The 69,754-nt window shown below is 39.9% G+C and overlaps 7 protein-coding genes across 9 annotated transcripts in view; 4 read left to right on the forward strand and 3 right to left on the reverse strand.

Moving 5' to 3' along the window:
- Positions 1-849: 849 nt before the first annotated feature.
- On the forward strand, positions 850-6,220 carry alx3 (ALX homeobox 3). Of its 2 annotated transcripts, none has more exons than XM_072450083.1 (4): positions 850-1,211; positions 4,539-4,813; positions 4,884-5,006; positions 5,520-6,220. In XM_072450083.1, exons 1-4 carry the CDS (start codon positions 884-886, stop codon positions 5,856-5,858), a joined length of 1,065 nt encoding a protein of 354 aa, XP_072306184.1. In that variant the 5' UTR covers positions 850-883; the 3' UTR covers positions 5,859-6,220. The 2 variants fall into 2 exon arrangements, with proteins under 2 accessions (XP_072306184.1, XP_072306185.1); XM_072450084.1 differs by having other exon boundaries at positions 850-1,131; positions 4,543-4,813.
- Positions 6,221-8,490: 2,270 nt separating this feature from the next.
- On the forward strand, positions 8,491-12,432 carry rbm15 (RNA binding motif protein 15). The gene has a single exon (XM_072450073.1). It carries the CDS (start codon positions 8,640-8,642, stop codon positions 11,151-11,153), a length of 2,514 nt encoding a protein of 837 aa, XP_072306174.1. The 5' UTR covers positions 8,491-8,639; the 3' UTR covers positions 11,154-12,432.
- Positions 12,433-17,101: 4,669 nt separating this feature from the next.
- On the reverse strand, positions 17,102-39,189 carry slc16a4 (solute carrier family 16 member 4). The gene is made up of 10 exons (XM_072450074.1): positions 39,122-39,189; positions 37,281-37,355; positions 32,412-32,538; positions 32,172-32,304; positions 31,923-32,066; positions 31,690-31,851; positions 30,956-31,618; positions 21,661-21,872; positions 19,212-19,305; positions 17,102-17,476 (listed from the first exon to the last, which is right to left on the reverse strand). Exons 3-10 carry the CDS (start codon positions 32,520-32,522, stop codon positions 17,265-17,267), a joined length of 1,731 nt encoding a protein of 576 aa, XP_072306175.1. The 5' UTR covers positions 32,523-32,538; positions 37,281-37,355; positions 39,122-39,189; the 3' UTR covers positions 17,102-17,264.
- A 922-nt stretch (positions 39,190-40,111) lies between these two features.
- Positions 40,112-42,380, reverse strand: lamtor5 (late endosomal/lysosomal adaptor, MAPK and MTOR activator 5). Its single transcript, XM_072448582.1, has 4 exons — positions 42,233-42,380; positions 42,087-42,148; positions 40,955-41,072; positions 40,112-40,362 (listed from the first exon to the last, which is right to left on the reverse strand). The coding sequence occupies exons 1-4, from the start codon at positions 42,265-42,267 to the stop codon at positions 40,302-40,304; spliced, it is 276 nt and encodes a 91-aa protein (XP_072304683.1). The 5' UTR covers positions 42,268-42,380; the 3' UTR covers positions 40,112-40,301.
- Positions 42,381-48,197: 5,817 nt separating this feature from the next.
- prok1 (prokineticin 1) lies at positions 48,198-50,138 on the forward strand. The gene is made up of 3 exons (XM_072448583.1): positions 48,198-48,320; positions 49,092-49,217; positions 49,897-50,138. The coding sequence occupies exons 1-3, from the start codon at positions 48,246-48,248 to the stop codon at positions 50,014-50,016; spliced, it is 321 nt and encodes a 106-aa protein (XP_072304684.1). The 5' UTR covers positions 48,198-48,245; the 3' UTR covers positions 50,017-50,138.
- Positions 50,139-55,667: 5,529 nt separating this feature from the next.
- On the forward strand, positions 55,668-59,675 carry LOC140363485 (pepsin A-like). The gene is made up of 9 exons (XM_072450081.1): positions 55,668-55,755; positions 55,841-55,982; positions 56,057-56,177; positions 56,623-56,741; positions 57,233-57,429; positions 58,245-58,361; positions 58,435-58,576; positions 58,786-58,884; positions 59,447-59,675. Exons 1-9 carry the CDS (start codon positions 55,697-55,699, stop codon positions 59,582-59,584), a joined length of 1,134 nt encoding a protein of 377 aa, XP_072306182.1. The 5' UTR covers positions 55,668-55,696; the 3' UTR covers positions 59,585-59,675.
- Positions 59,676-63,409: 3,734 nt separating this feature from the next.
- Positions 63,410-69,754, reverse strand: part of LOC140363483 (zinc finger protein 335-like) — a 9,444-nt gene continuing 3,099 nt past the window's right edge. Inside the window, exons 6-28 of one of the 2 annotated variants that reach the window (XM_072450078.1) lie at positions 69,369-69,551; positions 69,135-69,296; positions 68,787-69,042; positions 68,532-68,709; positions 68,356-68,465; positions 68,251-68,269; positions 68,055-68,129; positions 67,910-67,986; positions 67,665-67,825; positions 66,768-66,988; positions 66,603-66,699; positions 66,442-66,530; positions 66,122-66,366; positions 65,953-66,046; positions 65,673-65,870; positions 65,455-65,597; positions 65,231-65,367; positions 65,049-65,143; positions 64,900-64,974; positions 64,534-64,617; positions 64,401-64,463; positions 64,202-64,307; positions 63,410-63,988 (exon numbers count right to left, since the gene is read on the reverse strand). In XM_072450078.1, the coding sequence (XP_072306179.1) occupies positions 63,867-63,988; positions 64,202-64,307; positions 64,401-64,463; positions 64,534-64,617; positions 64,900-64,974; positions 65,049-65,143; positions 65,231-65,367; positions 65,455-65,597; positions 65,673-65,870; positions 65,953-66,046; positions 66,122-66,366; positions 66,442-66,530; positions 66,603-66,699; positions 66,768-66,988; positions 67,665-67,825; positions 67,910-67,986; positions 68,055-68,129; positions 68,251-68,269; positions 68,356-68,465; positions 68,532-68,709; positions 68,787-69,042; positions 69,135-69,296; positions 69,369-69,551 (2,990 nt within the window). In that variant the 3' untranslated portion in view covers positions 63,410-63,866. Of the gene's footprint in view, positions 63,989-64,201; positions 64,308-64,400; positions 64,464-64,533; positions 64,618-64,899; positions 64,975-65,048; positions 65,144-65,230; positions 65,368-65,454; positions 65,598-65,672; positions 65,871-65,952; positions 66,047-66,121; positions 66,367-66,441; positions 66,531-66,602; positions 66,700-66,767; positions 66,989-67,664; positions 67,826-67,909; positions 67,987-68,054; positions 68,172-68,250; positions 68,270-68,355; positions 68,466-68,531; positions 68,710-68,786; positions 69,043-69,134; positions 69,297-69,368; positions 69,552-69,754 lie in introns of both variants that reach the window. The other variant, XM_072450077.1, reaches the window with a different exon arrangement.

Raw genomic sequence — 69,754 nt, forward strand, 5'->3', positions numbered from 1 at the left:
AAATAAAGCTGCTCATTTTAAATGAATTAAAGCTTATTTTTCAAACTTGTAATAGTTCCCTTATAGTAAATTAAAATATGTCTGTAGCTGCGTGTATGCAACAATTGTCTAGAAAAAAAATACTACTCTAGCATTTCCAAAAAAGCAAAAAAATAAATCAATATATATATATATATATATATATATATATATATATATATATATATATATAGTTTTTTTGTTTTATATATATATATATATATATATAGTTTTTTTTTCAAGGACATGGCAATGCGGTGTGTGTTTTATTAATTTCGTACTCTTCTACATTTAAAGTTTTTGGAGAAGTGGCCTATATTTCTGGGAGCTGTCGTTTAGTAAAATGGCTGGTCCATAAATTAAAGTCAGTGTTGATTCCTTATTGTTCTGTTGAATTATCCTCCGTTCCTCAAAAGCCTTTTAATTGCCAATGTGGGTCGGTTTAATTAAATTGCTTATTCAAATGTTGCTTACAAGTCCTAAAAAGGCCACTTTTATCCCATTTCCCCCGCACATTTGTTCTGCACAGTCTTGTCTCGGTGCTACAATTGCACAAAAGACCGTAACGACATGTGAAATAGGAATTAAATGGTTAATTGAGGGGACACAAACCACACGTGATTGAATTTTTGGCAAATTATATCAGACTGCTGGACCAAGGATGCACCTTGACGCGCGCGCCATACGCGTCTGCTCTCTTTCACAAGCACGCGCGCTTCCACGCACGCAATGCAAGTTTCACGGGTCTTTGTTTCTGATCTGGTAAATCCCACCCACTTGACTTGAGCAGGAGAAAAAAAGCGAGCTGCGCACCCGCTCCGTCACCAGCCAGTCTCTGTCGTCTGTCGCTCGGAACTGGAGCGAGATGGACACGGACACTTGTTTGTCTTTCTCCCCGCAGAGCAGCAGGCGGACTCCGGACACTTCCCCCGGTCTGGACCACGGCTCTGGCCCCGGGACCTTCTTGCACTGCCATGAGCTGAAAGGCCCGCACCTCGGTCCTCTGCAGCACCGCCTGGGCCTGCGCGGGGACGTGTACACGGTGGCCATGGCAGACTTTACGCACGGAGCCGCTCAGGCCACTGCGCCCGGTTCTCCGGGAAAACACGGCAAGTTTCTGGAAAGTTTGAGTCAGGACCAAAAGGGGACTGTTATAAGTGGGAAACCAGGATTTTATGACTTAAACTCAGATGGTAAGTCTGTGTAAATGGTTATTATTTTATGATAAACCATTTCGTCTGTATCTTTTTATCCAGAGACGTTTCTTCTGTTGCTAAACTGTCAGTTTAACCATTTGCTGTCTGACCAACAAGAAGTCTTAAAGTATAGACAATCATTTTGGACTATCGTTATCCAAAATTGCAGTTTTGGTTGTGGTTTACTGCCACATAAAAATAAACAACAATAAATACATTGAACTGTTGCATAATGATGCATATAGTAAATACCTACCAAAATGTATTCAATTAAAAAAAATATAAATGTTTTTTATAGTAAGTCATTTAAACCAAAATGTACTTAACAACTAGGCTAAATTAATTAAACCATCAAGGATATATATATTTTGAATTATAATTTGTACTAAATGTGCAGTAACTGCCTTTGCCAGACAGTGAAAGTCTGAACACTTGTGAGGACAGGTCAGAGGTCATTGTCACGAACAGCGGCCGTCACTGTTTTAAATTATAGAGTCTGGACTCAGCGCAGGTGTGTGGTAAATGCTGTCGGACTTAATAGTCAATAAATGTCCATATTTGAGAAATGTATCCTGTTTTTGTGATTGTGCAGAGCAGAGGAGGATATGAGTTCTCTACATCTCTGTGTCCACAAAAATATACAAATGATTCATGTTCCTGCCAAAAAATAACATTCTCACCCGCCCATTTCAAAGTATTCTCATTTATTTTCCAAATTATTTTTTTTTGTATCATTACTTTATTTTAACTCTCAAACTCGCCCTGTGTGTGTTTTTGCAGTAGGCCTCTTTGTCAAGACAACTGTCGGAGTGCAATTTCCATCCATCCATTTTCTACCGCTTGTTCCCTTTCGGGGTCGCGGGTGACTGGAGCCTATCCCAGTGACTTCGGGCCTTAGGCGGGGTACACCCTGGACAGTGGCCAACTTGTCGCAGTCGGAGTGCAATTTGATTAATTTAATTATTTTGTCTTCAGAATAGGAATCTAAACCGTTAAGGCCTAAACTTTTCAGTTTTACCTTGCTACTTTTAATTCTATATATATACATTTTTTACTTATCTTCAACTGGATGCAACTTTCTGACATTCACCCATAACACAGTCACAAGACATTAAAGCCACATTTAGATGAGTCTACTGTGCAATTTTACACTTATTTAATATAGGCTATATAGAAAATGATTAACTCTTTTATTATTTTACTGAAGTAATTCAATTAATAAAACAGTTTATTGAATAATAATAGTATAATCAAGGATAATTCTGCCATTTCTTATTCTCATAAAAAATGACGAAATTGCTAATTACAAAAATATGATTAGATTAAATCTTGATTCATATTAGACATGTATCTATAAGAAAATTATATTATTCCAAACATTACAAATTTTGTTATTAGGACGTAGATAATTTGTATGATTAAATTTGTTGCCAATTTTCAAAACGTATTTTGCCTTTTCCTTATTTCCCATAAGTGCTTTTCAGTGGAGGTAAAACGGATGTGGATTTTTTTTACCAAAAGCCACAAATGCCCCTGCAGCCCTTGTCTGCCCTCTCTGCTGAGAATATGCAGAGCTGCAGTGTGTAATGTGGTTCAAATGGACGTGAGGAAATTAATGTTGCAATGAGAAGTGCTCTGAGCGGCCCCAGATTGAATTAGTGCAATGGAGTCGTGTCTGCTGCCTCCAAAGAGAGTCGTGTCTGCTGCCTCCAAAGAGAGTGAGACTGACGCTCAGGGTAAGACGTAATGAACACAGACATCAGAATCCAAACAACGAGGCACAGTAAAGCATTTTACATTCTCTCACAGGGAAAGAAAAATGAACTGTTTTCTCTGAACAGTTTCATGGGTGTAAAAGGCGTCAGTTTTTACCTTTAGTAAATTAAACTTTGTGTTAGCTGAAAATAGAATAACAACCTCTATGACAAAAATAATTATATTATTATTATAATTGTACAATTGTTAAGGGCAAGTTACTAAATAATATAAAGTGACTGAGAACATTGATTTGAATAACATCAATATTCAGGCACTAACTAGAAGTAAATGAAGTAAAGGTGCAGTTTGATCCTTGGATCATCTAACACTGATCTTTCACCGGTGAATAGTTGTCTCTGTCTCCATATGTCAGGCCTGCGACTGCACAATGTTTTGGATTAGGGCTAAACAATATTGGACATTATTGCAGTATGTAATATGGCTGTTAAGTATACTTTTGACACAGTACATCCAGTTAAAACAAATAAGTTCATGCATTTGTATTCGTCGAAATTATCTCAAAATAAGAACTTAACGGAGGCAAAACTGAAACTAAATTAAGGATAATTTAGAGTGGATAAGAGAAATTATGAATGATGTTTGTTATGAAAACAGAATATTTCTGTCAAATGGTGTTATGTTTAGTTTGGTGCAATATCGATTATTGTGTTTGTCAATATTGCGATATTGATACTAATATATTGCACAGCCCTATGCTATACCCGACCTTTATGGTTTTACGATATTTTAACAGATGCTTTATACGGACTTATTCTTAAGTGTATTCTTGCACATCTTGATGTGGTGTGTATTTTATTTATAGTTGAATTAGATTTGAGACACCGCTAATTTGATTCAAGGTCTATTTAGTTGAATAAATTACTTGCGCTTTTCTTCTTCTTTTGACATAACAGGACAACACTTGCTTTGTGCAATGAGAAAAACAACCAAGAGGTAATGGGTTTGGATGATTCTTATAAAAAAGGTTTATGTGGTATAGGTTTAATTTAATAACAATGTTGACTATTCATCACCAACTAACAGTAACAGTGAACATTCAGCAAAGAGTTTAGCAGTCATTCAATTACAGTATTTGCGTCTTGTTTTTGACACACATGACTCCACTTATAAACTCTCTCCAGGGTTCACAAGGAAAGACAGAACCTGCAGGGATTTCAGAACGTATCAATTTAAAAATGAGTCGCTGTAACAGATGGACAGTTGGATAATCAATATAATTGTATAATTGAAAGTTTTATTAAGTAAAGCTATCACATAGGTTACTTAATTAGACTATAAAAAACACACACACAAAAAACAGCTATCAGATCTGAGACATTGAGACAACCCATGCTATTAATTAAGGATCAGGGAATAACATTTTCTTTTTCTAAATGTAAACTATGATGATACATGGCAGTGAGACTTAATGCTACAATGCTTTCTGAGATACCCAAATATACTTTACATTTGAGGACAAGCAAAAGCAACCTTGCCAATAATATATTTTCCTAGTATTGCATGTCAAGAGTCCTTATTTTCTACTTTTGTCATTTGTGTTGAAAGGCAGAGAGAAGGGAACCCCCAAAACCATGATCTACCCAGGGATGGGCTCGGACTGTTGTGCAAAGATGAAAGAGGCTGCGGGCATGATCCAGGGAGACGCCATTGTAGACTCCATCGACTTGTCGGGAAAAAACAAAAAGCGCCGAAACCGCACCACGTTTAGCACCTTTCAGTTGGAGGAGCTGGAGAAAGTGTTTCAGAAAACACACTATCCCGATGTGTATGCCCGCGAGCAGCTGGCCCTCCGCACAGAGCTGACAGAGGCACGGGTACAGGTGAGACCTTGTCCTTTTCTCTGCTTTGAAACGTCACAATGGGCACTTGACACTTTTGGTTCCGGGACAGGTTTGGTTTCAGAACCGCAGAGCCAAGTGGAGGAAACGAGAGCGCTATGGCAAGATTCAAGAGGTCCGCAACCACTTTGCTACCTACGACTTATCTCTACTGCCTCGCCATGACACATATCAGGTAGGAACTACTCCCAAGGCAACACTACAGAGTTTATAGTAGAGCTGAAACAAGTTAATCTATTAATCACAACTAATGTAATAATTATCAACTAATTTAGTAATCGAATAATCACTATCTGGTCCATAAAGAGACTTCGAATCATGCGCTGAGAAAAGAGGTTTTATGACTCAGAAAAAGCAGGGCCTTGTCTGTAAATGTATTCCATCAAGATGGCCTCAAGCTGCATCACTTTATATGTGTCTGGGTCAAATTTTGTAAAAAGCTCATATTTTTCAATCTGAACAGTTAGCAAAACAAATGTTAGTTGCAGCCTTAGTTTGTAGTTAGTAGCAAATATCCATGTGTGTTTCAGAATGATGAGAAAAGGATTGTTGTCATAGAGATAAACAATTTGAAACTGTATATGAGATCTTTTTATTTTGTATTTTTTCATCAAAATACTGCATATAACTGGAAGCTTAAGCCCACGAATAAACGGATAAAAATATGATATATGTACTTTCTCCTCAGATGCAAGGTAATCTCTGGCCCGGGGCGACCTCAGCCGGAGGAGCTGGTGCAGCGGCTGGTTGTGTGCTGGCTCCTGACCCTTCATCCTGCATGAGTCCGTACCCTCACCCGCACAGTAACCTGCAGAGTTTCATGGGGATGCCCACCGCGCCCACTCACCCCCATCACCACCACCCTCCGCACCATCACCACCCGGGCCTCTACTCCCTCCACAGCTTCCCTGGGGGCCTGGGCTCCCCCTCCATAGATGGACCTGAGAGCGAGTACAAGCCCACAAGCCTGGTAGCGCTGCGGATGAAAGCCAAAGAGCCGGGCAGCATTCTCTCTTGGCCCACATGACCACAACAGTGCCAGCGCTCTATTATGCACTGACTGAGCCAAAGCCTATTACATTACTGATCTAGTCCCAAATGTAAACAGCCCCCTCGGCCTATGAGTCAAATATTCCCTCTCAGCATTTATGCAAGCAACACAAAGACATTTTACAAGCTTGACGAGGACTGTTGAAAATTACCCTTGCACGTAAAACTATATTAATAACAATAGCATCTCACCTCTTTTACTTTTGATATTTGATGTGTCCATTAAAACAATGGCGGACTTATTTAAGCATGTACAAATGTAATTATCAATTATCGTGTTAAACCTTTTTGTGTTTCTTGTGAAAATAGTGCCACCAATAATAAAGTCTGTCATCAGCAGCAAGTGTTACAATATCTATTTAACATGTAAGGTTTTTGATCATACAAGTGAGGGCTTACTCAATTAGGCTACAAATGACAAGTGATCAAACAATACAAGACAAGTTAATGATGCTCCGTTGTAAAAATGAACAAAAAGGTTGATAAAAATGTCCAAGCAATCTTTCCTTTAATTTAGATTTTCAAAACAATATAAGACATGACATATTGAATTGGAAATGTGGTAATGTGGAAAACTACTATGTGTTGAGGTTCTGTCTATTACATTAGGAAAATCTGGGCTGCTGCTTGGAAAAGCTACTTGTGGCACTTAATGCATCATGGTTGGACACTAAAGAACTATTCTACCATTTTTTTGTTTTTGCTTAACCAACTCATGTCTACATAGTAGACTCCAGAGCTTCTTGGTTTGATCATATATTTTGTCCTTCGATTTCCTTTGACTCTATTTTATCCAGCGTTGCAAAACACTTTAGGCATATCTTCTTACCATTCTTCACCCAAGACTGTATTTACTTTACTCTCACAACATTGAACTGCAATGCACTGTCCCATGTGGTATGAATTGGGTGTTTGTCAGATTGGCAAACATTTCAATATTTCTGACTTAAAAGACACATCAGGTATTCAGAAATGCAAAAGCTGTGGTGGACAAAGCCTTCACCAACTTCAAATATCTCCCCTGCAGTTTTCGTTGCTTACGGGGGAATGGATCGGTTGGCGTTCTCCTCTGACAGACACACTGGGCCAGATTAGCTGCTGGTCCCTTATAGTCTTGTGTGATAGACCAGACATGTGTTTCCAATAGAGACACACAGAAACACTCTCCACACCCTCTGCCTCGAATTCCAGCGCGGCCCGGGAGACGGCAGCCTTACTGCAGTTACATAGGCCTGATTAGGACTAAGATTAAGTGGATGAGATAAGGAGAGCTGTCAGTAGAGACTGAGGAGATGGACAAAAAAGGCTCATGTTGAGGTTATAAATGATTTTTTGTGAGCGTTTTTACTTTTTATTTTTTTTTTTAATGTTCAATTCTTCAATAGGCCTAAATCATGTAGACTATTCTCTCTCCACCACTAGCAGTCTCTAAGGTTTTGTGAAAATATAATAATTATTTTATGTTTTTCCCATTTCAAATATTGCAGTTGCACAAAATGTGACTTAAAATATTGTAATAGTAATTTCTAAGTATACTCTTATTTGTGTTTTTGATATTGTAACCACTCTGTATTGAAGCGTTTAGATCCATTGAACACCAGTAAAGATGAATTTGCTTAAACATTTAACAATACATTTTCTGTTTTTAATAAAGATACAACAGGCCATTGGCTTTGATCTGAAAAGATATATATCAAGCCCTGCAACACCACAATAGGAAGTAAATAAAAAATGCTCTGGCCTGGTAATAACGAAGTGTCACCGAGACAAGGGTCAATGGGTGAAGACTGTCACAAGAAACTCACGCCTGCCCTTATTATTGGACAGAAATATGATTTAATGCTCATTAAAACTACAGCGCTGCCACTGGCTGTCAGAGCTTTGATCTTGGCCAGATTTATACAGTCCAAGTGCAATTATCAAGGGCTGAAGGATTGCTTTATTTGAAGTCGTAAAAGTGCAGAACGGTATTCACACAAAGTAACCTAAGTGAAGCAAAAGAAACATGGTTAAAACATGATAACATATACACATCACACACACATAAATAGGAAAAGTGGGCGAAGAACACAATATGCACTGACTGAAGGTGCAGTTGAACGCCAACCTTGCGTACAAATACACCTCCTAGTTGGCACAAATATCTAGCAAATAAATGAACTAGGGCTAATTATTTATAGTCGTAAGCATCCAACAGTATATTAACAAAAATTGAATTGAATGCATATATTTTATTACCCTGACAAAACTTACAAATTCTTAACAGTATCATTACAGATGTAAATCAAATAATAATATTTATAAAACATACATAATACAATAATTCATAATTTTCAGAGACTGTCTTTTAGTCAGTTTAATGTGAATATACTGCCATCTTCTGGCTATAAATAAAACGGCTCACATATGATTACAACATTTCCTGCACCAGTGACAATCATGGATATATTATATTAATCGACTCATTTATTAATTTGTGCCCGTGCACTGCATTATAAAGGTAATGTGTACATTTGTTATGTTTATAGAAAATTAAGCTAGTCTCAGATGATTGACAGCCACTGCATGGCTCCCCTCCCTCATTTGGACCAATCAGCTCGAAGAGGCGGGACCACACGGTAGTGTATTACAAAATGGCGACTGTTGTTGTTTTTCCGCAGGATCAGTGAAAAAACTTCTTGTAATCTCTTTTAATACGGCGCAGTTTTGCAAGAACTAATAGTGATTTTGGACCCGCATCGCCCTCGCATAAAGGGAAATGAAAGGAAAAGAGCGGTCGCCGATTAAAAAGCGCTCCCGGGCCTTGGACGATCTCCGGGACCGGGGCGGCTGCCATCTGAGCAGTAAGAAAATGGGGGTGAGCTCGGTCTCCGGCAGCAACAATGGCACCGGCTCCGCTAAATGCGACGGGGGCTCGACCAGGCGGAGTCTGATCGGCGAGAAACGAGACAGAGACTTTGATGGCCACGGCCGGGTCGGTAATAATCATGGCTGCCCGGGTGTCGCTAGCACCGGGGCTAAAAACCATAGCCTGGGCCTGCCGCTGGATTTGGCCGCACCGCGGAGCGCCTCGAGGGGCGAGCAGCGTGTCCAGGCGCCCACCCCCGAGAGTGAGTACAAAACTCTCAAAATAAGCGACCTCGGCTCCCAACTCAGCGACGAAGATATCGAAGATGGACTATTTCACGAGTTTAAGAAATTCGGAGACGTCAGCATTAAGATTAGCCGTAGCAACGAGGAGCGAATAGCTTTTGTCAACTTCAGGAAACCCGAGGACGCACGGGCCGCGAAGCACGCGCGTGGACGTCTAGTGCTTTATGATCGGCCCCTGAAAATAGAGCCCGTGTTCACCAACCGACGGAGAAGCCGCTCCCCCGTGGACAGAGAGCTGTTTGCAGCGGCGCCGGGGCACAGACACATGCAGAGGCCGCTCTCGCCCTCGGGCCTCGGGTATAGAGACTACCGCCTGCAGCAGCTCGCTCTGGGACGCCTTCCGCCGCCGCCGCACCTGCCCCGGGACCTGGACCGGGACCGAGAGTTTTCCCTATTTGAGGCCAGAGTTCGCCCCGCTTTTGTCCCAGAAAGAGCAGCTTTTCGCGAGGAGGACTTTATTTCTCCAGAGGATGACCAAAGGGCCAACAGGACGTTGTTTTTAGGGAACCTGGACATTTCCATTACAGAACCAGACATAAGGCGGGCTTTCGACCGGTTTGGGGTCATCACAGAAGTGGACATCAAGAGGCCCAGTCGGGGCCAAACCAGCACGTATGGATTTTTGAAGTTTGAGAACCTTGACATGGCCCATCGCGCTAAGCTTAGTATGTCCGGAAAAATTGTGGGCCGTAACCCTATAAAGATAGGCTATGGGAAGGCTACCCCCTCCACTCGCCTCTGGGTGGGGGGACTTGGACCCTGGGTGCCTGTAGCTGCCTTGGCCAGAGAATTTGATCGCTTTGGCACCATAAGGACAATTGACTATAGAAAAGGGGACTCTTGGGCCTATATCCAATATGAAAGTTTAGATGCTGCACAGGCCGCATGCACACACATGAGGGGCTTCCCTTTGGGGGGTCCCGAAAGAAGACTCAGAGTAGACTTTGCTGAAACTGAGCATCGTTACCAGCAACAGTTCCTGCAGCCTCTCCCCATTCCCCCATTTGACATGTTAGCAGAGTCATTTGTCCACAGAGCCGCCGCCGAGCCCCTCAGGGTCCGAGAACGATCTCCTCCGCCTCTTCACTTCAGGGAGAGGGAACTCTTTCCAGGCAATGGCTGGCCCAACCCGGCTTTTCGGGAACGGGTCAGAGCCTCGCCCTTTGAGCCTTTGGAGCACTTGGACCGTGAGCGGAGAGCGCGAGAGTCCTGGTCTTTGGAGAGGGAGCTGCAGAACCGTGAACAAAACCGGAAACGACGCCCCATGGAAGACGGGCGTCATTTAGACCACTCTCCCGACAGCACTGAAAGGACAGCACGGCGCAGGCGCGCCTCTCCAGAGGGCAGCCCCGGGGGTAGCAGCAGAGAAGGGGGGCGCTTCAGTGACTCAGAGCGCCCTCTACGAGCTGACAGAGCTTCTCCAGCTCGAGAGCGCCACAGCAGTCTGGAGCGGGCAACAATCGAGCGAAGATCCAAAAGCCAGAGTCTCACGGATAAGATCTCCAACAGTGCGGCTCCTGTCGAACGCAAGCGCAAATCTGGTGAAAGTAGCAAAGGCTCAGCCAAGCGAGAGCGCACAGACATCTCTAAAAGCCAGCTCTCCAAACATGACAGCAAACAGAGCCCCATCTGGAGTGGCATGCTGTTGCTGAAGAACAGCCACTTCCCTGCCCACATGCACCTCCTGGAGGGCGACGCTGGAGTGCCCACGGATCTGCTGCTGGATGGCCCTGGACGACCTGTGAGCGAGCTGAAGATCACCCAGCGTCTACGCCTGGACCAGCCCAAACTGGACGAGGTCTCCCGTCGGATCAAGGTGGCAGGACCCGGAGGATACGCCATCCTGTTAGCGGTGCCCGGGAGCACGGACGACTCCTCTTCTGATGCTGTATCAACTCAACGGCCGCTTCGCAACCTGGTGTCCTACCTCAACCAAAAGCAGGCTGCCGGGGTCATCAGCCTGCCTGTAGGGGGAGGCAGAGAGAAGGACAGCACAGGGGTCCTTCATGCTTTCCCTCCCTGTGATTTCTCCAAGCAGTTCCTGGATTCCTCTGCTAAAGTTCTGGCTAAAAGTGAAGAGGACTATTTAGTTATGATTGTGGTTCGAGGAGCATCTTAAAAAAAAAAAAAAAAGACAAACGACAGAACACAGTCATTTGAAGTTGTTAACTATTGCATGCCATTTGTTCTGCATTATGGGATACACTAGTATGGTTATCCATGTTTGTTGTCATGACACTTAAGTTTAAGTATTTCCCCCAGATTTTGTGATACAATTTAATTAGCAGAGCAAATTTGAAAGGAAGCTGTTACAATCAACACTTGAGTTTCAAAGGAAAAGATTAGTCAGATTTTTTTCTCATTTCAATAGGCAAATGTATTTTGAGTATTTGAATCCGTATTATTATAAATGATCAGCCTGTGGGATGCCATTTAGTAGGACAGAAAATTCAAATTAAAACTGATCTGATGAATCTGGTTGAATAATAACTAAAACTAATAGCCTATGTAAGACTTGTGTTTTTGAGATGAATTGAAAACTTTCATTGAAGTTCGTAGTTACTAAAAAAGGTAAAAGATTCTTCACTTTGGGTCAAAATGTTTTGCATATGTTTATGGTTTTTGTTCAAATTAATGTTTGTTCTTAAACTTAACACAAAATAGATGGACATTTACTCCTGGTAACGCTAGACTGTGGGATCTTTGACCAGGTTTCAGACTATCAAACACTACGCAAGACGAAAATACTAACTGCTATTGTTCCTGTGTGTACACCCCTGCTCCTGACATGGTTGTGATAAATGTGATAAAAAACAATATAGTAGTGACTGATCCAGGAGTGTGTTCATATTCTGACAGCCCATTTTTTCAGGTTTTTAATCGTTGATAATTATAATCAGTAAAATGTCATCAGTAAAAGTAACCAAACCCTGCTTTTTGGGCCATTTGGATAGGCAATTTTTGATATTTTATGTTAAACCATTTTTTTGTAGAAAATGGGACAGTATGTTACATTCGCCTGTCCTGTTCCCAGGCCTATTACAGTGGTTGGTAATATCTTTGTCATGCGTCACAATCTGGCCTGTTTTGATTTGCCATGTTTGATTTGATCTGTCCTAAAGACATTGATGTGAAAGTGTTCCACATGCAGCATCAGCGCCTCTCGGGACTCTGCAGAGGCTCCTGCAGTGAGGCCGTGTGTGTGTATGTTTTCTTCTGACGAGGCTGCTGTATTTGTGTGGCCCTCTACACCTCACATGAGCTCTGTTTAAATGGAAAAATGAGCACTGTACCTTTTGATCTCATGGGAAAGGAACCCCATAGACCTGCAGCTGTTCTGCAAGTTCACCTGGCACTTTATGTGACCTATTATCAATAAATTGTTCATGTGAAGGAAACGTGTTTCTTCGATGGATGTGATTGAAGAAACGGGCTGCCGTTCCTTATTGTGTTTCGAGGAGTTGTCACTTGTTTCTGCTCAGGAAAAGGGAGACGGTTTTATTAGCCACAAAGAACACAGGCCACTGTTTGATTTGAGGATCGCTCTTTGTTTCAGGCCTGTTCACAGCTGCTAAGATGCACATGTTTATTTACATTGACACCTTTAACACTGCTCCTGTGCAGCGCGCTGCTTCAGGAGGAGCCAGAAGCCTCTGCTGCTGCAGTCCAGTGTCTTAGCGGAGGAGCATGTGTCGAGACGGAGCCACAAATCATTTGACCTGCTTCCGGTCTGCCCTCTTAATGCCTTACTCAACTCCACACTGGAGACTGTGGTCCTCTTGGTTTGAAGCTGGTGTTTTTGTGCTCTTCAGATGATCTGATTCACCTTGTACTCAGCTCAGAGAAGAGGACTGACCCCTGGTTCCAGATAGGAATACGGTTTTCCTGTGATTTGCATTAGTATAACCAGACCTTTAGGAGCTGCTGCTGTACTCTCCTAACTCCTGCTCCAGGATGGAAGTGACTCGAGGCAACAGCTTGATTTGTTTTTTGTTGTCTTTTACACTGCTGTGAGGAATCCATGCGCTGGACCTGGCCTCCAAGAACCCTCTTCCTCAGACATTTTTGTTCAGTCTAGTTCCAGTTACACAGGAAACAGCTGAGTTATTTCTACATCTTAGTGTTGTGAAGACAGTAGATGACGTGAGGAGGCACCACTTGACACTGGGCTGAAGACCACTGCACCTGCTCTGCTCACTCAGGGTCGACCGCGCTCTGAAGAGCTCTGTCGTCAAGGTGAGTATGAAGACGACATGCTGCCTGCCAGCTCTGTGTCCATGGCACAGGCAGCTGGGTAAGTATCAGGTGTCAAAAACACACGATAGAAGGACATTACAATGGTGATGACAATCTTTTTAAATATATTACATTTTTTTTTAAATTATAATAAATATTTTACCAGTTAAGGTAAGACTGACAACGGTAATAAAATAAGGCAGTAATTGGTGTAAACTCTAAAAATGTTTAGGTATTCACTGGGATAGTCTACAAAACCCAAAATATGTTTCTTCTATATTTATTCCCAGTTTCCAGAAAGAATACAAAAACCTTGATTATCTCTGACTAGTTTATTAGCCCTAGTGGCCCACAAACAAACATCTAACATAGTGTCAAAGAAACATGGAACTCCACATTAGTCAAATGTGCTGCTCTTTAAAATTTCAACAGTAATTCTTCATTTTTTACACTTAAAATACTTTCCAAAATTGGAAAAAATACAAATGATGAAATTGATTTGAAGCTCATTCACGAGTGTACAAAATTAATTTAAATTCTAACTTTCAGATAAAGCCACAAAGGCAGAAGGACAAAACAAGTTTAACTATGACTTGAAAGTAATTCAGTTTGAAGTCGATTTTTACAGTGGATGCTTTTTACTACATTTGAGACTAAATATCTGTACTTTTTATTCTTCAATATTTTTTAACGGGACTAAATAGTAGAACGTATTTTTCATTTGGTTCGATGAGTCACCGGTCATTGTTTTAGCAAGTTCGTGATGATCTCCTGACTAAAGGTTTTGAATTCAAGCCCAAGCTTTGAGCAGACCAAACAATATTTATGAAATTCAATAGAAAAATGTATTGATTTGAATTTATCTTTTTTTTTTTCACCAAACATCAGCACAATTCTTTGTCAAAATCACAACATTTAAGGCTTCAACAGTTCCTTAAATCTGCTTAAAAATCTTTTACTTCTTCTCATTTACATTTGTAACTCATCATTTTGACTGATTTGACCTGAAAGGCTCAAACTTGTTCCTGAACCCTTTGGATACAAACAAACGGTCTGATTTACTGATTTAATTTTAGGTTGTAACAAGATTTCACCTAGATTTTATTTGGTAGTGCAAACTGATTAATCCCAGAATATTTTATTTTGAACATGCCCAGCAGCTGGACGGCTTCCTTTTATCAGATAGTGGACCAAAATGAATACATTCAGAAAATGGCCCCGGACTCTTAAGTGGTCCAAGTACTTCAAAAATGTTACCAAAGTAGATTTGATATATTTTTTTGGCATCTATACTTAAGCTTCAAAATTGAGTTCTTCTTCCACCACTGGTCCATGGATGGTGTGGTGGTCCTGGCCCTGGGTGCTGCACTGACTCCTGATGCGTTGCCCCCGTGGCATTGAGGGGCGGGTCAAATGCGGACGACCTTAGTAGTATCTGTTTTAGAATGACAACATGGCACACCGTTGTTCTAACTTAAACTCTGTGGGGCTGTGCTCATTTTATATGAACTAATCTAGCCAATTCCTACTTTTTAGGCTCAGATGCGTGTTCCTCCCACCTGAGGTCAAGGACAAGTGTGTATCTTTAAAGGTGATGTATGTCGCAAGAGCTCTGATTCGTCTACTACAATCACAATTTAAACTGTGTTGCTGCTGTATATTCTATAATATTGTGAACATAAAGTTTATTTTAGGTTTGGAGTAAGGCAGCACAGAGCTCATTCAGTTTTCTGATAGGATATTTGGCCTGAGAAACATACATAACTTTTATACCATGTTAAACATTTAAAATTGTGAATGACATTATTACTGTACAGTTTTGTTAAAGTTTGATTTTGATGTGAATGTGCTTACCTCATATCATTCAGGTCAGTTTATAACATACATACTTAAAATGACTTAACAAAATGTGTACACTTGTGTGATTATGTCATTTCAGTGTGTACTTACTTGCAAATACTTGTCTTTTTGCTTTTGTTTCAGAGTTTGAGCAAAGACAGGCCACGTGACATGAACAAACCACTGAGGCTTCTCTGCGACCACATGCAAATTACACTATCATTAATATCTTCATTAATGATAGTGTAACTTCAGTCTTCATGTCAATAACAATCAATTTATTTTCTTTTTGCAGTTTCCTCAGGTCAGCTGCTAGACTCCAGGATGAACATGCTCCACTGAATGTAAGTAAGAATCTTTTTGTTTTTTTATAGGTCTTGACTTTGTATTGAATTGCATGCTTGGATTCATTGTATGATAAAGTGATAACATGTTTGTAAGTTTCTTATGTTCTAATAAAAAGGCTTAAAGACCAAATGTCTGTTTTCTTATTAGAAATATACGGTTGAAGTGATAGAGAAAACACTGCTGGACAGACTGAGAAAAATGTCAGTTTATTATAGCTGATAATGAATGGTTACGTTCTATAATCTCCTAAATCTCTATATTTGAACATTTTCAAAGCTGGAACAAAATATTACTCAACCCAGAAATGCAACTTCATCAAAAGAAATATGCATTATCACATAAAAGAGCCCCTTTTCCACTGAAGCACTGATTTAACAATATCTAAGCAAAGCCCCAAACCAAAGACTACTTTTAAAGCCTCATAATAGTTTAATAAATGTTCTCCGGTACAAAACATTTTGTGACCCTTGGATTCAATAAACAGATGAAACTCATGACTCAGTGGGCTTTTGTGCATGACCGTTATTGAAATGATACAAAGAACCCTGATCAGTATTGTGGAAGTGAGCTGAGGGGAACTAATTTAGTGCTAATTGAAACCGCATTCCTTGTGTACAAATCGTTTAAGGCCACAAGAGGGCGCTGCAGCCATGCGGTTCACCTCATGCTAGACTTGTCCTGGCCATGGCGAGTGCTTTGTGTCACATACTTGACATCTTAAAAAACAATTTGGTAAAATAGATGAAGGTGAACGTAATGTCTTTGGCTGATGTCACAGTTTATATAAAATGGTACAGTCCAGTATGTGTTAAGGCAAATAGTGGTGACAAACAAGCATACTATTAAGTAAGTATCACACAACATAATATGAGTTGAATAGCCAATAGTTGGCTGCCTGCAGGCACTGAGGAGGCTGTGCAACAATTCACCAAAAAGTCCAGTAAGAGCACCGTAAAGAACATAATTCACCAACATGTATCTACAAAACAAAACCTGGTCAGATTCACCATTGCAAACACGTTCATTGTAAGGAATTGGCTGGTTGTTGACCATTGGCTGAAACATTTCTCATATAAAAAGTGATAAATGGCCAAACTAAACAACCTCTGAATCCGTGGTATGATGTAACTGAGGTTTTTCAGATTTAGAAAATGCTTGTACATTTTTTTTATCCCTGTTTCAATAATGAGGCAACTTTTTGGCTTTAGCAGATTACTACTTCCATCCACTTCTTCTTGCAGAGTGACAGAGCATGCAACATTATCAAAGTTGACCCAAAGTGCATGTCTATAAGCACAGGTTTCCTAAAAATCAAGTGAAGAGGTTGAAAAACAAGTGCTATCCTATGTATAGCTAGTTATCAGTAATACTATGTGCATTATTACTATTTACTAGATATAAACTTGCAGCTTGGTTATACCAGTCAAATTGTGCTGATGTAAAATGCAGTTTTGTGCTTTTGAGGATTGTCTAAATGTGTATTGTCGAAAGAGATTCTTGCAAAGCAGCAAAACATTTGGCTTCAAGAGTTCAATCAGGATACTTGTATTGCATATATATATATATATATATATATATATATATATATATATATATATATATATATATATATATATATATATATATATATATATATATATATATATATATATATATATATAGCAATCGTGCAGCCAGCTTAAGTCTGTGCGTAACTGAAGGGTCTACTCCAGTTCTGACCCTACATCTGAGCCACATTCAAGTCTTCAGTCCAAAAAGACAGTCTGCGCTAGTTCCAAATTAAAGGCATTCCCTGGTTTTCCGAGGTCTACACGGCCCCGTTCTGTGCCCGGTCTGGGGTGAAGCAGCCGTTGGTCCTGCAGCTGCTGCTCTCAGGTTTTGGGGACTGGATCCGTCTCTTTCGGGCCTTCCAGCGCTGAGCGAGGGGCTCCATGAAGAGGGACAGAGAGGAGAGCAGGTAGCAGAGGCCGGCCAGGTAGAAGGAACAGTCATAAGTCTGTGTGTAATCATACAGGAAGCCTGCAATATACAATTTAACATTCAGTGCAGGCATAGCATTAGAAATGTCATTCACGACTCAAAACATATCCTATGTTACTATTATTACTGTTCTGAGTAGGCAATTCTTCTGCTGGGACAATCTAATCTATTCCTCAATGTCAACTGGAAAAGGGGTTGCTGTTCTAACTTGTACCGTCTATAAGTCTATAATCCATTTACCACACTAGTAGATGCTACAGTGTATTGACAACATTGGTGTTCTGTGAAATCCCAATAATCATTTACATTTGAGTGGTAATTTATACATTAAATTCACTAAACGTGCCAGAAACAGTAAAATATTCAAACTACAATGTCATAGGAGTCGACATGAACTCCACACACTCATTTATGCAATGACTGAACAATTATCACTTCTGCCATTTAAACATTTAATTTCAATGTATTTGCTATTTGTATGTTTAAGCCTTTGTGGATCATTTCTACCTCTTAATTTTGTTTTTTTTTAATAAATTTGGACAAATAAAAAAATAAATTCATACAAACATTTCAAAATAGGTTAATCCTCCATCTAAGGCTGTCCTGATAGTCTCTTATGCACTACAATGTGGTGCTGACAGGTTTGAAGGATGGGTGAGATGCAGAGGGCAAGTCTCCCCAAGGAGACAATAAAGCACATCTTAATCTTGACAGTATGACTTGGAGAGTAAGTCTTTGCTAGGGTCTGAGTTAGTTATTTTGACTTTGAACTAGTTGAACCAGCTCGAAAAAGACAGTGACCTGGGCAGTTGCCGACAGGGTGGACAGTTTGCTTCACTTTGTGTTTTTGAACACTAGCTGCGAGGGACATAAACAGCCTAAAGGGGCCCTTCAGTTACATTTCAACAAAATCTTTCACTTAAAGATGGCCTAATACTGTCGACCTGGACCCAGTCAAGAGGTTCAGGGGAGCCCCAACTACAAATATGTTAATTGGGGCCAAATGTTGCTGAGGAAGAGTACGCATTTTCTGGAGGGCCTACAGAAGAAACAGGGGTTGTGCAAAATATGTCTGACTATAAGGACTACAGGTAAATAACATGGTGAAAATATGTGTGTTTCAGTCTCTTACTACTCCCAACACTACCAGTAACCTTGAGTAGACAGAACACAAAAATGACACAAAAAAATGAAGCATGCACATTTCCCTTCACAAATGTAACCTACATACACTAAAGAAGTCAAACTTGTTGCGACTAGCCTAGTCTAGTTTCTCCAATACACTAACACAACATCCTGTAGCAGTGTTTGTGTCCTTTCATTGCTCCACACATACAAAACAGATTTTCTTCTAGAATTCCGTGATGTTTGTGACATACAACATACTATTACTTTGACATAGTGGTCCGTCAGCCGGCATGGAGTGAAATTCTACTGTGTTTTTTCTTAAGAATCTGGCTCATAGGCAAAGAGAGTGAAATTTGACCCAGTAACCTCTGTACACCTTTTCATCAATGTTCCAAACTCCAAACCGGTGTTGAAGGCTGCTCAAACTATAACTTGCATTTTCCACACATTTCAGACCTTACAGACCAAGAAATCTGGGCCCCCGCAACCTTGGTGCTTCGACAGCACAAGAAAGGGCCATAATAACAACATGGGCCCCTTCTATACATTACACAAATATGCTACTTAAAACTACAAAATAGTATCGTTCTCAATTGTACTTGTATGTGAGTGGAAAAGGCAAAAGATTGATGTGGCTGTCACTTACCAGCTAAAGGAGGCCCTGTGAGGCAGCCCAGTCCAACAAAGAACATGGACAAACCCATAGAGTTATTGAGTTTGTCCGCTCCCACCAGATCCACCTGCAGGACACAAAGAAATGACACATGAAGTGAACCTACACATCACATTCTTTAAAATTCATTCAATATGATATCTATTGATGCAGGTCTACTACCTGCTTGTCTCTTACATGTATTCAACAACAATTCAATATTTTCTATTGCTTAAAAATAACCTTAAAAAAAAGTTAATTTTTATCATGAGAAGAACGTTCCAGACAGAACAGTAACATCTCCAGGACTGCAGCAGTTTTTTGCACATTTTTGCACATTCCAGACCAAGAAGTACGGTAAATCCCTTTAATCCCCAGTCCCTATTTAGTCAGAGGAACCAACTAGTTCCCATTACTCACGTTCACACAACAACAAGGGTTAAAGGTCAAACTGGCATTAACATTAGCATATATATAATGTCGAACATTTAAATGTTTAATTAAATTACATATCTATTGAGCAAGGTAGTTTTGGATCATAAAACTCTGATGCACAAACAGCTCAAATAAACAAAATGAAAACAATTAAACACAAACATTCACAGTTATTCTGAATTTGAGTTACTTGCTAATTAAGTTTGTTTGAGGCCGAGGAATTTCTCTTGTGAATCAGTTATGTTTTTATATTTATGTCGAATTCATACATGTCTCACAATAAAGTTACTGTTAATGTGTTACCTAAAAGTTCCTGGTCTGACTGTAGAGTACCTGCACCAGAGTTAAACAAGGACCCAAAGTGTGCTCCATGCAGTCCTTAGTTCTGACTCCGTGAAAATGTGCATCAAATGGGGATTGGGACTAAAAGTAAAGTACCAGGAACTGTAGAGGGTTCCTACAGTGGGGAAAACCCTTGTATTGCAGTTTCAATATAAATTCATGGAAAACATTGACCTGCAGTGATGTCAATATTTCTATAGACATGATATGTGCGCGCAAACACTAGCACCTTTGTCATTACATGCAGTAGAATGTCAAATGGGCTGAATTAAACAAAACAACTTGATAACTTTCAGTGTCTATATAATCCCTCATGCAAGTGTAGTAACAATGTCACTGTGTTTAAAGAACCTACTGTTATAAGATAAGATAAGATATTCCTTTATTGTCCCACATGGGGAAATTTCATTGATGCAACGCAGGTAGATACAGAAGAAAAGAACAGATATCTGGACTATATCTAGCCCGACACAAGATTGAAATCTAAAGATAACTCAAGGTTTTCTTGACTGATCTGTCAAGACCAAACCATGATGTCATTAGTTTGTGTTAGTCATACTGGCTGGATCTGGTTTGTCCAGCTGAAAATACACGACCGCCGCATCGCCGTTGAAGCCAGAGGCACATCCCAACCTTTAAGAACTCCAACCTTCGTTTGTCTGCAGGAGATGACCTCAAGACACTGGATATGCGCTGAAGTAATATGCAGTCCCACCCATTAACGGATGTTGGTACGCCTCTACAATGGTCTACTCAGCGGATACCTTTCTCTCCCGTGCAGGACAGGGTGAGGTAATGACTGCTCCTCACCTTTACCTGTGTCCCACCACACGCACATGTCCAAAAAAAAAAAAAAAACAGATCTGTGCGCCTTAGCTATACACAGGGAGATAAACTCTGAGGTAATGGCATGGGTCAAATGACTGACAGGAGAGATGGATTCATATTGTGTTTGCTTGACTATAAATGCATTATTACAGTTGAATATTGCAGCTTGAACCGGAATAAATGTCAGTTGTACACAATAAGCTACTCCATTACAGCACATTTGAGGACAGGAGCTACAGGAGTTTCTAGATGGATGAATACTTTACTGATCCTGAGGCATTTGCAGTGCCGTTTTCTAATTCTCACATTGACACATTACATACACATTGAATTACGGTAGTTACTTTGGGTCGACACAAAGCCAATCTCCAGGGCTTTACATTGACTGTTTTACCCACTGTGGCTTGTCCTTTTCAAATGTCACGTACCATTTAGTGTTTTACAATTCAGAATTTAACAGTGCAATCATAATCAAATGTCTCAATGTGCACTCTTTAGTCCAGATCACTTCATAGCCCTACAATATACCCCAATTTGGTATCAGAGGAAAGTATCAATATCAACCCAACTGGCCAAAGTGGTTAGTGAGACTAGAATTATTCCTTACCAAACTATAAATCCACCAACTTGTGGCTATTACACTGCATTCATACTTCCTGGTTTGATCTTGCTTTAGTCCTGGTGTAGTCATTATCTAGTAGTCAAGGCTAAATTCAGGGTTTAGTCCCAATGTTATGGTTAGAGTTAGGGTTAGGGTTAAGGATGAATGCTGCCTAAATAATATTGAGCTCTGCCACCAACATCTTAACAACAGTTAATATACTTAAAAGTTAAGTACCAGAACGGGCAGCAACAGCGCCATATAGCCCCCACAGAAGACGGCAAAGAAGATGGCGTACACCATGAGCAGGATGTAGGAGGTTGCTAGGGGCGACAGTAGGTTGACTACCCCGCATAGGATCAAGTAGGCCTTGTGGTAGTTGTACTTGTGGAACAGGTTTCTGTCAGTGACCCAACCTGAGGCCAGCTGAGCAACAGTCTCTGTGATCCCTGCGAACACACACGATCAGCTGTTGAATAAAACATTGTTATCAGGCACACGGTACGTAGCATGACTAGGCTAACAGGTGTAATTCTTATACAAGTTCAATTGTTAAATGTAATTAATAAGATGACATTTTATTATTATATATTTTATTTTTATTAAACAATGAGATAAGTTCAAGAACAGCAGGAGAATAGACTATATGCAATCAAATATAAAGTTAAATAATGGTTTAAACAACAACACTGTGCAAGTAGAGTAGGACATCAACAATATATGTACAATTAAAATGAACTCACAGAGCCATTTTCTCTCCCCAAACTAAAGCTAAAACGCTAGAAAGACTATGTGGTTTTAGTAAACAATCATGATTGCAGACTTTTCTCCACAAGATGTGTTCTACATGATCGTTTAACTGTTGTATGACTTGTCTTGTGAACAATTTTACCTTTGTAACCATGTGGAAAAAAATCAGTTGTATCATCCGGACTCTGTTTTTAGAAAAACAAGACATTTCAACGCTCATCCAAGAGTCATTCTCAATCTGTGACTCAAGTCTGGCACCTGGTTTTATATCCTGCTCTGTATAGGGCGGGACCTCTCGATAAAGGGAGTTTTTGGTTTCACTTGAGACTGCTCTTCTTTGTTTTCCAACAGTCCTGTAATGGGCTATCTACATCCTATTGTAACCTGACTTTCGCTCCCTCCTCACTGAGTACCTGGTCAGCATCAGAATGCCCTGGGCGTCTTGTGCTCCGGGGTTTCCAAACACTAATATAATCAGAAGGTTGAATCTTCAACTTCCATTTTGGTTAAAAGAAGGATTCTCTTTTTTAACAAAGATTGCCTCCTTAACTCCTCTTTCAAACCATCTTTTCTCCCTGTTTAGAATCTTCACCTCACTGTTTTCAATTGAGTAGTTTGTGGCTTTAAGATGAAGATGCACGGCGCTCTGTGGTCCTGAACTCGAGTGTCTTCTGTGCAGATAAAGCCTCTTGTGAAGTGGCTGTTTAGTCTCTCCTATGTACCGCCCTTTACAACTTTTTCATCTTGGCCTTAGGGTGAACCAGTTTTTGTCTTAAAGTGTTGCCTGGTTTAAAATAAACAGGGATTTTGTGTTGTCTAAATAGTCTTTGCAGCTTTTACGACAGTCCCGAGACATAAGGAACCATTTCTTCTTGGTTCTGTTTCCCCTTTTGTCTTTTGTCTGTTCACTTTGTTAAGAGCCCAAGTTTTCCCTATTTCCTCTTGCCCTCTGAGCTGGTGGGCACCTCTTGGGCTCTGTGTTGTAAGGTTCTGATCACTCCCCGCTTGTGCTGTAGTGGGTGGTTAGAGCCAAAGAGCAGGTACTGATCTGTGTGTGTAGGTTTCATATATACTTGTATTTGGAGCTTCCCGTCCTCTCCTCTGATAGTGGAACAATCAAGAAAGTCCAAGCGGTTCTCCTTAGAGTCTTCTCTTGTAAATCTGATATTCAGGTCCACAGCATTGATGTGCTCTGAGAAGGCTTCCAACTCTTGTTCCTTGATCGTCACAAATGTATCATCGACGTAGCGATACCAAAGCTTTGGGGCAATGGCTGAAAAGGTGGTTAAATTAGGTCATTAAATGCTTGGCCACATTGTATGTGATGGAATCAATTGCACACAATGTTTTATCAGGAGGTCCTGCTCGGTGGGCGTGGCTTACATAGACTAGGATATAAAACCTGAGTTCCCAGACTCAATCCACAGATTGAGAATGACTCTTCGATGAGAGTCGAAACGTTTTGTTTTTCTTCAATGGAACACCCATGGGCGAATGAGGGATTACACCGCGTTATGTGGCCTAATGTTAATGCCAAACAATGGCTCCATTATTCCAGATCTTTTTCTCTGATCAACTCTGACTCAGCATGTGTGCTGATTGGTTGAACAATGGCGCGAAAACCCAACCCCCCAGGGGTCCGTCAGCGCATGCCACAATCTGGCTGATGAGATCACCTTAGAGTAAATAACACACAACTAGATAGAGCTGGACCAATCATGTCTAGCGTCTCCATCTATTATAGACTCATTTGCATATTCCAAATTCATATTTATCTTTTTAATTATTTGGTCAATAAAGCTTCATAAACCACATTTGGTGTGTTAATTCCTTTCAGGAAAAGGGGTCAATGTCACGGTTACGTTCTCATAAACCTTCAGATTAATAAAATGTATTTTTAATAAATAAATAAATTTTGATATTTAATTATAGAATTGTTGAATGCCTAATCAATGGCTGGTGCCCCAAACGACTGTTAAAATATCATAACAAACCCACACGTATGCAGTATAATACCCACACTTATGCAGTGTGTCATGTTTGAAATCTAGATATACCCTCTTTCATAAGTGGGAGGACATGAATAACATTACAGTACTTGTACTAGGAAGAATCCCCTACCCTATATTATCCACCAATATCTACTATACATTTCAAATCAACTTAGAAATTGTGAAACAACATTGCAACTTGTGGTTTAGTCATCAGAAATAAATACAATAACAGCTGAACCAGTTGCCAGTGCCTTCACCTGTATAAAGGTTTGCTTATTCTCAGTTTCTATGGACAGAACATGCCTCATTTGAAAGCTCAGGGCCCCTGACAGTCACTGAGCTCAAACTCCAGGCTGCAATAGCACTGATCAATGATTGGCTGCAGGAGATCTTTGCCCTTACAGGTTTATTCCAACTAGTTTTTGTCGTAGGCTCTGGTAACCCAAAGTGGGGAGCTCATTCTGCTTTTGTAAAATGAATTAACTTCACAAAGGCTGTCAGTCAATTTGATATTTGATTTGACCATGTTGGACTGAGGAGACGGTCATGTCCATGAAATATTACCGTAATTTTCGGACTATAGAGCATCAATGAAATTAAAGAAATAATAAATCGTACATATACGGGACGTACCTGTCAATAAGTTGCAGGTGCCCACAATGTAACATGAGATAATTACACATATATAAGTTATTTGTTCTTTTCTTCTGTATCTATCTCTGTATCTACCTGCGTTGCATCAATGGAATTTCCCCATGTGGGACAATAAAGGATTATCTTATCTTATCTTATCTTATATAGTATACGGTAGTGATGCGCCGGTGTTTCAGATTATCTCGGGCTAGTTTAACTCTTGCCTGTAATAGTTCTGCCCTGTGTTTGACTGTCAATCCCACATCTCTTTTAACGTGCTATGGACGTGGAGGCTCTAATTTCAAGATTTGTGTGGCTCCGTGTGGGGATTTACATGAGAGCGAGTTGTTCCAGCTAAAATACATATCACATGATCAACTGTTTCCCTGCAGGAGATGCATGTATCTGACAAAATGTTTAAGTACATTTTTCCATATTGCCTGAAGATTATTCTTGTTCTTCAACACCCAGGTTTGAGTGTGTCTTTGCACGTGAGATGTTAAACTAGTCTTTAACAAGGATGTTTGCTGTTTACCCAAGTAAACTTAGTACAACTGAATGTCACCTCTGTTTAATCATAGAGCTCAGAAGAACAAGCTTTTACTGTGTTGGTGAATCATTGCATTTGACACGGGATTTGAGTTTGTGTCGCTAAGAAATATCTGATTTCAGCTTTATCATAAAGCTACAGCCACTGCAACAGGGAGCGTTTGTAAAAGTACCTTCTGATTTCCCATATGTGTCTACATGTCTTCTATGTACATGTGTGGCCAGGTGGTAAATGATGGACCAGACACCAGTGGCTCCAAAAAATAACGTGGGTCTTTTATTTCCCGACTGTCCCCGGCAGGAGAACAGCCTTCATTTTGGTTTTGTTTGGCTTTTTCAAAAACACTTCAAAGTCCTTTAACATATGTCAGGCATCTTAGTATTCAACTTTTATCAGGATTTACAGTTTCCTTTTTATAGTCTCTTTATAACAACCAAAAGACAAAACAAAAGACAAAACAAAAGACCACAGTAGTGGGCTTATCCTATATATAAAAAAGAAAAGAATAAACAAAGTTTCATCTATATTCGACTGTGGGTAAAATGAAAATAAAATGACATTAGAATCACATTGTATGACACTGAACTTTAACTCACTTGAAAAAGCAGCTAGACTGCTCAGACCACACCCAGCAGAGCAAGGACCACGAGCAGTGCTATCTCCCCTCTGAATCAACCACATGTACACATTTGGTCAATAACCAAAACTACAATCTTAAACGTTAATAAAAATAACATTTGATTGGTATTTTACCTCACGCCGTCCCATAGTTTGAGACTTCCTCTACATTAGTAGTGACTCTGTTTCTACAAATTTAATGGACACTAATCTTAGAATATAACATAATTTAAAACATTGACTGACAATATCAAAGATTATTTTTGTACTCAAAGCTAATTTTAAAGAAAGATTTACAATATACAAACCATTTTCTGTTCTCTCTTATCGAGGCACATCACGCAATGTGTTGATGTCACGCATGGCCACGTTTGACTATTCTCACATTTGACCACAGTGACATCTTCTGACTACCGGTCAAATAAAGAGAGAATTACAACTAGCTCTCAAAACTGATATTTCTATATTTGATCCAGCTACACATGTCTACTTTCCTGTGAACTACATAAAGTGGTGTAAAATGAATAGTGGTAGTAAATCTCATTGCAACTCAAATAACTTATGGCAAATGTATAATAAAATAACCAATATACAGGGTTCTCAGAACACAAAAGCTTCCTTTCAATGGGCTGAATGGCAATCATTTTGGTATAAAGCGAAGGTGTGAGTTGGGGACGTATTTATGTGAAATTAAGAATAACAAGTGTTATTTTAAGCAGAAACTCCTTATTTGTTATTTCTTTATTACTATGAACTATATTTTATATGATCTTAAATGGTTGACGGAATTTGCAAAAAAATAACTGATTACTCGATTAATGGAAGAAAAGAATCGATAGATTACTCGATTACTAAAATAATTGATAGCTGCAGCCCTAGTTGGATTGTAATAAAACACACAGAATTTCACATTTTGAAGCTTAACAAACAGAAAACACACCTGAGCTGTCCCCTCTGTCCTTGATTACTCTCTGTGAGCTGATTTACCTGAGTCTGTGTCTTCACATTTGGATATTTACACAAAAAAATGTTCCCCGGTTGTGATGCAAGGTAAGAAAGTCTCATTTCAATGCGGCAGGTTCTGAACTACAGACAGCCGTATATCGCATGTCCGCACACCACGTGTGTCTTTGCGTTCAGTCGTGTCTAGATTCACTTCCTCATTAGACTAATTTCTCAGTGAATATGAGTCTGATTGTATAAAGTGTTTTGAAGATTAAAATACAGAGAACATGACAGGTCCCCTGGACAGTGACCACTGTCCACTCACGTCTTCTTCAACAGTGTAGAACTCTGCAGGGAGCTAGGCGGCCGTTAGCCAGTAAAAATCTATATTAGACCGTTGTATTCAAAGCGTGGGAAAAAAGTGCGGCTTTAAGTCCGAAAAGTACGGTAACCAAAAACATGACATGCCTAACTAAATTTTAATATATTCTTAAGTTCAGAAAGTCACAGTGGGAGTGAACACAATGAAATATTTAGGCTGTTGCAGGAGGCTGCTCTGGTAATGGTTTGGATGGCCCCAAAAAAACTGGAAGCATCGCTACAAAACTCATCTTTAAATAACGCTTCCTTCAATAATCCAAAAGCATGTTTTAGAAATTGGACTGAGATTTATACCATAACTAACTGTTCAAGACAAATAGTTAGGGTTAATATCATGTTTGTGGAGGTCATAATAATTTGTTGATGAGTGTCTTTAGAAGGTTAAGTTGATGTAGCTGATATATTCGAAAAATATATCAGCTACATTTAAGAAAAGTGATACCAAGATAAGCAAACCATTATTTGTCCCCGAATGTGGTCATGCAGCAGAAAAAAACTGTGTAATTAACTATTTAAAACTATATTTAAATTTGACTGTTTCACGAGAATATTATATATTATACATACTATCCTAGATGCAAGGGCAAGCGAGGATAAGTATTCTTTTTAGTGTTGGGACATTACACTAAGTCACAAATATTTATCCTGTTAATTATAATAATCCTGCAGACAGGCAAGAACATGTCATCTGTAGACACGAGCTCACAAGTTTAAATTTAGATTGGGTACATGGATTGAGTTGGACTGATTTCAGCCCATACCTAGTATAACAGGATACGCACGTTACTTTATAATGACAGGCTCAAGGACAAAAGGTGCGGTGGTTCACATCAAGAGTCAAAGTCAGTGGAGAGTCGAGTGTACAATTACCTCAAGGAGACTCACTTTGAGCTAAAGAGTCAGTTTTAGTGAACACATTATGACTCTCCATCTTCCTTCATATGTAAAGCAGGTCTAGTCTAGCCTTCAGAAGAACTCTCAGCCACATGTGTCCTGTGCTCTCCAGTGCTGAGATGACAAGACAGAGTGTGTGCAGCCTTTTCTGCTGAGGTCAACAGGAATGAGAGAGGCGATGCGGAAACTGCAGTACCTTATTGACTGCTGCAGGAATAGCTCAAATCATGCAACACTGAGCCCTGGATCAATGAGACAAACTGGTTCAAGGCAGACCTGTGTCACACATCCCTTCAGCCTTTGCACCAAAACACAAGAGAAACCAGGCTAAATTTAGACACTGCAGTAACACGGAGGAGAGTAGTGAATTCTACTGCAAGTGTCCTTTTGTGACACGCTTGCAGGTGAGCGTTAATTAACCATGAGTGCACATGGATCATAACTCATTCTAACTTAATAACCACTGTTTTTTAAAATTCAACATAATAAAATAATATGACTTTACCAACCTTAAAACCTATATTAAAAACAATATGTGATGACTATAAATGATCAAGCTTCTTTCTTTGAGTTTGGTTTGTATAAGTAGAAATAATGTCCAGTGAGGCTCTGCTCAGCACCTCATCATGTCTTATGTAATGCAGGAGCATTTGGGTGACATGGCCACAGCTGTGCAGTGTTTGTCTGTGCTCCAGGCCCGACCCTCGGCTGAGGCCTGTGGTGCTTTAATTCACTCTGTTTATGTGTTTAAACTCAGCAGGTTCATCCGTGTCTGCAGCTGTCCCTGCGGCCCAGCCCAAGTGCTTGACCAGTTTAATAATGCACAAACACAACTCTATGCAAATAAGAGCATTTCATCAGTTTACCAGAAACACTATTTGCTTTCAACAAATATGCTGCACTCACATGAACAATGACAGCAAAGAAACAAAAACACTAATTGAATTGCAATAGTGCATTGGTTGATTTGGTAAACTACATTTCAATATATATTTGATAAATGTCTCTATTTAAAACTATTTTATTAAATTCTGAATTGCAGTTAGTAAGTAAGTTGGTAGTTAGAGCTTTGGTTCCAAAGGTATAAAAAATTATGTTATGATTAAAAGTGTCAAACCATTGATCACATCTCACTCATGACTGAAAAACATCCACCACATCTCTATCCAACTTCCACAAACTGAGACCCTCGGGCTGGTTGCTTAGTGACAGTGGTGGCTTCACAGTGAGTGGATTGAGTTTAGGAAGAGGCCGTCCGGACTATAGTGCCCCCCTGCATCAGCAGCACAGTCAAAGGGCCTCCATGACCAGCGAGGGGACACTGGGCCACAGCGGGACACGAAGAGGGGCTTTGTGCTGAAGGTGCACCCCTGTGTCTACAGCGCTCTCTGTTCACTCTTCTGAGAGCTCTCATGGCAACACCAACATGTCTGAATTAAACTGGATTAGTCTCATTGACATTCAGCTAAAAAAGCTCATGTGGGTACACATACAGAAATGACTAAAACATACAGAAATATAATATTTAAGAGCATTAACTTTAGAATTGAGTTGTAATATTGTCACAGTTTATTTTTGAGTAATAATGATAATCATGTATTCCTATTAAAGGAAAAAAATTATAATAATAATTGTACATTTTTTAAAGCCGACTACTTTTGTGCTATTCTGATATATGAAGGCTACAGTTTGATGCTGAATTAGTGAATGTATATAATGAGATTATATATATATATATATATATATATATATATATATATATAATGACTTAAGTGGGTCAAATGTATACCTGTAAATCCTGAGCACACACTAGTACATGCACATGCGCTCAGTGATCAGAATGTTTTCTGTTCACATAGAGGGGCTTCGGTGGCACACAGCTGAACTCACCAGCTCTGACCAGTGGACCAAAGTTCAACATTTATGTAAGCAGCACATTCATTACATAAGACTGCAGTCTGAGCAGCTCACTGCTCAGACTGCAGTCGTGCAGGAGGTGGGGGACAGGAGGGTCCTGGCTAGATTCACATCTATGCTTGACCATGAGTGTCACCCCCTGCAGGACACTCTGTCCGCTCTGGAGAGCAGCTTCAGTGAGAGACTGATCCACCCTCGCTGTGTGAAGGAAAGGTTTCGCAGGTCTTTCCTTCCTGCTGCTGTCAGACTTTATAACAAAAACTGTTAGTACTGAAGACTCGCAATACTGACCTAACCATGTGCAATTCTGTCATATGTGCAATTGCTGTTGGAATTCATGTGCAATTACTGTGAAATTCATGTGCAATCTATGTGCTGTCGTGACACATATTCATGTGCAATTACTGTCGTGATCACATGCAATGGTATTTATGTATTTATTTATTTATTTGTCTATGGGAGTTTTTTATTTATTTATAGGAGATCTTCTACTGAAAGTGTTTTTCAGACTTCCTATAAGTGATCTGTTCTTCTGTATCTACCTCTGTATCTACCTGCGTTGCACAAATGAAATTTCCCCATGTGGGACAATAAAGGAATATCTTATATCACTAATTATTAATGCCTCAAAGTTGAGTAGTTTTTGCATGGTACCCAGTCTCAGGGGACACAAGGACCTCCCTCTGTCACTGCCTCTGTGACAAAAACCTGCCTGTGCCAGCACCATTGGGGTGAGCTTTACTCAACACATATGTTGATTGACACCATCCTTTGCAGGCCATGGAATTGGTTTCCTACACACTAACTGTGCACATAGAAGAGAGGGCTGTTTGGAGACTGTGATGCTCACCTGCAACAGAGATGATGAAGGAAGCATCCATGGCGTCGATGCCCAGGTTCCTGGCACGGGCAGATAAGTGGAAATATGGGATGAAATAGGCGAGCTGACTGAAGACTAAGGACCAGGTGTAGATGCAAAAGAAAGGGTCTTTTAACAGTGACAAATCCAGTACTTTGGTGATTTTGGTGTCTTTGAGAGTCACCTCTGTGGGTGTGTTGGCATGTGATGACAATCCCACTACTGCTGATCCATTCAGGCTGCCGTTGAGTTCAGAGGTGTCCGGAGAGCACTTCTCCTGATGGGGCTCAAGCCCATTTATACTATTTAGGACTAGAGGGTTGAACTCAGGGTTTCCCTGGTCCTGAGGGCCTTGTTTCTGATAACAGTCTGTTGTGGGACAGGGGGAAGGTGAGGAGCATTTGGGCATCCCATTGGCAGATAATCCGTTAGGGGAGATCTTGTTAGTGCAGATCCCGTTTGAGGACACTCCATTGGATAAGGATCCGTTCACGCTGGTTTTAGAACAGTCTTTCACTGAGGCACTCCGAAGGGACAGAGCTGGACTCTTTTGGACTGAGATACAGGGAGCAGGTGGCTTCACTTTGATGGGTCTCAGTAACATCCCAGAGGCCACCAGGTTCAGCATTAGACCACCGAGTATCAGCAATGCCCCTGTGGGACACACAGAGCTTAGAATGCAACATTCAATGCTTTATGACTACAGCCCATCGGAGATGTGATACCTTGCCAAGCGTACTTGTCCAAAAGTAGCTGTGTGAAAGGGGCCAGGGCAAATGTCAGACCCATCCCAGATCGGCCTATAGCGTATGCCGTCGCCAAGCGCCTCTTAAAGTACATTGCTGTGACGACGGAGAAGGACTGGTATAGAAGTGCAAAGCCCATGCCTAACAGTTAAAGTGTTATTACTACAGCATGGATGGACAAGTTGTCTTAATACAGTTTGTTAATCACTCACCAACTACAACTCCCATGCTCAAGTAGAGGTACACAACGCTGTTGGCAAAGATACTCAAAAGGAAGCCCCCACTGACCAGTAGTGCTCCAACGATGGAGGTCAGCCTGGTGCCCACTTTGGCACAGGCCACTGATGCAATAGGTGCTTTAGGGAAGAGTATAAAGCCACATCAGGATTCATTTCCAAATCATAATGTAGTTTTCAAACATATTAAAATAGTAAAGTGCAGTAAGACTAGAGTAAATGTACCTCCAGACAGTCGAAGGCTGGACATAATGGAGCCAATCCAACTAATGCTCTCTGCTGAGCCCCCAAACTCATCTTGGAAAGCCACAAAAAAAATGCCAAAACTCTTCAGTGTTCCCATAACTAGGACATTCACCTGCAAATAAAACACACAATTAGTTTAAGGCAAGTAAGACTTGTAAAAACAATGTATATAGAGGTTAATATGCAAAATGTAGGCAAAAATACATTTTGGACACAGACCAAAAAACAGTGCAACACAACAAGCCATCCCCAGCCGCCGTCCGGAGGGTCTTCATACTGGACCACCTTCTCCTTCTTGGAACTCATAGCGTCTCTCCTGAAAAGGTTCATCGTTGCCTCCGGGTTACTAAAGAAGCACAAAACCTGTCACACCAACAGTACTTCTGTTTGTGGTCCACAGTGTTGGAAATTAATAATACATTATTTTGGCTGCACCCAATGCAATTGTTGCACAGGGCGGATAAAAGTACAATTAGTGTTTACCGTAAGTACATCAGTGGTTGCAACTGCGGAAATATTTAATGAAGTGAGTGAGGCTTTATGTCAGCCTCTTCAAGGGATGCAGTTTTCTGCAGTGACCATGCTTTTACTGATACGAATCATTTAAATCAGTTACTTTACCATATGTAATGTACTAATGTAATGTATAATATCAGTTAGTTATAAGATAAGATAAGATAATGCCTCGTTTATTAAAGGTGCTCATATAATAGGACATTGAATGTTTGTCATGCAGTGTTTGCTTTGATGACTTTGAAGGAGAGGTCTATGACCAAATCTGTCTGGCCTGCTCCGTAGAGTTTAGAAAACATGAGGTTTGTTACCCAAAGCGACAGACTGCAGTCAAGCCCTTGGTTTTTATTTAGAGCTTTTACAGGTTTGAATGAGGGGAAGTGTGAAGATCCAGGCATGTATGGAAGAGATGCTATTGTCATGCTTAGAGTTTACAGAGTGATTATGACCCCTTGCCTTGTAGGAAATCAGATGATTTATAATTATATTATTGAAAATGACAGTAAAGTTACAGACAACTGCATGCCTGTGACACCTGTGTAAACTGTGTGTGACATTGATCTATGCGGCAAATGCAGAGTCTCTGGGATTGATTCATTACAAGAACAGTGCAAATCAACTCCCGTAAAATGCAAATATGCCACGCAACAAACAATAAACAACAACAAAAAACAATAGGCAAGATTCCAGCAGGGGGCAGTGGCAGGTTAATGCAGACAGTTTTGACTAACTGCACTTTAAATGAATGTGTTGAGGTTTCTGATGTTGATGAGGGTGGTATTCCAATCATGAGCAGCTCGGACAGGAAAGGGAATTGGATACCAGAAACATGAAATTTGATTATTAATGAAACATGCAAAGTACATAGTTTGACTCTTGTTAGTTTAGTTTATTATTGTTTATGATAATATTTCAATTCAGACAATAGGGATTAGAGAACTCTGAGCACAGGAAACAACAAGCTTGACTGCCGGTCACAGGCTTTGGAAACTGACTGACGCCTTTCATGTTGTCAGGTAAAAGCAGGAATTTACGCACTGGAATATCAACATAAAAATAAAAATGTGTTCTTTTCAAAGTGCTAAAAAGTTGAAAAAGAAGAATCAGTGAGCGAGGCACAAACGTTATTGTTGCATTGTCTTTGTGGGACCCAAAATAGGGCTGTAAGCCTTTAGTCACTTAATCACTAATCAGTCGATGGCGTCTAAATTGACCAAAATGTATTCGTCGCAGAAAGGCATGGGATGAGTTAACTAGAGACTTGGGAAGGAATTGTACATTTATTCTGCCAAACAAATATGCAATTGACAGGTACTTTTCTTGTTCTGTCAGTGCACTTCAAATATATGATTGGATCATAAAGATAGTTTGAAGAGCTTTAGCGAATTCCAAGGCCTCTTTCAGTCAACGAATCAATGCACAGGTAATGTCTTAAGTCGACCAAAAGTGCAGACAAAAGCCAAAATGCAAAATCTAAAAATGTTATCAGAATCAGAAAGGGATTTATTGCCATTGTCAATGAACAATATTAAAAAAAACAGGAACTTGCTTTGGTATTAAGGTACAATATACAACAATGACTAATAATAGTAACAAACTATATTAAAAGGGACAAGCATAATTTAGAATTTACAAATAAAATAAAATAGACTTGGTCTGAATATATAAACATGTCAGAATAGTGCAAAAATAATGAACAAGAAATTAACGGGTATTGCGGAAATCAAGTATGTACTTATGAAAGCTTAATTATTATACATGATTTAACAGTTATTGACAAACTTTGCACTCAATCCCACTTCTATAGAGTATACGGTTATTCTGTTTGTAAGGATTATTTCACAGTGGAGTCTATTGACACTGCAATAGTGGTGTTTTATCAGTGATCTGCTGACCTCCACATCAGCCAGCCCAGTGTCACAGTCCAAAGATGAAGTCACCTCAAAATACTGCTGTGCTCAAGCTGCACAACTTCTGTCTTTTTACACTCTCATTTTGATTTCCCCCCCGATTGTACTCAAATTGTATCAATAATATTGTACAAAACATTAGACTTGACACTCCTTGTGCATGAGTTTGAATAAATTATTGATCAAACTCACTAAGAGTTATCTTTTTCATACATGTACTTTTTGTTAAGTTCTGTTTGTTTTTTGCCCATTATAACATGTGATATTTCTAAGTCCTCTTTCAAACGTTTATGTTTATGTTACTCTGATGAAACAATCACATTTTAATGTTTGAATTAAGGGAAAAAGGTGCAAGTAACTAAGAATTTTTGGTCGCAGTCACTGGTTATTATTGCTGAATAAAAAAGTATAAAGATGGGTTTGTTATTATTACTATAGGATGTATGGGTTGAAAGCCAAAAGCTACACCTCGGTGTGACATGTATAAGGAGCCGGGAGCAAAGCAGTCGGAGCAAAGAGCGGATTAAAAAGTGAATGAATTGGGCCAGTGTACTGTGAGTAAACTATTTCCCCATGTGCTGTTCTCAGGTTGTTCTCAGTGTTCATGTTTGTGAGTGAATTGTGTCTGAGCATCAGGAAACACCCAAATACCAACACAAATGACCAACCAATGAGATTGTTTATTTCGCATGCACCTCTGAAAAGAACAAACCTGATTGACGGTGCAGATGTACTGTTCATGTTGTAGGATATGCAGATGTCCTCCCCCTGTTGCCATGGTGACAGGAATGCGGGCTAGGTGTTATCTATTGCCCGTGTGGAGTTTTACGGCCCTCAGAAGAAAGTGGATGTAATAGTGACAACAGAGACGCTCTGAACTTTGAAAATAACTTTTCATCAAATGACTCCTTTTGGATCACAGAGAGTAACGATCTCTCCAAGACAAACGCTAAAACGCTGAAAGACTATGCAGTTTTAGTGGTTTTAATAGACAATCATCAGATTGCAAAAATGTGTCCACCAGATGACTTTACATGTACATATTGTGATATCGTGTTTTACATGTCATTTTAACTGTTTCATAACTTGTTTTGTGGACAATTTTACCTTTACGTGTAACTCTTGTGGCCTAATGCCAGATCTCGTCTCCTTATCAGCTCTGACCCCAGCGTGCATGCTGATTGGCTGAAGCCACGGCGCCAAAACCCCCGCGGGGTAAGACAAAAGGAAAGAGCAGGGAGTTACAGACCAGTTCCATCCGAGCTCCAAAGCGAGTTCCATCCGAGTTTCTTTCGAAGCTCGACCCTCCATCCAGGGTCCCACCAGCAAGGTCCATGAGGCCTTGGGAGCAGGCCTCGGGCCTAGTTAGCGTGAGCAATGCTATGCTACGGGACAAAGACTTTTCCAAGAGAAGCTAATGTTCCCTCCCGGAACTAAGAAACCTGTGCCCATTTTTAAAAACGTGATTGATGCTGCATCACGCAAAATCAAGCAAGGACCTTTTGCAACTTTTTCAAGTCCACAGCCTTTTAGACCAGCCACATCGGTGGAGCAGCACGACGGCCTTTTCATTCGGGAACGCCCGCAGATCGCAGAACCGATCCAGTCCTTCTTTGGCCAGACAACGTCAGAGCCGAGCTCAAGAGCAGGTCCTTGGACCCCACGCAGGCCCGTCTCCTCAGGATCACAGCTTCTGGTTCCGTTCGTATGAATGCACCTCACAGGCTGGCTGAATTTCATCTTAGAGTTAACTCTTGCACACACCTAGATAGATCTAGAACCATCATGTCTAGTGTTTTCCATCTGTTATCGACTCATAAACATATTCCTGATTCATATTTATATGTTTAATTATTTGGTCATTAAATCTTCATAACCCACATTTGGTTAAGTGTTCCTTCATTTCCAGAAAAGGGGTCAATGTCACGGTTACGTTCTCAAACCTTTAGATCAACGAGCAAATTAATTTCTAATTAATTAATGAATCTAGATATCTGATTTTAGAGTTGTTAAATTGCCGATTATCCGGCTGGTGCCCCATTCTTCTCTTAAAAATACGATTCAAACTTACCCACACTCAGGCAGTGTGTCATGTTTGAATTCTTGAACAATTCTTTAATCAATATCAAACCTGAATGCTCCGCCCCCTTCACAAGTGGGTGGACATTCATAACCTTACAGTACTTGTACTAGTATGTTACCCTACAATGTTATTTTAGCATTTTGCTTGTTCTGTTTGTATTTTGTCAGAACAGAACTCTCATGACAAAGAGAGTACTCTCATTGAGTGTTCCAAAGACCAATAAAGCTACAAAAGGTAACAAAAGAGCACTATGGATGCCAATCGGATGACATCAAAGATTAAATCATGTTAAATATTGTTATTTTTGTATGTAAAGTGCGTAACTAGATCGATAAAGAGTCTAGAGGGAGAAGAGGAGGCTCTTTCCAGATGAAAAACTAAACTTCTTAAAAGGAAGCCAATATTAACAACTCTTCTTTTGGAATTTTTACTACTTTCTTTATTACTTGTCAAATCTTCAATCAAAATCTTGTAACTAACTTTAGTGGTTTTATGGAGTTTTTCCTTCACTAGTTACCAGCTTTTTCAATTCTCAAAGATGGACCATGGTTGACCAACAGTTTAGAGCAGAATTCAATTTACCTTTTTGTCGATTGGGCCTGAAGGAATCGAAGACTAATTTCTCATTCTCCTGAAGCAAAATGTTGGTATTCACACCTAAAAAGACAAAATCAGACGAGGATGAGAAACAAATGCAGTAAGCTTAAGGAATAAAGAAGAAATGTGACGAACTACAAATAGCTTGTAGACTCTTAGACCAGGGTTTTTGGGATGACCTACTGACCCTATGGTCTTCCCAAAAAATCATCAAAACTAACAGTGCTGGTTGACGGAAGAGCATGTGATTGGGAAGAAGAATGAAATCAAATGACATTCGGGTGGCAAAATGTTAGAAAAAATATCTGCAATCAAATTTACAGTTCATGTTTTAACGGCAGCATTCTGTTCAAAGTGCACATTTTGAACATTTTAACATTTGAGAAAGCACTGAAATAGCTTAACTAAAAAGCATTTCAGAACATGTTGGAAGAGAGTTATTAAAATATATTTAGTTGTTTTTGCAAGAAATTATTGTAATTTGTTACAATCACTTTTGCGCATTTTCAATTAAATTCGAACAACTCTTGCAACCCTACAACAAGATCATCGCCAGTTTAATAACAGCTAAATGTGCATACAAATCTATTAAGCCCTAGTTGTAATCAATATATTTTAAACCTGTTGTTGCAATTTTGGATATATCTAAAAGTTGCAAGTGCCAGATATCTGACGATACTCGTTTGAATCACACATTGACATCCGCAGTCACTCAATAAAGCTCCAGTTGTTTCTGATCATCGTCTTAACCTTGAATTCTTTGCATGCTTTATGATAATTAGCAACCTGAGCATTCTCAGAACTGATCTGAACAGAACTACAAGCTCGACTAGTTGGGCCCAGATGTCACTCTATTCTGACTCATCCACGCCTGTTCAAGCCAGGGCTCGGGCACCCTCCTGCCAGCTGCACATGGCTTTAAGCACAGCTGTACATTATAAAACATTTTCTCAAGACAAAAGTTACTGGGTCACCAGTTTAATGCCATTACAGTATCTAAGTGTAACTGTAAGATTAAGAGATGTCTGTGTAATCCCTGTTGACAAGGTTTAATGGTAAAAAGCTATTGGATGAGTGGCGTAATGTATTCACTTTACAGTTGGCGGAATTTACTAACTTTCATTTGCTAAGTTAAGATATGTTTTTCCAGATGGGTTAATGAATAAAGTTTTTACCATGAACCTGTTAAAATGTGCTTGTTTGAGATCACTGAATGAAAAGGAGTTATGCATTTACAGCAATTTTTATGTAACCCAACTAACTGTCTGTCAAGTGCAGATTTATGACACCCAATCACATCACTATTACAACTACAAACGATTACAATTGTTTATACGGTCTCTAGTACAGTATGTGGGACTGCAATACAACATCGAGTATTTATGTAAAATAAAACGGCTGGACAGAAAAAGCTGATGTAACTGTAACAGATCTTTGAGACGGAGTGTAGTAATTGATACTGATAGTACAGCTTTTGCACCGAGTGTGTAAAATGCAGACAAATTAAACATTTAAGAATAAGACTAAGAATATGGGCTGTGATATTGTTAACTGAACTTGATTGTTAATTTTGACTCAACTCGCCAATTTAAGAACACAAATGATCTCCATAGGAATACCAATCTACAATTTACAGTAGATTACGTGGGTCTAAATGTCAGATGTGTTTTTGTACAACTCAGTTATCAGGAGCCTAACAGGGGGTGCAAGTCCAAAACTAAGAACAAGTCACATTTTAGAGTTCTTGGGAGATTATATTGAAACAGCTGAGAGACTTTGGCTTAGACCAAGTAGCATATAGGCCTACGTACTAAACGTCCCCTTACCGTGTGTCACTGAGTTGTTATCTCCACTTGACAGAATTGTTGCATTCTTCCCATCAGTCAAATGCCCTGAAGAAAAAATGTAGATAACGCGAACAATGCTAATAAATATTAATCCAAATAAGCCTGGTATTCGCCAATTATAAAGTACATTACACATAAAAAACACCGTTTTTTTTCTTTTCGTTTTTTAAATGTACACGAATAAAGCCAAAGCTCCAACTTTGCCAAAAAACAACATATCTTCAGTTTCACGCCAGTTTAATTAACTGCTTCAATTAAAAAAAGACAAACTTGCGCGTCATGAGGAGACGCGCGAACCGACGGGAAGATGCGCGGAGCGAACTTATGGCACGGACACGGAGCCGCGGCGCTTTTGTCGTGGGGATGAAAGGGCCATAATAACTTGCCTCTGTTCAGTCCTGGTGCGCTCCCCCGGTCGCGCCTCTCAACGCGTCACCATCGCAGACTGCATTGAGGAGGCGCGCGGGGCTGCCACAGCAGTGAAGGGGACCACGTGACCGGCCCGAGCGCGCTGCCGCCTCCGCCGCTGCTGCTGAACTTCAGCCGGGACCTGGGGGAATAACAAGGGAGTCTTAAAACCTCTGCAGTTTCAGCGTTATACTCAAGTCCGGACATGGAGGAGGGAGGCGCCCACAACAAGCTGCACTGCAATGCAAGACGCGCCGCAGAGGAGAGGGGCAGTCAGCTGTACTGTTGTGAGGGCCGTTCAATTGTACCGTGCACATGATGAGAGACACTTAAGACGTGAAGAGTGGATACGCCCATTGCGCTATCTTTACACCGTGTCACTCTCAGACGCGGTGTGAGGGCGATCGTAGCTGACAGCAGAGGTCCAAACACACAAACACCTATGGTATTTGACAATCTGCATGCTGTAGGAACCAGGAACTACACGGTTACAAAGCATTTCGTTTCAGATTTTTATTCGACGCACTCACAGGTTAATAAGAATCACTCCAAACGTATGTACAATAAAACTTTGAATTTCAGGTGTTAAAGAAGCAAATCATGAACCTGTTTAGTAAATGTGAGACTTGATCAATGCACATGTTTGGTGGAACAGTGTGGGATGATGGGATTTATTATTTACACTTTACAGAGCACAGCGCACACAGTTTTATCTGCACTTCTGACTTCAGACACTGTTTCTTGACTGTTTTCATGATGCAATCTTGTGTACTGCCATTGTGATGGTTCCATGTGACCTAATCAGGATGTTTCTGAAAAAAAAAATAAAACGGAGATGATTTAATAAACAGGGTACAAACAGGGTAGTATACATTTGAATAGTCCTGTTAGACACATGGTTTGGATCATGTAGTATTTTGCAAGTGTTAGGCAATAAATTACCTTAAGATGTGGAAGACGGATTTCTAACTGCTTTATGTGAATGACACAGTAATGTCCCAGTGCACCATTTACAATATGTTGCACTACTTTAATGTTCAAGGTAAAGTAAACCAATACATCTTGCACCACTTAAGAGACATGAAACGCCCAGTAGGTGGCAGCATGGTTACAGCAATCCTTTACGGCAGGTGTGTACACTTCTTTTTTGAAACATACACAGAGGGCCACAGACTACATGAGAATGAAGTGAATTATTTAGAATGTTGTATTTAACATAGTTTAGAGCCTCCACACCCTTAATGAGTCGTGGGATATAAATATTACGCCTGTATAACATCAAAATGTTTTGAATTTTATTTTTTTGAAACCCCTGGTCTACAGATTGCGCACTGAACATCAGATAACTATGACAGCGTATACCAAAAGTGTTATAAATGTTGTAATGAAACAGTTGTGTCTTACCCAGACTCGGACTCCAGACACACTGTGGGCGTGTCTGTGGGGTCTCGGGCCAGTGCTGAAGCCTGTTTGGCCAAAACTGACACCACACCTCCATGCTCATCAGACAGTGAACCCCGGCCTGCGGATGAGTGCAAAGATAAGCATTTGTCAAATGTAGTAAATAGGGATGGGACAATATATTGCTTAGCAATATATCTCAATACTGCTCCGTGCATATAGTATCGGAAACCATGTATCACAATACTTTAATGACATCTAGTATAAAGCAGCAGTGCTTTTAAAAAGAGGGCAACACTGTATAGCTAAGTAATTGATTTGCCAAACACTTTTACCTTAATACATTCATTTTCTACTGCTTGTTCCCGTTCGGGGTCGCGGGTGAAGCCTAGACCAGTGACTCTGGGCCTTGGGCGGGGTACACACTGGACAAGGGCCAGCTCGTCGCAGTAAAATAATACAATATTTCTAAAATTGACTTTTGTGTAATTTAATGTTACATGTACATGTGTTTGTGAACAAGTTACAGACACAGCTGGTGTTGGTATCAGTCTTGTTAATACTGGCTTTTGTGGCAATTGTAGGGTTATTATGGTACAAGACAGCTGTTGCATATGTTGAGTGTTTTCTTTAAAATATACCTTCCATTACAGTTTATTGTGTTACACCCTAAGCAACCTCTCATATCTGAGGGTAGTTTTGTCATTTTACGTTTGTCTGATACTTAAACCACAATTAATACATTCAAAGGCACATTTTAGCATTTTTCTGTCAAGCTGACAGAAAATTGTCTGAATATTGTTATCAGGATCAAGATATTACTTTTTGTCAATATTGTGCACCTTAAGCCCCTGGTTTTCATAATGATGATAAATTAGGATAGTAGCAATACAATTTAAAACAAAATATAATATATTTTGACAGTGAAAATGTGCTCAAAATATTGCATATACACTAGCTGAAACCAGACAGTAGAAGGAAACCCGTGAATTCTGGAGTCTTGATAAGATAGTGTGCCTTTATCGTAAAAGACTACATTCCCAAACGAATAAAGACTTGAAACATGCTTTAGGGAGAATTGATTTGTTCTAAAAAAAATATATATAAATATATATATGTATGAATACAATCTTACACCCGAGATTATGGCCTTGTTGGTCCGTACAGAGCACCCCGACTACAGAAGGGTTCTTCATCCTGCAAAGACGAGGAGCAGATTTAGTACATTTAACGTCCAAAAACAGTCTGCACAAGCTCTATTAAAGTTTAGTGTCAACTCACGTATCATCCAGATGCTGCTCGAGTGTCCACTCCATGATTAACTCAAAAGAAAAACTAATTTTGTTTGGGAAACGTGAATTGTTTTGATCAGCTTCCTCCTCACTTCCGGTTAGAGTCAGCTGACTGTCATGTGATCTACGGCGACCTCAAGCGACCAAAGAAAACATAAAAACTCCTTTGAAGTGGCCTCCAGTATTGCAGTAGCTGTTTCAAATTTAACTATTATAAAGAGTGAAATGTGGCGACCTCAATAAAAGTCAATTAATTTCTCAATGTTTGTAGACTTTTAATACGCATATTGATGGGAGTGTCTACAGAGCCGCGGCGCGCGGCCGAAACTGCTAGGCTATTTTGTGCCGCGGCTCCTGAAACTGATGGGCTATTTGACCGCGCCAGGTTAGACCGCGCCGGGTCAGGGTTAGGGTTAGGGTTAAGGTTAGCCATGAGGCTATATGGCCGTGCCGCGGCTCTGTAGCCAGAAACCTTGTGAAAAGTACTTTCTACTTTTCAGTCCTTTCCAAAAATATAGAATAGAAAATACAGGTACTTGCTTTCAAATGTAGTGATGTAAAAGTAAACAATAACAACAATAGTAACATTTTCTTTAAGTAAAAGTAAAGTAACTAAAAATTGTACTTCTATTTTTGTACTTTCTTGCACTGGCTACTGTCGACCATAGATATCCTTTATTACCACAACCTCATTTTGTGCCAAGTGCCCGTCGGAATGGAAAGGACACGTACGTGGCGTATTTTTAGCTCCACCTAAAGTTATACTTTACTTACTTTTCCACATATTTTTGATTTTCTATTAGTATAAATATGTGTATCTTTTCTATGACAGACTTGTTTTGATACAATTTTTTTTAGCAACAAGTTTTACCATATTAAATACTGTAATGCGTCATCACGTTAACTGTCCGTCCGTCAAAACAGATTTAAACAAAATGATTTAGAAATAATGAGTAAAATCAGTGATACGAATCGTTTTCTACTATGTATGTTTATTTTGTTATCTTACATACATTCATTATTATAAAAAATAATGTATACAATTTTATGTAGTAACATCTGAATGTATTAGTTGCTAGCTAAGCCTATTAACAGTAAAGTGAAAGTATGGAATTTTACTTCGGAAAACAAGCCAGATTACGTTGTTTATACCAAACAAACTTGTCGATGCCTGAGCTCTCAGATCTCAGAAGCGAAGCAGGGATGGGCCTGGTTAGTGTACCGGGCACCACTGGGGGTGGAAGTGCACACTGTTGTTGTGTCCTTGGCAAGATATGCTGGTGTATGGAAGTGGATGTATATTTGTGAGAATGAATGTGTGACAAGGGGTGCATAGCAGCAGTTGCCTCCAATCCTGTGCTTACAACATGTGTATCATATATGTTCATTAACATGCACTGTCCTGACCAAATAAACAACAACAATAATAATAATATAGTGTTGAAATGACAAAAAATAAAAGTAAACTCTCTGTCTTTGTGTTGCTGGCTTTGTGTCTCTCTGGCGCAGTGGCCATCTTGAGAGATGACATCCATTGCTGTTGCTCAGGTTGTTCCTGACAACCCGTTATGCGGCTACGATTATTTCTATGGCTGTTTATAAGCAGCATGCAGCTGATTCATAATTGTAAAACAACACTGGACCATCGTTGGTCCAAGGGGATGTGACACATCTTGAGGACAAAAGCTGCATGGAGTGCTATGGGCTGTGCCACCAAAAAAGTCTCAAATTCTTCTTCTTCTGTAACATCCCAAAGAAATAGTGAGAGAGTGGCCAGGCAGAATTTCTTTGGAGGTCCAAACATGGCTTCCATTTATTGTGTGGAAAATAAGAGTCAAGCAAAGTGCGGGAAACTCCCTTATATACCCAGGTACACAGGGCAAAAAACTTGCGCAGTACAGACTCAATTTAGTTACAATTGTCCACCCAACTAAAAGAAATGTCTACGTCGATGAATGACATTCAAATCAACTTTCTCTGTTGCATAACTCATAACTGATTAGTTGATAAGTGTCAACTCAACATGAACACAACACTTTCATTTCCTTTGGCTTTTATTTAAAATCTTATTTAATCATATATAAAATCCTGACTCTAATTGACATTTCCTCAAGTTTGAAGTACTCTACTCTTCCCTTGTCCGTTGATCTGATTGGTTGGCTGGAGCTAACCCCGCCCCCTGCTCTGTGAACACGCACAGATTAATTTGGAAAATCTTGCAAACCTAATTCGCTAATGCTGATTTCTTGGTTAGTCAATCCAGGTTAGAGAAATACGCATATCCAGGATCAATTCAGCAGCTCCGTAGTACAGTCGAGCTGCAAAACAGCTGCAGTACATCCAGAACGATGCAGACTTGGGTCCTGACTAGATCACATCCTGCTCTCAGGTCTTTGCACTGGCTCCTGTGGCTCAGAGAATAGACTTTAAAACAGCTCTGCTGGTGTACAAGTCTCTCCATGGCCTAGCACCAAAGTACATCTCAAACATGTTGCCATATGAACCATCTCGGACTCTGAGGACCTCAGGGACCGGCCTCCTGCTGGTGCCCAGAGTCAGGACTAAACATTTCAGTTTTATGCAGCTAAAATCTGGAACAGTCTTCCTGAAGATGTGAGACAGGCTTCTGCTCTGACAATGTTCATATCTAAGCTAAAAACTGTTTCTATCAACACAAGAAACTGTCAGAAAAAACATGTACTGACTTTTACTTAAGAAAGGGCCTGCAGTGCCCCAGAAAAGCACACGTCTAAAACAAGATGTTAGATTACTTCTGCAGTGCATCAGTGGATATCTACATCTAAATGCAGATGGAATTAGCCATTTTCCTGCCGCATAAACATGGATTTATTCAAATGGGTTTCTTCCCCATGGGTTCGTTTTTTAAACCATTTTGGTAAGATATTCGCAATCGAAATGGGTCGGATGAGGAAAACATAGGCCTTTATGATACTTCAACCAAACCAACCAACTAGAGGGATGAAATATTAATAGCCTACAACTTTACACATTCAATTTGTTTAGTGTTAAGTCGGCAGATTTATCGTGTATGTTGATCAAAGTGAAAAGAACACTACTTCACATCCTCGTACATAATTAACATTCACATGTCACGTTCTGATTTAATTATTTAGCGCTGCATAAATGCAAAATTAGATTACAGGAGCTATTTTCTGCTGTGAATATACAGTTAATGATCCAGTACCAGAGCACACAAGGTCACAGTAAAAGGTTCCATCTAATCTGTCAGTTCTTCCTCCTCCAGTTTGAAATCATGAAGTCAGATTTTCTACAAATGAAACTTATTTATCCTAATCAGGTAGTTTTACTTACGTTGTTCACTATAGTTACTTTGCAGGAAGATGAAATGAAGAGCAGAGAAGTTAATATTTTTAAATGGAAAAAACCCAACTATGATGTCTTATTTTGGGACAATATTGACAGCAATAAAATAACATTTAAACTATTTATCAGCTGGTATTAAGGCAGAGTTTTGAAATATTTTACTTGTGTATTTTAGAATTTAGCAAAAACTATTGGTATAGACTTTTGTGGATGCTTTTAATTAATGTCAAAGTTGTGTACAGGGTTCTTTTCCTGTCGGATGGTCCTGAAGTAGTTGCTGACGGGGCAGATTTGGAGGGGTGTAATTATGGACCAAGGCGTCACAGAGATCCATCACCGGAACTCCAGTGTACAGCCCACGAGGTACTGCACTCTCTCCTCTCTCTCTCTCATATTTCTCCCTCAAACATTAAATCAGAGCCTTGCTGTGGGTGCCGACGGACCCCTCCTTGTCACCGTGTCCCAGCATGCACGTAGGCAAACGCCCCAGCTGCACGAGCACATAAACCGCCCAATGTTTCTCTAAAGGATGTGCCCCATTCAAACAGATGACTAAATCCTGTTTGAGAGGAAACCTGGCATGATATTAAGTGGCAAAATTTACTGCAGATGGCTTTTGAAAATGACAACAAATATAAAAGAAGTGCAGCCAAATGTAGTCATCGCACCAGCTCTGTCCATGTGCAGCACCGTAGCCATATTTAATTTTTATTGAGCTGAACAACAAAGTTTACACTTTCCAATGACGTACTGTGCATCACTGTATTTCATTATATAAACACATGATGTGGGTAAGGACAGCTTGAGTCCTCTTTTTGTAAAATAAATGCTAATTGTTATGTTTTGCCAGGTCATTTAGAGCATGCAACTATACAAACCTGGTACCATGTGTTCCAGTAACATTCATATCAAATAAATAATAATAAATCAATCTGTCCTGTTAACCACATAGAGCTGTCCACCTCCACATCACTTTTGCCTCAATTTTATGCATAAATATGTCTCTGTATTGTGAAGGGCTTTTATTGAGACAGTTTAATGTAGCCTAATAAATCAAGTTTATTAAGTATTGCCAAATCAAAATAAGTACATGCGTAAGGGATGCTTTTATGTCTCTATGGGAGAAAAATGCATTTTGAGAAAACGGCCTTTGAAATGACATTGTCCTATGTAACTCTGTGCATGCAAGTTGATCAAATAAAATAATAAAACAATAATGAAAAATCTTTAGGTGCAGATTGGACAATGTTGTTGTTTATGTTGCACCCTCGAATGATACGACGATTCCGTTTTGCAACTTTTATTAAGTCCACGGTTCAGAATAAACACATTTGAGGCACGCAGGGGTACAACACCCACAACACACCTGGGCCACACTCACCACAAATGAATAGGCGTGGCTGACCTACTTTTAACGCCACACGCCGTCCAGGTACAGCCCCTTTCATGAACGTGCACTCTAATTAAAGTGCTCCGTGATAACATGTCCAATTCAACACACACAGAAGTAATAATAATTTATCATCACAATTACATATTACCATAATAAATTAGATGAGCAACATTTACATGTGAAAGATAAATGTCGAGAGGGCAAACTGAGAGACAAACCAAGTTCTGCCTGTAGTGTCTCGCCTTGAATTTTGATGATTCAAAAATCAATCATCAAAAATCAATCTTAAAAACAAACAAACAACAACAACTACAAAAACCACAACAACAACAACCACAACATTCCACTGCTGGGAATTTTACTATATTTACTCAAGGGAACTCTCAGGGAAAACTACTTCTGCAACCCACTTATTTCCATTGAAATCAAAAATTCTGGGAAGAATCAGAGTCAGTTTGTTTTCCAAATCCACAAATAATAAATTACCCTTAATATGACTTTTATATGGATTCTGCCTGGATGTTTTTGCTATATTAGAAGTACCTAAACCTCATTTTTAGTGAATTTACCTTCAGCATTTAAAAAAGAATGGTCAAAACCCAACAAAAGCTCAAATCAGACCATCCCTCCAGACAATTTAGAATCTGATTTTGTTTTGTGCAGAGCTTGTGTTTACTTATAATTAGAGAAAACAAGACATCTGAATACAAACCTACAGAGCTTCACAAAGGGTTCAGGAACAGCTTCAGTTTAAATTGGGGCTCATTTTAGTCAGGCATTTTAGGGAAAATAGGCCCTAAGCGTAAGGGGCTAAAGCGTTCCGAGGCTGTTGTGCTGTACCAATGCTCTTGTTTGGACACTTCGAAGTGTGTTATTTAAACTGTCAAACTGTTCAGGGCAAAAAATGTGTTTAATACATTTACATACTTTTATGTGCCTCCACAATTTCAAAACCTGACTGAATTATAAAATATGTTCATTTGGTTAAACCTAATAAAAAGTACCATTTGTCTTGTCCTTACTTAACGGGCTGACGCAAGTTTGTGACGACTGAGCTCCTGCAGCCGTCATCATGTGAAGATGAGGGAGTGTGCATTGAGTCTTCAGGAGATGGAGAGGGGCGTGGGAAGACGGGGCCGCGAGGTGTGGGGGGGGTCGAGGTGGATAAAAACAGGGGAGGGGTGTGTGGCTGCCCCTTTAGGAGGAGTTTTGGAGAGGGATCTGATCAGAGCTGTACCAGTCGAGTTCTGCTCCTGTTGCTACGATGGGCTTCAGGGCCGTGCTGCTGTCCGTACTCCTGCTGTCGCTCCACTGGACCAGAGCAGCTGTCATCACAGGGGTGAGTCCAGAACCTCCAGCTTCACATGCATGAATATGTGCACTGTAAAGTAGAGTCATTCATAGCAGTCTTTGTTAAGGCACAGAAAAATCCAAACTGCTCAAAGAAAACCAGTAGTTCAAGAGAATAACAATATGAAAAAGTGATGATTGAAACTAAGAAAATGATGAGGAAAAAAAGAATGATGGTGTGATGATTCAGTTTTTACATGTAATAGTATCATGACAAACTGGAGACCAATTGAGTTTGGGGTTCTTTAATAATAGTTACTATTAACTAGTACTGTACTGCAATACTTATCTTGTGGATTTGCATTCAAACAAAATATAATCAATTAATAATAATCAGGGTGTTAAATATTGCATTTTTTAAAAACAAAACATTTGATAAGAAATGCATTTTTAAAATGCCGTCGAACAAATACAAATATGTATGTATTTGATTGTAAACTGCAATTATTGGAGGCTAGTCATGATCATGTTATCCCTGTAACATGTTGATTGACGTAATAACGTCATCATTTGCTAACATTGGTAAATGGTTTGAATAGTTCAGGTTCAGTGGCTCAATATAACTGCTGATTATTTCTAATTGAATAAAATATGACAAGAGTCCACATCCTCCTCCACTTCAGGGACTCTAGAGGGAATTATGCCATGGCCCTGACTGATCATCATTACTAATCAGATTATAGAAATGATAGGCAGAGGATCTCAAGCGTATGTTCATAAGTGCTATTATTTCATTATGTTTAAATGATGTGTGTTTCAGGCTTGTGAACGGGACCTCCAGTGCGGGCTGGGTCTGTGCTGTGCTGTGAGTCTGTGGTTGAGGGGGCTCAGGATGTGTGTCCCGAGAGGAGTGGAGGGCGATGAGTGCCATCCTTTCAGCCACAAGGTAAAGACAACTATCTGAGTTCTGTTCACTTTTATGTCTCCATGTACTTCATGTGCAAACCCCTGAACGAACCCCGGAACGAGGGCACTGTTTGATTGGTTTCTAGTCCAATATTAAATCAATTGACTTTTTAGAGGGATAAACAAATCCACCTAGATTTGTTGATCCCTCTAAAAAGAATCTTTATTATTTTATTTTTATTAATTTGATTGTCACCCCTCTAGTCCACAACAGCCATGTGTTAATTGGTCATAGTGTCTTTCAAACTTGTGCCCTCCATTAGGCATTTTGTGCTGTTCCACATCACTGTGAGCATTGCTTCCAGTGCAGATGGCCCTCTAGGATGGGGTAGGCAAAAGGAGAAAAGCTGAATGAGGATCTATTCTAATGAATACACAGTATATGTTAATTAGAAATGCAGCTAAATTAAATAACATATATCTTCTGGGCCAAACAAAACGTCCTGCTGGCAGGGTTCCACTAAAGCTTTGGCAAAGTTGCTGATAACTGCAGAGGCGATCGATCGTCTGAGGGCAATCAGGGCTATAAATCAGGACTAACACCACATCCGTCTTTCAACTGTGCCGTTTAAAGTTCTGTTTTGTTAGCGCTGCCCCTCGGCCTGTCAGTGCACTTGATGAACAGGCTTAAACTGCCAGATTATACCTCTGTATTTCAGATGCCCTATCACGGGAAACGACAGCACCACACCTGCCCCTGCTTCCCTCACCTGGTCTGCACGAGATACGACGACAACAAATACAAATGTACCGAGGACTTCAAAAATCTAGACTTTTGAATCAAGAAAAGCCTTATGGAGTCTCACCATCTCCAGTGACGCCTCTATGCACTAAAGTCTACTGTATCAATGACTGAGCAAAAGTGACACACATTCAGACTAGACACTTTATTTTTGGTGTAAATTAAACCATGTAAATTAAACATGTATGTAAGTGTATAAATTATATTACAATAAAACATGAATAATATTGTGTTACGAGTGGACAGTCTTTTGAAAACAATGACCTGAACCACAGGTCTAATTTTAGACCTTGCGTTTTACCACTGAAAACAATGACCTGAACCACAGGTCTAATTTTAGACCTTGCGTTTTACCACTAACAGTATCATCATAATTAGCACAATCAGCATAATCAGCATTACTATGTGTGATTCAACAAGTTGTTTTTGCAGATTACAACTTCTTTTCATGCAAATTTCATAAGAAATTCCATGCTCGACATAAACAACCACTGCAACGAAAAATCAGCAATTGTCATTAGTAAAAGACATAGGCATAACACAGACTAAGGAATGACACAGTGTATTTCATGCAGTGTACATCTAATTCATTAATATACTTTGAACCTCCAGCACTGTGTTTTAAAAAGAATACTGTAAAAGCATGAATAATCTTCAGTGATTGCGTGTGCTGGTCCTATATTCTTCTTGCCGTTTTGTCTAACTTGACTCATGGGCTCAGACTAATAAGACTGGGACATAGTCCTTTATCTAATACAATGTCTATACCAATATATTCAAATATCCTCCAATATTCCCAATAGTGATATTAGCACTCATGTATTGTCCATCCTTAGTAAAAAACAAAAAAACAAAACAACTATTAAAAAAAACACAACACATTGTACATGTCTTTGTTGTGTGTTCCTCTCAGGTTCATATTTGTGCACACAACTTGCACTTTGTTCACGGAACTCTTTTTTTTAACTGGCTAAAAGTTGAGTCAAAGCATAAATGCCATTCATTACAACTATACAGTTTTTTCAGTGGATGAAAGGTGATATTTAAGAGAGGGGTTTCCCATTCCCCTCAATGCAGCCATGTTGACTAGACATGTGGGCAGTGTTGGGAAAGCTCTCTTTCGCAATGAACTAGTTCAGTTCATAGTTCATACATTTTTAAATGAACTAGTTCAGTTCATAGTTCATAATTCAAAAAGTTCACAGCTCCAAAAAATTAACTAGTTCAGTTCTTTTTTTCAATATTGTGCAATAATTGTTCTAAATTATTTCCACAGCCCAAATACAACCACAGGCAGCAATTATTTTATTAGTTTAACGCTGAAAATACATGTCAGATTTCATCTTCATATCCAATTTTGAATCCTTACCCAGGATTTACATTCACATTGAAGGGACAGACTTCCCCCATGTGTTGCTGTCCATTCTGCCCACACTAGCAGCAGCTGCTGCAGCTTTCAGCCCCACAGTATATTCTCAAAAACATGAGGGAAAACTTGCTGGGCAAAGTTTGCACAGAAATGTTAGATTGTTCCCATCCTCACGACCTTATCATAAAACTCACGTAAATGGTCGTAGCAGGGCGACTCCCGCAGCTCTGTTGACAACACGTTGCGGTCGCGTCAATGCTGCTTTTTTGTTGTGATGCGCATGCGCAGTGCGGTGTCTCCGCATCTATCGCCTCTACAACTCTGGAGCTCTCATACCTTCCAGACACAGCCTCTTTTTGGGCAACATAACAGTGTGTTTTTCGCCTGGAAGTCTAGAAATCTGACACGTTATTGAACAATAATAAAAACGAATTTTGCCGTTCACAGACACCAGAATGAATCAAATCAAATCAATTTATTTTTGTAAGGCCCAAAATCACAACAACAGTCGCCTCTGAGGGCCGAATCAACAATGTCTGTGGTGGCGAGGGACGATGTCCCAGGGTCCTCTGTCCTTAGACTCTCCTTCTCGGCCAGGAAAAACTACAAAAAAAACCTCTTTGGGAAATGAACGCGTTCACAGTTTCGTTCTTCAGCAGTAATACCGTTCGTGCAGTTCACGTTCACCAAAATTATGAACGCGTTCGTGAACTTTTCAATGAACGCGTTCAGGCACAACACTGCATGTGGCAAGTGTATTTTTCAAAATTAGTTCGAAATATCACTGGGTATGTCATTCTATACTCCTGATGTAAGATATTTGTCCAAATAATGATATTAAAAACTGTGTAGTGTAATAAGATATAGGCCAGTGTACGTGCCTGTATGTAATCCCTTACAAATAGTGAACAGTGTGATAATATTCATATAAAAAAGATAATCAAATATTTGTTAAACAGCCAAATATGTGAAAATAAATAAATCTATCAATAATTTCACAAGAGAATCAAGTCTTGGAATCTGGAAACAGAGGCAGAAAACTGATGGAAGTAAGTGCTCATTTTTCAACCTGTTTTTTTTTTCATGTCACTGATTTGATGCATTGCATTTTCCCTGACAATGTACAGTGTACATATGTCGTGGCTACGATAGGGATATGATGTTTAGGTGGACGTCTTCCACATGAATTCCAATTTATGGGTTAAATGAATAATTATTGACTGTATTAGTTTCCAACAACGTCACCCTGGATTGGTGCCAGGGACACATACACAGGTAAGGCAAGCGCAAATTCTTTGAGTGGACCAGGAGACTCAGATATAGGAAACCAAGTTCACAATTTAGTAAATTTAAAGACAGAATAAATAAAACATTTGTATTTTTAATAATAAAACTACTACTACTCTCATTCACACATTCACACCTCTAAAACAGTAGACACATTTAAACAATTCACCGAAATAACAAAAGTAAAATAAATCAGCAGCCCAGATTGTCCCTGCAGGCACTTAACCCAATTACTCTACCAGGAGGTGGCGCTGGTCCTTAGCAGCAGGCCTGGGACCCGGTACAGTCCCACAGTCCAGCTGGGGGCCAGAGCCGACACTCATAAACTCCAAACGTTGATATGTTACAGTCTGTCAATGAGAAAGGGGCCGTTGTGAACGTGCCCAAACCCACCAAGGGCACTTGGAGGGAAGTTCTGGGTTTGGGGCCGGAGGAGAGACCCGCGGGGTTACCAATCCTATAAAGTACAATAGTTTGGGAAATTAACTCTCAGATGGATGTTCAGAACCGTGCGCAAAAGCGAGGGAGAGAGGAAAAGAGATACATACCGGTGCTCGAATCTGTGCACTATGCGCGCCGCGGCTGGGAGGAATCCCGGCGCACAAAGCCTGCACGTAACGTCACGCACTACAAACGGTGCTAAATTAGAGCGAGTTTGATTACAATATAAATCTAAGAGACAGTTTACCGGGGCGTTAACCCTGGGGAGCGTGCGGCACGAGTCATACAAGGTTCGAGCAGGGTTTGGTGAGCGCATGATGCGCAAACCAACCGGATTAACACGCTGGTGTGATCGCTGGCTTTAAGCCTAAACTTTGGGGTGTTTTTGGGGCGATCAGAACGAATGCTCCGGTCCTCGTGCCGCTTGCACTGCTCCCAGGTGGCGGGTGACGTCAGAGGCGAGAAGGGCCAGCGCAGGTGAGGAAGCCTCCTTTTAAAATGGCCCAGGTCACAGGCCATAGGCTGTCAGGGGTTATGAGGGCCTACTGCCACACATACAGAGTACAGTGTGTATTACTAAAACTGATAAAACCACAAGAAAAACACTGAATTACAAATAAATTATGGATAAATTTGGCCTAACATGAAATGTTTGCGGCCCAACTAGAATAACTAATTATACCAGGACACAGGTTAAATTACAGTTAAAGTAAAATAAAACTTCTCCAAAATGTATAAATTTCTCCATCAGGTCAGAAAGAATTATAAAATCGTTTAATATCTTGATGGAACTATCTGACCACAATCTCACTCTTGTGGCCAGAAAACTCACTCAAAGCCACTCGAAACCACTGGAATTCCCCCAAATAAATACCAAGATTTTGTGACAGCAGCTCAACAAATAAAATGGGACAACATACCGAAAGGCGCTGAAGAGTACATTTAAAAAAACCTGCTAGAAACCAAAACTCTGCTCCCTTGATAAATCCAGATATAATAACATTTATGACGGAGCATGACTAGGCCCTTTAAAGCACTGAAAACAAAAGCCACTCATGATAAAGGTCATTTGGCAATGGAAGGAAAGCAAAAGCAAATGTTTTTCTCCACATATTTGACAAAGCAAATGGGAACTCATAAACTACATGGGATCAACTAAAGAAAATGATGGCGTAGCGCACACAATATAATAAAACCATGGAAATCAAAATAAATGAAGGACTAACAAACAACCCTCGCACTGTAGCTGAAACCTTCAACAAGTATTTCATTTATTCTGTGGCACCACCTGAAACAACAAATATCCTCACAATGGACTCCGAAACACCAATTTTTAGCCCAACACCCATCACTGACACAGACACAACTCATGAATACACTCCTTTGGCATATACCGGCATGTAGTTATGCTCAAGGACATTTGCACATCCATCACACGGCCCATCACCAAACTCATCCATCTGTCCCTCTCCCAAAGCAAATCTTCAGCGGTCATTCCAATATTAAAGAGCGGAGACCCTCAGTCCATGGCCAACCACAGGCCCATCGGGTTTAACGCAACCAAAATTGCCCAAAAATTTTAGCAAAACGAATCATTACCCGTCTAAAGACCACACCCCGTACCCTCCACCCTATGCACGCTTCAGCGCCAAACACTCCACTGAAACTTTGGGGTGGTTTGTGCTGTGTATCTGGACCTAAAAAAGGATTTCGACACTGTAAATCATAAGGTCTTGCTGTCTAAACTGTAAACATGTAGCTCCTGTCTCAAATGAAATGCTGCAAAAAACAGTTGCCACGTTTTTTCACCAAATCCAACATTCCCTATAGTGAACCGGACATCTTTGTTTCAAGAGAACGACTGCAGATTGTACCAGAATACAAATATCTTGGCATTACAATAGACTCAAAACTGTCATTCATTCAAATCACACGTCAATAGAATCTGTAACAAAATCAAATGTCACACATCCGCCACCAAATGTCCACACGAGCCGCTCAAATGTTCAGGCACTCAATGATTCTGTCGTCCCACATACTGTCCACCACATACTGTCCACCACATACTGTCCACCACATACTGTCCACCCCTCTGGTCAAGTGCTCTGCCATCGCTTCACAAACAAACCCTGGCAACAACAAAAATAAAAAAAATAAAACGCATTCACCATTGCCCCATATTCTGGCATATTTACAGACATTTTTATTAATATGCACTGACCCTGAAATAAAGAAATCAAAAGGCATAACACATAGTTAAGCCATCTCAGACTCCTAAAAGTTGAGTGACCTTACTTTTTAAATTCAGTCAACCTTTTACAGTGTGTAAAGTGTACACACGGCTCAAACAGAGGCTTAAAGTCAGTTACTTATCTCAAAGTTTGACACCTACAGTTAATGTATTTGTATTTCCATTATACTACTGCCAAACTATTGTGACTGTGTTTTGTTAAGGTGTAGATAAATGATAAGAGCTTTTTTTCCTCGATGACCGCTTCACATGAGATTTTTATCAAACAGGATACAGACCAAGTGTACAACCTTGAGGTGTGGTATATAAGTGCGAAAGCTGTGGCAGAAACTTCACTCACCTGAGGCCAACACTGACTTCTCCAACACAATGAAGTGCCTGGTCATCGTCCTGCTGGCCCTCGTGGCTCTGTCCGAATGCCTTCACAGGTCAGAATATCACATCATTTAAAAAAATTAATTAGTTGCCATCAATTATTGCTATCAAATATTCTTGTTTTGCGTTTGTGATTAGAATGCCACTGATTAAGGGGAAAACTGCTCGCCAGCGTCTAATGGAGAAGGGTAAATGGAACGAGTACAGACAAAAACACCCATTCAACCCCATGGTCAAGTTTGTGCAGACCGGAACTGAGTCAATGACCAACGATGCCGACGTGAGTGCGTTTCATCTACAACATTTCACAGCGGTCGTTTGTGGCGTGACCGGTTTTATGTGGGATGTGTGCAGCTGTCCTACTACGGCGTGGTCTCCATCGGCACGCCGCCCCAGTCCTTCAGCGTGATCTTCGACACCGGCTCCTCCAACCTGTGGGTCCCATCTGTCGACTGCACCTCCAGCGAAGCCTGTCGTATGTGTTCACACTGTTGCATGACATAGAGTGATATAAGCATGACAAATCCTTGCTGGTTGGGAATTCGATATGCAAAGGCCGCATTAAAAAAAAAACGGTCTGGGTGAGACAGTGACACTCAAATAGGACTGGGCCATGTGGCGATAAAGAGATATTTATGATCTGATCCCTGTGATCATATTCATCATTTTCGTCATTTTGGTGATACAGTTATATTGTGATTCAGTGTTTCTCTGTTAAAAGTAGCTGAATGCTCAAGACACACACCCCCATTCCTCCAATTGGTCAGCATCTGTCACACCAGAATATTAAGTGGACGTACAGTGAATCGCAATATAACTGTCATTTTTAGGTTGTAACAAAATAGTGATGTAGTTATTATATCAAATAGATTACTGCGGACTTGAAGTTTTCTCTCTTTGCTTCGTTTTTCCTTTTGCAGAGAACCACAATCTGTTCGACCCCTCCAAGTCGTCCTCCTTCGTTTGGGGAAGCCAGTCTCTGTCCATCCAGTACGGCACTGGGAGCATGGATGGTTATCTGGGCAGCGACACTGTTGAGGTAACTCCACCCAGAGGAGGGGCTTGTGTATTTAGTATAATAAGTATTCAAGCAATCTTATCTGTTATTTGATTCAATGAACAACTAAGGATATAAAGGGTGTGTTGTGTAACATTTCCAGTGTAGCGTCTCCATGGAGATGCTTGGCCTGGAGTGTTCGGGAGCACGGCTTTAGATATATCAATCTAGCATTGCTTTAATTAACATTGTTTATATTATAATGCTCAAAAATACCCTGAAAAATCATGCATTGTAACTATTAGCAGGGTGGCCTCTCCACAGATCCGACCTATAACTTGGTCTGGTTGTCTCCATGGCGATAGAGAAGTTTACTACCATAATATGCAATGTTTGAGGCAAAAAAATAACGCTTTTGGAGCCTGGTGTACGTGTGCTGTGACTTACCACCGGGCAGCACCAGATATTTGATCGTTTCATAAAACATTGATGTCTAATACGAGTCCAGATGAGTGTGGTCCTCCTGCGTCCAGGTTGGGGGCATCACTGTGAGTAATCAGGTGTTCGGGCTGAGTACGAGCGAGGCCCAGTTCATGGCGGAGATGGCCGCAGACGGGATCCTGGGCCTGGCCTTCCAGTCCATCGCCTCTGACAATGTGGTGCCGGTCTTCAACAACATGATCTCACAGAACCTGGTGTCGGAGCCTCTGTTCTCTGTCTATCTGAGCAGGTAACAACACGCAGGCTCCAAATACTCAAGACAGTCGTGAAAAAAGTTGACTTTAATTCAGTATCTGTCACATAAGCATAGGTAACTTTACACTTACAAAACACACATTCAAGTAGAGTCAAAGGTGCGCTAATCGAATCCTGCTCTCGACACAAACAGTGGTCAGATCTACTGACCCACGGGTTGCCTGTGTGATTCCAACTCCTACTCCGATTGTGTCCTTGGGCAAGACACTAAACCTGCCTTGTCATGTGTGAATGTGTCTGAATGGGTGAGTGGTTCCTTGAAGGCGCTTTGAGAGGCTTGAAGGTAGAAACGTGCTGTATAAATGTGACCATTTGCCATTTTATTTTGCTTGTGTCCATTAAGATTTTGTTCCTTTGTCATGAATGTTCCACAGTATGTCATTCAAATGAAATATATTGAATTGTTTCAACTGCAGGAATTTTCCCGCTCAAAAATATATTGAAAAACATACATTTTCAGACTTGTAAACTTGGCTTGGTGGTGTCATCTGCTTGTTTCTATGCAAATGTTTAATGCCACAATGTGAATAACATCAAACTAGAAGATACCCCACCAGAAAAGTTACTGAGTGCATCTTTAAACATTACTAAAAGTGCCATATAAGCCTTTTGGTTTCTTCCTTAATAAAACTAAATCATTATTAGAACTTGCTCCCTCAGAAGAGTCACAGTATATGGCAAAGCATGTTTCAACTTGACAAATCATGATATTGTTTCACTGGGGCACCCATGATAATCATTATAAATATCTTATTATTTTATTTTATTTTTGTGCTTAACAATATACAGCGATGAACAGCAGGGCAGTGAGGTGGTCTTTGGAGGAGTTGACAGCACCTACTTCACTGGGTCCATCACTTGGATCCCCCTGAGCTCTGCGACTTACTGGCAGATTAATATGGACAGGTACAAACAATAAAAATAAAATCTACCACCAGCGCCGACTAATTAATTTGTACTAATATGGTATTGTTTTTAGTGTGACCATTAACGGACAGATCGTTGCCTGTTCCGGAGGCTGCCAGGCCATCATCGACACCGGCACCTCCATCATTGTCGGACCAAACACAGACATCAACAACATCAACTCCTGGGTCGGAGCATCAGTCGTGAACGGAGAGGTGAGTCATCCCATTAAACCAGAACGCTGACCACAATTTTCCATTGTTTCCCGAACCCAAAGTAAGCAATAATCTCCACACTGACGTCAAAAGTTTCAAATGAAAATAACTAATGGGACCTGGTAACTTGCGGTGGAGCTGGAAACTTAAAGATATAAATAAATATTAAAGAGTTGTAATACAGGGATGGTCTGTGTTTTATGTTACAGGCCACAGTGAACTGCGGGAGCGTCCAGACCATGCCTGATGTCACCTTCACTCTGAACGGAAACTCCTTCACTGTTCCTGCCTCTGCTTATGTCTCACAGGTGAAAACACATTTACAATCATCTCAACTATGCAGAAAAATAAGCATGGTTTAAGTAATCCAAGTTTTATGCTTTTTAGGCTTGCTATGAATCTTCATTAGTCTTGCTTTAGTCCTGTTTTTTAGACTGGGACTTCAGCTTGTTTATCGTTGGTGTAGAACTTCTTTTGACCAGGTTTTAGACCAGATTTAAGTCTAGGTTTATTACTGTCTTAAACCTGATTTAGATATAAAGCTGCATTTTAAATCAAGATTCAATTGTGTCTAAACGTTTTCGGGTTCAGACTTTGGAGCTAGAAACTTTAATTTTTTTGTTTTAAATGGCAATGATTAAAGGTCTATATAGTTTATGTTCAGGAAATTCATACTGAAATCTATTTTATATGCCTTTAATAAGAAAAAGTGAAATGTAATCAGAAATTAAGTTTGATCAGAATGAGGAAAAACATCTTGATGTATTTTTTTGACATAAGGCTCAGTATTTTTGAGTTCGTACTAAGTATGATGTAGACAATAGTCAAAAATATTTTTTTTGTAAAGTTTTTTTTAATGTATCTTTGCAGAATTCAGGTAGCTGCTCTACCGGTTTTGGTCAAGGTGGAACCGAACCACTCTGGATCCTGGGAGATGTCTTTATCCGGGAATATTATGCCATCTTTGACACCAATGGTCTGCAAATTGGATTGGCCAAGTCTGTGTAATCAGCAGGAGACTCTTATTGTGAACCTGTCTATGCAAAACACTGAAGTAAACTGCATTTGTAGTTCTAGATTGCTTCAAATAAAAGTATCATATCAAGCCATTTGTCACTTTGAATGTGTGAGAGTCGAGATACTAGAAGAACATCTTTAGAAATTCTTTATCTTGTGTTGAAATGTCACACAATAATAACTCCAGTCCAGTCTGGTCTTAAGAGACACCCGGCCATTCATCCCATAACATAAAGCCTCACTATCAGATTTGTGTAGAAAAAAGAAAAGAAGATAAGAAGAATAGACTATATTGTGTGACTTAAGAAACAGCTTCCAGTGAGATAAGAGATGAGCCAAAAACTGGATTAGATAACAATGTTCAGCTTTTTTTTTTTTTTTAAGAGAAAAATTACATGAGTTGTTGCACAAAATATAAACGATCACTAATTTAATATAAGGTCTAAACAGAAAATCAGACTAAGCAAGATACAACAGGGAAAAACAGGACCAAACCAACTAAAGAGAAATAAAAGTGGAACCAAATCAAATTCCATAAGAAAGTTTCTGTGCGATTTTGAGAACCACTGATGAAGACATTGAAAAACAACTAACTCATGGAAGTTGATGCAGAGCCAGTGTAGAGTACTCCACGTTCCCAGGATGCTGCGGGGCACGGCGACTTTCTTGTATTTTGGGCTCTCTCAGGTTTTCGTATATTTCTACGGGCTTTTGGTGAGCTTTGAAATTCACCGTGGTGTATACAATTGTACTGATTTCCTGAAAAAGAAGAGTTATCAGGGACATTTATGGATGAATATGAATATAAAATCAATGCCACTGTCCCAATCACTGTGTGGTGTTTGTTGAGGGCAATCCAGACAGATGAGTTTGCACATTTATCATATTGTTTTATGTTTTTGTTATCTGAGAATTATCTGTTAATCTAAATCTATACAATCCTAACTGTCCGCAAACATTTAGCAGATCTATATATATAGTGGCACATGTGTTATTGGTCAGATGACTGTGACCACACTCACCACATGTTCCTGTTTCACACTCACCGAGGATGTGTCTGTCGGGGGTGATTCACTAGGTTTCGTGCCTACAAAACAGCAATGCAGCTTTATAAGTGCTACTGGAAATAAAGCTATTTTGTGACAAACTTTAAACTATGTGTATACATTTTGCTTACTTGACTGTTTCTGTTTTGCCTTCACGCAGCAGAAAACCAAAGCAGTCAATGTGGAAATACAAATCACTACAGCCATAGAGACAATGGCGAGGAGAGGCAAACTCCAGGGAGCGCTGTAAAAACAGCACAATACAAGGTCTTTTAATGTTGATACAAGCACTACTATCATTACATTTAGTTTTTGTGTACAGGGAAAATAATAAAATACTAATATAGTAATAATATTATCATCACATTTAGTTTTTGTGTACAGGGAAAATAGTAAAATACTAATATAGTAATAATATTATCATTACATTTAGTTTTTGTGTACAGGGAAAATAGTAAAATACTAATATAGTAATAATATTATCATCACATTTAGTTTTTGTGTACAGGGAAAAGGGTAAAATACTAATATAGTAATAATATTATCATCACATTTAGTTTTTGTGTACAGGGAAAAGGGTAAAATACAAATATAGTAATAATATTATCATCACATTTAGTTTTTGTGTACAGGGAAAAGGGTAAAATACTAATATAGTAATAATATTATCATCAAATTTAGTTTTTGTGTACAGGGACAAGAGTAAAATACAAATATAGTAATAATATTATCATTACATTTAGTTTTTGTGTACAGGGAAAAGGGTAAAATACAAATATAGTAATAATATTATCATCACATTTAGTTTTTGTGTACAGGGACAAGAGTAAAATACAAATATAGTAATAATATTATCATCACATTTAGTTTTTGTGTACAGGGAAAAGGGTAAAATACAAATATAGTAATAATATTAAAGGTTGTTTATGTAATGTTTCAGTTTTATGTATGCTTGTCAGTGTGGAAATGTTATTACTTTGCCTGGAATTTTCTACATTATGGCAAAATTCTGTCTTGCATTTGTTCAATCACAGGTGTTTAATCCCTCCACAGATCTGGGGTCATATTTATAAAAATGCAAGCACAGTTTTTACTAAAACCATTCAAGAGTATTATCGACTTTACTTGATTTCATAAAACTGGTCAGAGATAAGAGGAATTGTGATCCACTGACCAAGTTGAATGAGGGAAAACCAAGTAATTTACGATTGTTTTGTCTTGGTGTGAATAATTGTGAATACCGGTATCATTAAACATTGCGATGTTGCTTCTCACAATAATCATGACACTAAAATTGGATATGGAGACATCCCAACCTGGAAGGATCGCTCATGTCTTGTCCCAGGGCAGGTTCAGTTGGCTCCAGGCTGGTAAAGCTGCTCTGAGCTTTAGTGGTGGTTTTATAGGATAGCAGATGATTGGTAGTATCAAAAAATAGGATGAAAAACATAAACAAACAAGTCAGCAAATAAATAAAAAAAAACTTACCTTTAACTTCCACATAAATGTCTGAGTAGATTGGCGTTCCCATCACCGTACACCTGTAAAACCCCTGGTCACTGAACTGTGCATTTGAAATAGTGAACTGGACCCAGCCGTCCCCTTGGCTCTGGGTCACTCTGCTGCTCAGAAAATCACACACGTAGCCGTGACTGTTCAGCAGCAAGTAGCACCCTCCTGGATACAGTTTACAGCAGGACTTGGAGTATGAGTTGTAAAATGGAGGAAAAGCCAGTCTCAGCAAAATGTTTGTGGACTCAGTCATCCTCTGCTGTCCGTGTGCATGAGAAATGTCTGCAAAAATACAAGATACAAAAAGATACAACAATGTAATTTGTAAATTGTAATTGTAAAAAGACAATTTCACTCACTCAGTAAAAGAAGTATTACACAGGCAAACATCATCTTGAATCAGCCTTACTTCTGTTTTCTGTCTCATCTGCACAGCTTTTAGACTGCTGAGGTCTGACGCCCCTCCTAAAACACAAACACAAGTGCAGAGGGCAAGTACATTCTGCAGAAATATCATTGAAGTAGGATTGAATAAAAGTATTTTATTTTTTTGAGTATTTTTTAAAATAGATATAGAACATTGTATTGTATTTTATTTCATTGTATTCCTTTCTATCGGGGCATAAGACGACGACTGAAGGGGTAAAAAATAATTGCTTATCAAGGGCTCGGTGCTGGGAAGGGCCCTCAAAAAGTCTGTAGTGTGTATTGTTCATGTGGAGCGCATGTGCTAAGGAAACACCAACATGATTTGTACCCAGGGCACAGAATTTGGTGCGAGACATCATGGTAAGTCTCCGTTTCCAAGTATGGAAAACTGGAAAGAGTAGCATCCAACTAACAAGTTTTGGTACAGTGAAGTACATGGGAGCATAATTAAAACCAGTAAGATGGCTGAGGCGACGTGGTGACAAGAGGTGAGCGCTCACATTGTACAGAAAGGTCAGTTTGAGGCATTCCGAACCCCCCGAACCCCCTAAGCCACAGTAATCCAGAGAAGTATAAAAGGCTTTGTCCACTTTCCTGTTGAAGGAAAGAGCTAACCTTATTGGGTAATTGAAGAATATATTATGCCGCTCGGAGGTGGAGTAGATAGGCTCCATGTGCAACCATTGTGACAATTTCCTGAATGTCCTTTCCACTCTCATTCCTGAATGTTCCTGATGAAGTCTACGGGATAAAAAAAAACGCAAAAAAAAAAAAAAAAAGAACCTTCCTCTATGAATTGTTCCGCACATAATTCAATCATTAGAGTCAATTGTCTACATAAAATTATTTATTTGTGTAATTTCTTCTTGTTCTTTTTTCTCCTAGAAAAGAAATGCAAAATGTATGTACATGGTAATTAGCCGACACGATATCTTTTCCCCAATCAACATAAATAATCTTATTATAAACCAAGAATAAACACTCAAACCTTTTTCGGTTTGAGAACTTGAAATTGTATACATCCCATTTGGAAAACATTGTCTTGCAAAGAAATTTTCCAGAGGCACATAAACTCTTCATTCATTAAAAACAGATTCAACTCTTCTCAGATGCACAGCCCCATGTTTAAGAGAAACAGGCAACAATCTAAATGTACAAAAGGCCATTTGTATTTGAAGCAGTGCAGCGCCCCCTGCAGGTAGAGAGGAGTCCCTTAAGATCACAGTTTGTGAATGCATAAATAACAGGAGGGCTCTTCAGCTCTAATGCAGCACGTTGAGAGCGGATCATTCGTCGGTGAAAGTGATGACGTCGTAGTGGATGCCTTGTCGCTGCAGCTGCTCCAGTTGTTCAGGTGTGGCTTCTGTGTAGACCGTCTGCGACTGAACCATGGCCGCATCTGCCACTGCTGAAATACACACAAATATGGTTCATTTAATGCAGTTTGACCATTTATTCAGACTGGTACCAGGAGAATGATGGACTTTTGTAAATTAAAGTATACTATACTATACTTTATTTTGACCTGATCCTGATGTGCATTAAATATTGTAAGCCAGAATAGACTGTTATGACATAATTAAAAAAAACACACACTAGATTTATTAAGTTGCTGACAAACCTGTGACAGCCGAATGCGCCGCTGCCTCCAACTCTTCAGCGCTGACCACTTGCTGCTCGGAGCAGGCCGGGAGGTACTGGATCTGACCATTGTGACTCACAGCAATCTACCGGTGAAAAAGAGCCACAAACAGGATTAAAGAGCACTTCTTCATTTACAATATCATAACAAAAAACATAGCAGCAATATAGTATCTAACCTTCTCCCCTTCCAAAAAAGCTCCGTCTTCTTCTGAATACTGAATGATGTGTCCATCTGGCATCTGAAAGACAGAAACAGTTCAATCACAGACACGTTATGGTGATGCACAGTATCATTTCTCCCAAACAAACCTGAATCTGGTTCCCATCAGACACAACAACATACTCCTGAGGAATTAAGTGTGACACTCCATCTTGTGCAATGATGTATTGGACCTGTTAGGTGGAAACATAGATTTTGTGTGAGCAATTATTTTTCCCCAAGGGCCGAAAGACCAGGCCACGTTCGTTGGTGTAACAAACCCTTTTCTGTAAAATACATTTGATCTATCATTTCATTCCTTTCATGTCATCTTTTGCATGTGCAGACATTAAAACTATAAAACACGTGGAAAGGGTATCAAATACTTTTAAAACTTGAGGGGGGGCCGGATTAAAACAGGGTCTGCAAACGCCCAGCTCCGAGTTAAAGATGAAATGTAACGTTAAGTGACCTACCTCCGTCACTTGGTTGTCGTCCGTCACCAGATGCTGAACTGCCTGTCCATCGATAGTTATGTAAGTGCCCTCCTCCTGATCAAAGCAACGCGGTAAATCTTCAGCACTAATTGTGATACATAATTAAAAAACACAGAGCACTTATAAACCTGGTCAGATCCAGCCTGATCCTGGGAGACAATGATGTGCTCCTGTGCCAGAGCCTGAAGCCGCTCTGGAGAGATGCCGGTCTGAGTCTGCAACGCTGTTTACAACACAACACACGTGTAGAAATGGAGAGTTTATCAATTGGCAAATATGTTTTTTTTAAATCAATATATATGTTTCTTACACTGAAGAGTGGCTAGTGCTTCCTCGTCACTATTAACAACTAAAGTCTGTGAAGTAGTGGACGTGGTCTTGGGTGTGGGATTGTCCTGGTTGTGGAGGCGTTCCATATGAAATTTCAGATGGCCATTACGTTTGAACCTGGGAAACCAGAACGCGTTGTAACCATTCAGGTAAATGCTCATAATTCTCATAATAAACTCATACGTTTTAAGAGGTGATAACTACCTTTGCCCACACTGGTTGCAAGGAAATGGTTTCTCATTTGTGTGAGTCATTATGTGTCTCCGAAGGTCTTTCTTGTTCTTGGAGGCAAAGCTGCAGCTGGGACACTTGTAAGGACGCAGGTAGGAATGCAGCTCCATGTGACTCTGAAAAAACACAAATAAAACAATGACCCAAACATTTTAAAAACAAAGCTACAAACAGAAAGGGTAACACCACACCTTGACCTCCAGCCAGGAGTCCGATGTGTAGTCACAGTCTGCACACTTAAATGTGTTGGGGTCTATGTGCGCCCTCTTGTGGTTTTCCATATCAGAGCGCCCCTGGAAGGACTCCATGCAGATGCGACAGGAAAATCTTTTAGTGTTGGGACCTGGTGAACTCACAGCTGAAGGAGAGACTGGCGTCTCACTACTCAGCTGACAGAAGGAAAAAGAAAAGGTTAGCTTGATTGAGCTACACTTCATTCAAGATGCCAAGGACAAAACGGCAATATAATACCTCAACTTGTTGCAAAACACCTTCAGGCAGAGCTGCAGTGAGGTAGTACTTTTCACTTTTTACATTGTCTTGGGGCGGAGTCTTCCCATTAACACTTAAATATTATGATTTACAGTTAGATTGATGTCAAAGTAAAACACATTTTGCATATACAATGAATAAAGCTGACCCAGGACTGTGGCCATCCTCAGCCGATTCCACCACATTGTAGTCTTCACTTTCATAGTCACCAATGGTGATTTGAGTGATTTCAGACTGGGAGGTAGATGCTTCATAGGCTTCCTGTAGCACAGTCTCACCATTTTCAGACACATGGACAGTGACGATCTTTGGTGCTGATCCAGAAGCTGTTCCAGGAGTTGAAGTAACTGTCCAAGTACCTTTTTCTTTACCATCAGGATTTAACACGGCAACCTTCAAAAGATGGCCAGCATTACACATAGGTATTGTTTCTTGCAAACGTAAAAATGTGGCTAATGTTTGACTAACCTGTAAAGAGTTTCCCACAAGTTCTCTAGCATTACTCATGTTAAGCAGCAGGTCAAGAGCATTCTGAGCTGAAATTTCCCCAGATTCACCTAAAAATATAGTGTATTAAGGATAGTTACAAGGAAGATTTTATACATACATATTTTTTTTTTAATACAAACCTTGCTCATAAATAATTGTGTTTCCTAAAGCATCTTGCGTAACGGCAGCATTTTCCATGCCTTGTATTGCTTGCAACGTTGATGGATCCACAGCAACCTTCAAATGTGCAGCAATATGTAATAATCAATGATTTTTTTGTGTTGCTTTAAGTATGAGAAACTTACGATGGTGTTTTGCAGGCTCTGTATGTTTTCGTGCTGTTGTTTGAGCTCTTCAATCTGCTGAAGGGTGAAGAAGGGTTTGCGTCGTTTCTGGATCGGCTCCTCGGGATGTGACAGTGACCACTCTTCAAATGTCTCCGGGTGACGGCACTGCACATGCAGACGCAGGTTCTTCCTGTGTTTGGTCATGAAGTGGCACATGCTGCAGGAGAAAGGCTTCTCCCCTAAAGAGGTCACACAGTCTTAACACTTAAACCAAGCATTTATTACTCATGTTTTAGTGATCAGTTAAAAACATTTAACAGATCAGTCACACGTTTGAAACATGATTAATCACAATTTATTGCATTGGGCACTTTTGAAAATGCCATACTTTACATGCCCATTTTGAAGAAAATGGCATAATCTAGTTAAAAGTGTGACTCACGCGTGTCAAGTAAGTGTAGAGGATCAAACACTTCATTGTAGCTTGCAGGTGTAACTGGCTCTTATGGTGACAGGTGTGAGCTGCTGAGATTGGCCGTTTACAAGTGTTGAGTGGTAGTTTGGTGAGATATTTGGCCATATTACTTGTTTTAGCACTCACAAACACAAGTTCTTTCCCTTGAAGACAATTTTATGTGTAAATTTAACCATATGGTAACAGCGCTGCTCCTGAACCTTCCTCCTTTGCTCATGGAAGTCTCCTGCGTAATCTAAAAGAGCTTGTTGATCAGAACAGACGTGTGATTAATCTGCATCAATTCATGATCAATGCTTATATTTTCTATGATTAATCACATGAGTAGACACACAACTTTGACAGCCCTAATTTTACATATCTTTTATGAGTAATTAATATTTAAAAGTAATCCTAATTTCCATGTAATGCACACAATGACCATTTTCCCAGGCACTCACCTGTGTGTTTGATAGCCATGTGAGAAACCAGAAACTCCTCTTTAGCTGTGGCATATTTGCAGTAATCACATTTGAAGGGCCGATCATTGGTGTGGGAAAACTGATGGTTGAGAAGCAGCTTCTTGTTGTCACAGGTGTATTCACAAAACTCACATTTGAATCTGAAAACAAAAAATAAAATCTAAATAAATAGGGAATGGCAAGGTAAACTTTTATATAAAGTGAAGCAAAAACACAAAACGTACTTGTTCTCTCCAAGACTTTGGATGTGTGTCAGAAGGTGCATCTTAAATGTGTATCTTTTCTTAAAAGATTTTCCACACTAAAAACACAGATGTATTATTAAACATGCATCATACTTGTAAATGTTAATTTTGTCCAAACACAGACCTTGTCACACATGTGAGGCTTCTCTGAGCTGTGTGTCTTCATGTGCTGGGTCAGTCTCTTTTGCAGTGGATAAACCTTATGACAAATAGGGCAGGGGAACTCTGATGTCTTTGGACCCTGTCAAATTGTGTTTAAAAAATAGCAGCAGTTGTAGCAACAATGGTTCGAACCCTGAAGCAAAACAAAATAAACTTACAATTTCTGGTTTCTTTTTCCTGTGGATAAAACAAATGTGATTAGTACCATCATTTATTAAAATAATTTGGAACAATGTTTAAATATTGTTGTAGAATGTAATTACTCTTTTCTGTGAACAGCTGCGTGACGAAGCACATCCTTCTTATAGACACTTGTATAATCACACTCGTCACACTTGAAGGGTTTAGTGCCTTCATGATTAAACATATGTTCCTGCAACAATTAAGTGTTATACACTGCAGCTCAAGCTCAGATTATTGAAGGAAATAAATGGCGGACCTTAAGAGATGTCCACCGTTTGCAGTGATAGTTGCATTGGAGGCACTTGAACAGCTCAGGATCATTTCCTTCATGGGATTCTACATGAAAACGCAAATCTTCTTGAGTGAGGAACCGAGAGCCACAGATCCAGCAGTTGTGAGGTCTTTGTAGTGGTTTTAATGATTTGTAGTATCGACTAAAATAAATGATAAACAGTGAAATTGTATAAGTTCCATAAATTAGTTGAGTTAATATGCTCATTGTGAAGCGCACCTGCGATTGATGTACTTCTTGTATTTCTTTCGCAGAAAGTGTTTTGAAGGTCGTCCACGTTTCCTTGGAAGAAATTCCTCTCCAGTCTGTAAGATGGACGAGGGGTCTTTGTTTTCAGAGTCAGATTGGCTTATGGTCGTTTCTGCTGCATCTTCTGTAATCAGGGCAGCAGGACCATTGTCTACACCAGAGGAGCTAGCCTCTTCAGGGGCACCAGGGTCTGCATGTACTGACACATTAACAATACTGTCGGCTTCTGTAACAAATAGCAGACAATAATGAAAATAGTTATATTAATGTACATTTAGGTTTGGTGGACAGAAAACAAAATAAATAAAAACATCAAACCTTTACTATAACAGCCTTCTTCCGGCGGAGTGTACTTTCGTGGTCGTCCCACTTTGCGTCTGGGACGGCCTTCAGAGGAGGATCTGGGGTGCGTAGGTCTTTTAAGGAGAGGAGGTGGTCTTCCTTTGCATTCTTCATCAACTGGGTTATAGTCACTGTCCTCTGAAAGACAAATGCTATTTGTACATGCACACATAAGAGTACATGCAGCTCTGTCAAAACAGATCAACCTACCTTCAGAATCATCTATGGCACCAGCATCCACAATGTCGTCGTCCTCCTCTTCTGCAGGTTTGGACTGAGGCGCCTGCTCCTGCTTTGCCTTCATCTGCTCCAAACGCTCCAGCTCAGCCTGACGTCGGGCCAATGTCTCACTCTTTGAAGGGCGCCCACGTTTACGCTTCTTTGGCATATCTCCTAAACGTCAAATATAGCAACACAACGTTCATTATTTTATACTTATATTTACGGCTTGTATTTATATTTAAAAGTTTCTCAAAGTGCAACAGTATAGGTAATTAAATAATTCCCAAGACTGTGGTTTTAAGCTTCTTCTGTAGCCACCACACACCACATTCACTCAAGTCTCAAGGCTCAGAAACCCACTAAGTCAGCGATGG

The sequence above is a fragment of the Eucyclogobius newberryi genome, unplaced genomic scaffold, assembly GCF_026437365.1.
Source record: "Eucyclogobius newberryi isolate DKJ021-1_F unplaced genomic scaffold, fEucNew1.0.hap1 SCAF_17, whole genome shotgun sequence".
Taxonomy (NCBI): domain Eukaryota; kingdom Metazoa; phylum Chordata; class Actinopteri; order Gobiiformes; family Gobiidae; genus Eucyclogobius; species Eucyclogobius newberryi.

Excerpts from the sequence above, each read along its gene's own strand:
- alx3 (XM_072450083.1), top strand. The coding sequence starts at position 884 with ATGGACACGGACACTTGTTTGTCTTTCTCCCCGCAGAGCAGCAGGCGG. Across the intron at positions 4,814-4,883 it reads TGACAGAGGCACGGGTACAG|GTTTGGTTTCAGAACCGCAG; the intron begins GTGAGACCTTGT and ends GTTCCGGGACAG. Across the intron at positions 5,007-5,519 it reads CTCGCCATGACACATATCAG|ATGCAAGGTAATCTCTGGCC; the intron begins GTAGGAACTACT and ends CTTTCTCCTCAG.
- rbm15 (XM_072450073.1), top strand. The coding sequence starts at position 8,640 with ATGAAAGGAAAAGAGCGGTCGCCGATTAAAAAGCGCTCCCGGGCCTTG.
- slc16a4 (XM_072450074.1), bottom strand. The coding sequence starts at position 32,522 with ATGAACCTTTTCAGGAGAGACGCTATGAGTTCCAAGAAGGAGAAGGTG. Across the intron at positions 21,873-30,955 it reads CTTCATCATCTCTGTTGCAG|GGATCACAGAGACTGTTGCT; the intron begins GTGAGCATCACA and ends GTGTGTTCGCAG. Across the intron at positions 19,306-21,660 it reads CGCTGTTGCTGCCCGTTCTG|GTGGATCTGGTGGGAGCGGA; the intron begins GTACTTAACTTT and ends TGTGTCCTGCAG.
- lamtor5 (XM_072448582.1), bottom strand. The coding sequence starts at position 42,267 with ATGGAGTGGACACTCGAGCAGCATCTGGATGATAC. Across the intron at positions 41,073-42,086 it reads ACAAGGCCATAATCTCGGGT|GCCGGGGTTCACTGTCTGAT; the intron begins GTAAGATTGTAT and ends ACTCATCCGCAG. Across the intron at positions 40,363-40,954 it reads TGTCTGGAGTCCGAGTCTGG|AAACATCCTGATTAGGTCAC; the intron begins GTAAGACACAAC and ends TTTTTTTTTCAG.
- prok1 (XM_072448583.1), top strand. The coding sequence starts at position 48,246 with ATGGGCTTCAGGGCCGTGCTGCTGTCCGTACTCCTGCTGTCGCTCCAC. Across the intron at positions 48,321-49,091 it reads GAGCAGCTGTCATCACAGGG|GCTTGTGAACGGGACCTCCA; the intron begins GTGAGTCCAGAA and ends TGTGTGTTTCAG. Across the intron at positions 49,218-49,896 it reads GCCATCCTTTCAGCCACAAG|ATGCCCTATCACGGGAAACG; the intron begins GTAAAGACAACT and ends TCTGTATTTCAG.
- LOC140363485 (XM_072450081.1), top strand. The coding sequence starts at position 55,697 with ATGAAGTGCCTGGTCATCGTCCTGCTGGCCCTCGTGGCTCTGTCCGAA. Across the intron at positions 55,983-56,056 it reads CAATGACCAACGATGCCGAC|CTGTCCTACTACGGCGTGGT; the intron begins GTGAGTGCGTTT and ends GGATGTGTGCAG. Across the intron at positions 58,885-59,446 it reads CCTCTGCTTATGTCTCACAG|AATTCAGGTAGCTGCTCTAC; the intron begins GTGAAAACACAT and ends GTATCTTTGCAG.